Raw genomic sequence first — 72089 nt, 5'->3', positions numbered from 1 at the left:
CATTATGAAAACTGAGGAGAAAATCGTATGGAAGTGACAGAATTTTCTATAAGGTGTGAGATGGCAGTGAGAGCTCAGTGATCTCTCAGGATGATTTGGGAATTGGACTCTGGAAAAGGAGGTTGGAATGGTAACTAAAGTTAATTACTTTTAGTGATATTTTTTTAAGAGATTTATTTTTAGTCTGAATTAAAAAAAATTTCTAATTGCAGTATAGTTGATATATGATATTATATTAGTTTTAGGCATACAACATAGTGACTTGATAATTATATACATTACAAAGTGCTCACCATATAGTGTAGTTCCCACTGGTCACCATATAAAGTTACTAAAATATTATTGACTATATTCCGTTTTTAGTGATTTTGATGTTGCATACACTATAGGCATTCTAAGATCTCCAGATAAGATGGAAATTCCATGATTATTTATCAGTAGTTATGGGCACCATGTTCATTGGTTTACCTTGGGATTTTATTTTGACGTGTATCCATGGGATGAAAATTTAAATTAAAGAGAAATATGCTTCAGTGCCTGAAATTCCTTTTTCATGTTTCTTTCTTGGTTTGTCCTCCCATCCCTCACCCTCCCTTACCAGGTGGTGTGGAATGGCTGCAGATCAAGGACAATGATTTCTCCTATAGACCCAACATGATTTGTAGCTTTCTGCATGAAAGTGAAGATGACGATGTGGTAGCTCCAGCCTCAGAGAAACCTTTGGAGCTGGAAGAGCAAGAGATTCAAATGAAAGATAGTTCAAACCTGAGTTATGAACAGGGGAAACCACTGAACTTGGAGATAGAGAATTCTGGTTCTCTTACTGATATCCCTTCTGAGTCAGAAGGTTCTGTATTTATGGAAACTCAAGATACTGCTTTAGAAATCACTCCTAGATGAAATGTTTCTTATAGTAACTAGTAACAAACTTTTTGGAGCTTTTATATAAAATAATTGACTGTGTAGCTTTTCAGTTCACTATTTTACTAGTTTTGTTGACTCTACACACATTTCCAATTGTAGTACAGTTTAATATACCAGAGTCATTAAGGACCAGATATAAATTGAATTTTTAAAAATATGATGTAAATGACTATAGGGACCCTTCTCTGGTAAGTCTTTTAAATTGGAAGTTTTATTAAGGTAAGTGTATCATTTTTTATTGCAGCTGTCACAAATGACTCCAAATGTAGTGGCTTAAAATGACACAAGTGTAGGTCAGCTAGCTGACATGGGCTAGGCTAAAATCAGAGTGTTGGCAGGACCTCATTCTCTACTGGAGGTTGGGGTTGGGGACTCTTATTTCCTTGTTCATTCAGTTATTGGCAGATTTCAATTCTTTACAATTGAAGGATCAATGTCCCATTTTCTTACTATCATCTGAGAGCCATTTCCACCTTCTAGAGGGTGCATACATTGCTTGGCTCTGGTCCTCTTCTCTTTAAAGCCAGTAATGGTCAAGTCCCTCTCACTCTTTGAGTCTCTCCTGCTTCTTCCATCATACTATTTCTGACTCATCTTGCTAATTACCTGACCCAGTATCTGTTTTTTCTTTTTTCATTTTGTAACAATCCCAGAATTATTCAGTTATCAATTTGCCCATGTGTATGCATATATGTGGCCATATGACTAAGTTCTGGCCAGTGACATGGAATTATAAGTGTTGAGTGATAGATGCTTCTGGAAAGTTTCCTTAAATTTTAAGACATAAAGGGAAGTGGGCCAGTTCATCTTCTCTTTCTTCCTGCTGGAACATGGATGTGGTGGCTAGAGCTTCAGCAGGCTTTTGGGACTAGAAAGGAACCTTGGAAATAGAAGCCACGAGTGGCAAAGCAACAAGATAGAAGATTGGATCTTGATATGCTGCCCTGGACTGCCAAGAATAAAGAAGGTTAATAATAGAACCCTTTCTTTTTCTCCATGGTAGAATGACTTCAAGTTTAACTTTTGGCACTGTTTTCCCTGGAAATCTACAAGATGAAATAATAGAATGTCAACTGTGATGTCAGGCAATATTGCTTATGATTAAAAATGACCCCTTATTGGTAAATGGTATCTAGACCAGGAAGACTATATGACAACTGTAAATACCCATCGGAAAATATGGACTGGGCCTCCTGAAGCACTGTTTCTTTTTCTTTTTTTTTTCTTTTTTTCTTTTCTTTTCTTTCTTTCTTTCTTTCTTTCTTTTTTTTAAAAATAGGCTCCATGCCCAATGTGGGGCTTGAATTCACAACCCTGAGATCAAGAGTCATGTCCTTTACTGACTGAGCCAGCCAGGTGCTTCAAGCACTGTGGTTCCTATTACAAAGATCCCTGGAAGCTACATTCATGGCTGTTTCAAGAGATACTGGTTCTTGGGGAGCCTGAAGTTTCTAAGCCAGCATGGCTTCTGCACCCACCCAGATGATCTTGTTCCCTTACACCTGATCTGACATTTGGGTGCCAGAGTAAAGCCTCCTGTTGAAACAAACCTCATGCTGTTGTGCTGTTTCCAATGAAGTGAAGTGAGCCTGGTGCCGGGTTCAGTCCCAGAAGACCTGTTGCGTCCTGAGTGTGAACGTCATTCCTAACCTGTGACTGCTGCTGTTCAGGCAGGGAAGGCACTGCAACTACCTACCTCCGGCCTTTTGTGTGAGGGAGAAATACCTTTCCTCTTGTTTAAGTCATGCTGTAATAGCCACATGTAATCCTATTTAATACATTATGCGTTTAGAAAACTGGAGAAAAGGGTAAGGAAGTAGAATGGAAAATTCTTGAGACCTGTAATCTTGGAAAGAAACTCATCTGATGTGTGATGTAGTTCTACCTTAAGTTGAAGAGGATAATAAAGTCTTATATTCTGAAAAGAACATAACGTGTTTTTAGTTCCTTGCCTGTAAATGAGGATATGAGGATAAATGTTGGGAATTTAGTAAAATGAATCTTATTTTTCAATTATGAAGTGTTTTGTCAGACTAGAACTTCACAAATTAATTTCTCCACCATTGGTCTGTCTTACTGATTTAACTGCTATCACTTACAAACGAATCTTGGAACTACAGTCTCTTTGTAGCTGTCACAATACTGCTTCTGACACTGAATGCAATAGGTGGCTTTTGCTTAACAGATAATGATATTCTATTTAAAATGGCTTTGTTTGTTTGTTTTGATTTGTTTTTGAGAGAGACAGTGCTAGTGGGGACAGGCAGAGAGAGGGAGAGAGAATCCCAAGCAGGCTCCAACTGTCAGCGCAGAACCTGATGTGGGGCTCGAACCCACAAAGTCATGAGATCATGGCCTGAGCTGAAACCAAGAGCCAGACGTCTAACTGACTGAGCCACCCAGGCGCCCCAATGATATTCTATTTAATAGGATTTTATATGGCTAAGGTTCATCATGGGGAATTACTCCTTAAGGCCATTATAGAAATGTTAGGAAATCCACACATTTGTTCATTATGTACTATATAGTTGATCATAACAAATTTGTTGACAGAGTCAGCTGAAATTATTGATATTATGTGGTTAGCTATTTAGCAGCAGCTAATAATTTTCCAGAATCTACTGTTTTCATTTTTTTGTTGTTCCTATGTGAAACTGAAAAAAACTTCCTAATGTGTTAGGCTTGCATACAGTTCTCTCCAGAAATGTCATTGATTCTAGAAATGGACTTGCTGTCTCTCTTTTATGACTTCCACCATTCTTTTTTTTTTTTTTTGTAAGTTTTTATTTTGAGAGAGAGTGCATGCACAAGCAGGGGAGGGGCAGAGAGAGAGGGAGGGGAAGAGAGAGAGATAGAGAGAGAGAGAGAGAGAGAGAATCCCAAGCAGGATCCACACTGTCAGCATGGAGCCTGATGCTGGGGCTTGAACTCATAAACTGCAAGATCATGACCTGAGCTGAAACCAAGAGTTGGAGGCTCAGTTGACTGAGCCACTCAGGTGACCCCACCGTTCTTTCCTTGTGGAATAAGAGAATCCTGTTTATAAAATTGTCTAGAGGTACATTTTATTGATTCAATACAGAGTAAACGTATGCCTTTGTTAATGACAATATGTAGTTTCTAGATACTGGTATATATATTTTTTTCTTTAAAAATTTTTTTCTTTGGGTGTGTGTGGGGGGGGGGGACAACTGGTACTTTGTTTTGGGTTTAACGTTGCCATACTTAACTTATGAATATGGATGTCAAGATAGCAAAGGTCCTACTTTTTTTTTCAGATCCCAAGTAAGATTTCCTTCACTATCGTGTCTTCACAAACTCTTGTATTCTCTTCATATCCCATGCTTTCATTTGGTGATTGTATTAGGTTGCTACTGCTGCTGTAACAAAATACCACAATTTTAGTGGCTTAAAACACGATTAAATTTATTATATTATAGTTCCGGAGGTCAAATTCCAAGAATAAGTCTTACGGGGATAAAATCAAGATGTTGATAGGGCTGCATTCCTTCTGGACATACCACGGGAGAATCCATTTTCTTGTCTTTTTCAGCTGCTAGAGGCTGCCTGCATTCCTTGGCCTGAGGCCCCTTCCTCCATATTCAAAATCAGTAATGTAACATCTTTAAATCTCTCTCTCCTGCTTCTGTCATCACATTTTCTCTGATTCTTACACTCCTGTGTCCCTCTTAAAAGGTCCCTTGTAATTAGATTCGTCTCATACAGAAAATCCAGGATAACCTTCCTATCTAAAGATCCTGAGGGGTGGCTGGGTGGCTCAGTCTATTAAGCATCAGACTTCGGCTCAAGTCACAATCTCATGGTTCATTAGTTCAAGCCTCATGTCGGGCTCTGTGCTGACAGCTCAGAGCCTGGAGCCTACTTCGGATTCTGCGTCTCCCTCTCTCTGCCCCTTCCCTGCTCACTCTCTGTCTCTGTCTCTCTCAAAAATAAACATTAAAAGATTACAAAAAAAAAAAAAAAAAGATCCTGAACTGAATCATGTCTGCAAAAGCCCCTTTACATAGAACATTCCCAGGTTCTGGGGAGTAGGACCTGAGCATTTTAGAGAGAACTTGTTCTGTCTTCCACACTGTCATTCTACACTTTGGTGCATAACTTGTCAGGAAACAAGTGAGGTAGCCTCATGATTTCCCTAGAATACTGCCTAGAGAGAATTACCAGGTTACAGTGTAAGGAGGAGGAGTCCAGGTGGAATTCAGTCAGCTTTCTGAGTTGAGGAGATGGGACTGGAAGACCAAGAAGATAAAGAGAGCTGGAGTTTGCACAGCAGAATACCAGAAAGGGGAGAGTACAGAGAGAGAAAGCTTCAATGATCTATATAGAATCCTCCCGGAGTCTTCAGTGGAATACTGATCACATATGTGCCAGAAAAATAGTGGAGGCAGGGAAAAGAGCTGTCTGAACAATCCCTGCAGCGTGCAGTTCTCAGCCAGAGTAGAAAATCTCATATTTCATGGAGCATGGATAGAGTACTCCGAAGGGTTTTGCCTTAGAGCATAATTAGCCTAAATAAGGCTCTTGCCACACCTAGCAAAACTGAAAAGGAAGACCTGAAAGGATCAGATGGTTTCCAAGTAGCTGCATCTCAGAACAACACTGTAGAATAACATATCCAGCACCCAGCAAAGTAAAATTCACAATGTCTGGCACTCAAAATACTATCAAAGACACTTCTGGTTTCTGGTCTGATGCTGAGAAGGTGGAAATTGCCACTCCATTGTAACAAAAAGCTGGACTGAAAAGACATATCAATAACTCTTCACTTTAGACAAGGGAAGTCACAGGACAAACCACAGACAGATGAATACAGAGGATCAGAACTTAATGGAGCAGAAGCCTATGAGCACAAACCTCTATGAGAACCAGTTATGGGATAGGAAAAATTGAACTGTAATCGATAAATTGCTAGAGGTTCAATGTGGATAACTTTGAATGTTAAAAACTCCAGGAAGACCCAGTCATCAGAAGTCCTCATTCACTTTTCAATTTTGCCTCCAAGAGCTCAACTAGGTTCTCACAGTGAGTGTTGGAGAAAAATCTCGTGCTTCCACAAAGGAGAAGACAAAAGGAATGGTTTTGAAATGTCTCAGAGCATTCTGTCTTCTTAACAAGGTCTACCCTCAGGAGAAAGTATGTAATCAGAGCCTAACCTGCTGGGGTTTTATCAGTGGGTAACTGACCTGAGGAAAAGAGATACCCAACTCCAGTCCACTCTAGTCATTCTGTCCCACCAAACAGAAGAAAAACTGAGAGTCACATAGAAGACTGAGACCAACTCATGGGATTATAGAACATTTTCCCTTCCCCACACCTTACCACCACATTACTAAAGGCCTATTTACAGCAGTTCCTTTTGCCTAGCACATTATGTCCAGCTACCAAAAATATTGCAAGACATACTAAAAGGCAAAAAGCACAGTTTGAAGAGGCAGAGTAAGCATCAGAACCAGACTCAGGTATGGCAGGGATGTTGGAATTGTCAGAATGGGAATTTAAAGCTACGATTAAGGTGCTAAGGGCTTTCATGGATAAAGTAGACAGCATGCAAGTCTAGATGGGCAATGTAAGCAGAGTCTAAGAAAGAACCAAGAACAAATGCTGGAAACCAAAAACATAACAGGAATGGAGAATATCTTTGATAGGTTTATTAGTAGACTGGACACGGCTGAGCAAAGAATCTCTGAACTTGAGGATATTTCAATAGGAACTGCCAAAATGGAAATGGAAAAGGAGAAAAAAGGCTGAAAGAAAAAAAAATATCAGGAAATATGGCACAACTACAAAAGATGTAACATACATGTAGTGGAAATTCAAGAAGTGAAAAAAGGGAGAAAGAAACAAGTAATATTTGAAACAATAATGACTGAGAATTTCCCCAAATTAATATCAGGCATTAAACCACAGAGAACACCAAGTGCATAAATGCCAAAAAAACCCTAAATCTAGGGATATCATTTTATTTATTTATTTAGAGAGACAGAGAACATGCAAGTTGGGGAGGGGCACAGGGAGAGAGAGAATCCCAAGTAGGCTCAGTGCAGAGCCTGACACGGGGCTCAAACTCAAGAACTGTGAGACCATGACCTGAGCCAAAATCAAGAATCCATTGCTCGATTAACCGTCTGAGCCACCCTGGCACTCCAGGATATCATTTTCATACTACATAAAATCAACAATTAATTTAAAATCCTGAAAGGAACCAGAGCAGGGAAAATCACCATACCTATAGAGGAGCAAAGATAAAAATTACATCTAATTTCTCTTCAATAACTGTGCAGACAAGAAGACAGATGGAATGAATTATTATTATTTTTAAGTTTATTTATTTTGAGGGAGAGAGAGAGCAAGTGCATGAGTGGGGGAGGGGAAGAGAGAGAGAGGGAGAAGAGACAATCCCAAGCAGGCTCCACACGGCCAGCCCAGAGCCCAACGAGGGTCTTGAACTCACAAACTCTGAGATCATTACCTGAGCAGAAATCAAGAGTTGGATGCTTAACTGACTGAGCCAGCCAGGTGCCCCAGAATGTAATATTTAAAATGTGGAAAGAAAAAACACACTAAAGTAGAGTTCAGTATCTTGCAAAATTATCCCTTAAAAGTGAGAAAGAAAGACTTTCAAAAAGATAAAGACAAACACAAATTGAGGGAATTTGTTGCCAGTAGACCTGTCTTGCAAGAAATGTTAGAAGTTCTTTAGAGAGAAGTAAAATGATACGAGTCAGAAACTCAAATCTGCATAAAGAGAGGATGATCATCAGAAAAGGAATACGTGAAGGTAAAATAAAAACTTCTACTTTTACTTTTTTAACTTTGAGAGAGAGAGAGAGAGAGAGAGAGAGAGAGAGAGAGAGAGTATAAAGCGGGGGAGTGAGAGAGAGAGAGAGAGACAGAGAGAGAAAATCCCAAGCAGGCTCTGCACTGCAGGCACAGAGCCCAACATGGGGCTCAAACTCATGAACTGTTAGATCATGACCCGAGCTGAAATCAAGAGTTGGACACTTAACCAACTGAGCCATCCAGGCACCCTATTTTTATTTTTAATTGATCTACCAGAAAAATCTGTTCAAATAATGACAACAATATATTTGATTATGTATGCCTTTGTATATATGGATTGCTATAGACAGAATGTGTCCTTCCCAAATTCATGTGTGGAAATCCTAACCCCTCAATGTGATAGTATTACAAGGTAGGGCCTTTGGGAGGTGATTAGGTCATGAGGGTAGAGGCCTCCTGAATGGTATTAGTACCCTTATAAAAGAGACCCTAGAGTGCTCCTTTGTTCCTTGTTCCACGTGATGACACAGTGAAAAGATGCTGTCTACGAATCAGGAAATGGGCCTTCATCAGACAGCATATCTGCTGATGCCTTGATCTTAGACTTTAAAGCTTCTGGAACTGTGGGAAATACATTTCTGTTGTTTATAAGCCACCCAGTATATGGTATTCTGGTATATAGCCCCTTGAATGGACTAAGACATATGTGCTTATGTATAAGTGAAATTAATGACAGAAATGATACAAGGGACTGGCAGGAGAAATTAGGAGTTTTTTTTGTACTTGTACAACCCATGAAGTAGTATATTGTTATTTGAAAATGGATGTGGATTAATTGTAAATGTATATTGCAAACTCTAGGGAAACCACTAAAAAGTGTTTATAAAGAAGGGTGCAGGGGTGCCTGAGTGGCTCAGTTGGTTGTTTCTGACTCTTGGTCTTGGCTCAGGTCATGATCTCATGGTTTGTGGGATCAAGCCCTGCATTATACTCCACGTTGACAGCAAGGAGCCTGCTTGGGATTCTCTCTCTCCCTCTCTCTCTCTCAAAATAAATAAACTTAAAGGAAAAAAGTGTACGGGCTCCTGGCTGGCTCAGTTGGTAGAGCATGTGACTCTTAATCTCAGGGTTGTGAGTTTGAGCATAGGTTGGGTGCAGAGGTTACTTTAAAATCTTAAAGATTTTAACCAACTAAACTAAGAAAAGAGAGAAAATGGAATCATATAAAATGGTTAATTAAAATCACAAAATACAGGGGCACCTGGGTGGCTCAGTCAGTAGAGTGTGTGTGGGGAATAAGGTTAGGAATTCCCTGAATTTGCACCGATGGGTTAACAAGACATAAAGAAATAGATAGCCACGGGATGAACACATCCAAGACTAGGCAAACAAGATTAGGTAAACAGGGCAAAGGCCCCCAGTATAGGACAAAGGTATAGGAAATAGGAAATCTCAGGATGAAAACATCCAAGATTAGTAAACAAGATTAGGTATTCAGGGCAAGATTAGGTAAACAGGGCAAAGGCCCCCACTATAGGACAAAGGTATAGGAATAGGAAATCTCAGGATGAAAACATCCAAGATTAGTAAACAAGATTAGGTATTCAGGGCAGAAACACCCCCCAATTTAGTACAATAGCAGAAAGCTTCTTTCACTGGAAGGAAGGACAAAAACAGGTAAACAGGGCTATAGACTGCAGCAGGAGGAAGTTGCCTGGAGGGGAGCTAATTAGCAAAAGAAAGGTGTCTTGTTGGCCCTGAGGTAGCATATGCTGTCTTTCTTGTCCCCTAGACCAGTTTAGGTAAACAGAGGTGGTGCCTCATGTCTGCTGTAAACAACCTTCTGCCCAGGATTTAGTTTTGTATTGACCCAAACCCCTAACACCGCATATCTTCAAAACCCCCTTTCCCTCACACCCACAAGTTCATGTTCATGGTTTCATTGTCTCTTTGTGCACGTCCATCATGCTTGTAAGCCTTCTGATCCTAATAAAAACGGAGCAAGGACTCTTACTTGGGACTCTTATCTCCTCTTGGACATTATCGTCTCTTGCATTTCAATCCTGCATCCGCTCCCTTCCTGGACAAGAGAGAACTCCAGACCCAGAGACTACGAGAAGCATGCAACTCTTGATCTTGGGATTGTAAATTCAAGTCCCACCTTGGGTGTAGAGATTACTTAGAAATAAAATCTTAAGGCGCGCCTGGGTGGCTCAGTTGGTTAAGCATCCAATTTCAGCTCAGGTCATGATCTCACGTTCATGAGTTTGAGCTCCGCATCAGGTCTTGTGCTGACAGCCCAGAGCCTAGAGCCTGCTTCGAATTCTGTGTCTTCCTCTCTCTCTGCCCCTCCCCTGCTTGTGCTCTGTCTGTCTCTCAAAAATAAACATTAAAATGAGATCTTTAAAAAACAGACCCACAAAAGACAGAAAAATAATAGAAGACAAAAATAGGAACAAAGAACAAGGGCAACAAATAGAAAACAGTAATATATATGGTAGATATGAATCCAACTATATAAACAATAATTTTGAATGTCAATGCTCTACATGCACCAATTAAAACAGAGATTGTCAGACTGGATCAAGAAACAAGACCCAACTAAATGTTGTCTACCTGGAACCTACTTTATATATAAAGACACATAAAGATTAAAAGTAAATGGATGGAGAAATATATCATTCTAACATTAATCAAAACAACATAGGAGTAGCTATATTAATTCATACAGAGCCAACTTCAGACCAAGGAAATTTATCAGGGATAAAGAGGGGCATTACATATTGATAAGGTGGTCAATTCTCCTAGAAGACATACTAATCATTAACATGTATGTGTCTAACAACAGAGCACCAAAATACATGAGGCAAAAACTGATAGAACCTCAAGGAGAAATAGATGAATCCATTAACATAGTTGGAGACTTTAACATCTCTCTATCAGAAATGGAGCGATCAAGCAGGTAGAAAATCAGTAAGGACATGGTTGAACTCAACAATCCCATCAGTCAACTGGACATAAGGGACATCTATAAACTACTTCATATAACAACAGAACATACATTCTTCTCAAGCTCACATGGAACATTCATCAAGAGAGACCACATTTGGGGACAAAGAACACTTTATCAAATTTAAAAGAATAGAAATCATACAATGTCTGCTCTCAGACCACAATGAAACTAGAAACCAATAAACAATTAAAAAATTCCAAAATACTCAGAGATTAAAGAACACCCTTCTTTTTTTTTTTTTTAATTTTTGGTGTTTATTTCTGAGAGAAAAAGAGAGAGAGAGAGAGTGCACAAGTGGGGGAGAGACAGAGAGAGAGGGAACACAGAATCCAAAACAGGCTCCAGGCTCTAAGCTGTCAGCACAGAGCCCGACACAGGTCTCGAACCCATGAACCATGAGATCATGACCTGAGCCAAAGTCAGACACTGAACCAACTGAGCCACCCAGGTGCCCCTAAAAAACACCCTTCTAAATATCACACAGGGCAAGTAAAACTCTCAAAAGAAATTTAAAAATATTTTGAACTAAATGAAAACACAATTTGTCAAAAGTTGTGGGGTACAGTGAAAGCAGTGCTTAGAGGGAAATTTACAGCATGGAATGCATATGTTAGAAAATAAGAAAGATTTAAAATCAATCATCTAAGTTTCCATGCTAGGAAACTAGAAAAAAAAGAGCTAATTAAATTCAAAGTAGGCAGAAAAAAGAAATAATACAAATTAGAACAAAAAAGCCAATGAAATTGAGAATAGGAAATCAATTGAGAAAATTAATGAAACCAAAAGCTGGTTCTTTGAAAAGATCAATGAAATTGATAAGCCTCAAGCCTGGCTAACTAATTAAAAAGAGAGGAGACAGATTATTAATATCAGGAATGAAAGAGGGGAACTTCCTCAACTTGATAAAGACTATCTACAAAAATTCTACTGTTAACATCTTGTTTATAGTGAGAAACTTGAAGCTTTCTCGCTAAGATCAGAAATAAGGCAAGAATGTCCCCCTTCACCACAGCTTTTTAACATTACACTGGAAGTCCTAGCTAATGCAAATAAAGAAGAAAGGGAAATAAAACTGTTTGTTCTCAGATAACATGATCATCTATGTGGAAAATAGCATGTACAAACAAACAAACAAACAAAAACTCCTGGAACTAATTAGCAATTATAGCAGGGATGCAGGGTAAAAGTTAATGCACAAAAAGCAATTGCTTTCCTATATAACAGCAACGAACAAATAGGATTTGAAATTTAAAACACAATACTATTAATATTTTATTTTTTATTTGTTTTTAAAAAAAAATTTTTTTAACATGTATTTATTTTTGAGACAGAGAGAGACAGAGCATGAATGGGGGAGGGGCAGAGAGAGAGGGAGACACAGAATCGGAAGCAGGCTCCAGGCTCTGAGCCATCAGCCCAGAGCCCGACGTGGGGCTCGAACTCGCGGACAGTGAGATCGTGACCTGAGCTGAAGTCAGACGCTTTTTATTTGTTTTTTATACCATTACTATTTTAAATAATTCAAGCTTTATTTTTTTCTTTTTAAATTTTTATTCAAATTCTAGTTAGTTAACATACAGTGCAATATTGGTTTCAGGAGAATTCAGTGATTCATCACTTATATACAACACCCAGTGCTCATTATAACAAAGCACAATACTATTTATATTAGCATTCCCAAAATGAAAAGTTTAGGTATTAATGTAACAAAACACATACAAGATCTATATGAGGAAAACTACAAAAACTCTGATGAAAGAAATCAAAGAAGAACTAAATGGAAAGATGTTCCATATTCATGGAAAGGAAGACTCAACATTGTCTAGATATCAGTTCTTTCCAGCTTGCTCTATAGATTCAATGCAATATCAATCAAAATCCTAGCTAGTTATTGTGTGGATATTGGCAAACTGATTCTAAAGTTTATATGGAGGAGCTTTTGGTGGCAGGGTCTGGGGAAGGGGTGTCAGGTGCCATGTCTGACCATGAAGGTGGCAAGAAGGAGCCCCTGAAGCAGCCTATGAAGCAGGCCAAGGACACAGATGAGGAAGATAAGGCACTCAAGCAGAAACAGAAAGGGGAGCAGAAGAAACTTAAGGAGCTAAAAGCAAAGGCTATGGGGATGGGCCTCCTGGCCACAGGTGGAATTAAGAAATCTGACAAAAAGTAAGCTGTTTTTTTATGCCTGAGACAATGTGATCCTTTTTTTTTTTTTTTAACGTTTATTTATTTTTGAGACAGAGAGAGACAGAGCATGAACGGGAGAGGGTCAGAGAGAGGGAGACACAGAATCTGAAACAGGCTCCAGGCTCTGAGCTGTCAGCACAGAGCCCGACGTGGGGTTCGAACTCACGGACCGTGAGATCATGATCTGAGCCGAAGTCGGCTGCTTAACCAACTGAGTCACCCAGGTGCCCTGAGACAATGTGATCCTTAATTCCATTCCTGTTCAAACATTTGGATTCCTTGTCATAGTATCTGTTGCCACCTATAGCTAGAATCAAGTGTTGTCTTAGATCCGTTTGTACATTTAAGAATAAACTTTTGTAAAAAAGAATCATAACAAAAATAAAGTTTATATGGAGTGGCAGAAGGCCTAGAATGGCTAACACAATATTGAAAAACAAAGTAGGAAGACTGACACTACCCAACTTCAAGACTTGTTATAAAGCTACTATAATGGAGATAGTGAGAATTGGCAAAAGAATAGATAATACCTAATAGAATACAGAGCCCAGAAATAAATCCACGTAAATACAGTCAACTGATTTAAGACCAAGGAGCAAAGGCAATAAAATGGAGCAAAGATAATCTTTAAAAAAAAAATTAATTAATTAATTTTGAGAGAGAGAGAGAGAGAGAGAGAGAGAGTTTGCGCGTGCACATGCAGGGAAGGGCAGAGACAGAGGGAGAGAGAATCCTAAGCAGGATCCATGCTGATGTGGGGCTCCAACCCACAAACCATGAGACCACCATCTGAGCTGAAGTTGAGTCCCATTGCTTAACCCACTGAGCTACCCAGGCACCCCAAAGATAATCTATTCAACAAATGATGCTGGGACAACTGGATATCCATATACAAAAGAATGAAGTTGGATCTCCTATCTTATACGATATACAAAGATTAATTCAAAATGGGCCAAAGGCCTAAATGTTGGAGCTGAAATTATAAAACTCTTTGAAGAAAAGAAGGTGTAGGGTAATGGTCTGGCTTGGCCAGAGGAAGTCAGCAAATCAGTGTGATGGCAGAGGCCAGGCCACAGACGTTGATGCCCCTAGGCACCCCAAGCCAGCTCTTGAAGAGCTTGGGATTTCTTACCACCAAGTTTGTGTCAATTCTGTAGGAGGCAAAAGAGGGCATGGCATACTTGACCTCAAGCTTAGGTAGCTGACAGCCTGTGTGTTACCGCACAGGAAAATGGGTAGTGACTACTATTGGGTTGATAGGGTGGGTGTTTCCTTTTGGGGTGATAAAGATGTTCTGATATTAGATGTGGTGATAGTTGCACCTTTGTGAATATACTAAAAACCAGTAAAATGTACACTTTACAGGGGTAAAATTTATGGCATATGAATTATATAGCAATTTAAAAATTGGGGCTATAAATGAAGATCCATAGTGTTAACTTTAAATTTTTTTTTCAACGTTTATTTATTTTGGGGACAGAGAGAGACGGTAAAATTTATGGCATATGAATTATATAGCAATTTAAAAATTGGGGCTATAAATGAAGATCCATAGTGTTAACTTTAAATTTTTTTTTTCAACGTTTATTTATTTTGGGGACAGAGAGAGACAGAGCATGAACGGGCGAGGGGCAGAGAGAGAGGGAGACACAGAATCGGAAACAGGCTCCAGGCTCTGAGCCATCAGCCCAGAGCCCGACGCGGGGCTCAAACTCACAGACCGCAAGATCATGACCTGGCTGAAGTCGGATGCTTAACCGACTGCGCCACCCAGGCGCCCCCATAGTGTTAACTTTAAATGCACACCTTCTATGTGTCGGGCACTGCAGTATTTATAAATTCTGCCTCATTGAGCTTACAGTTCGGTCAATAGTGCATATTTCACATTGATTTCACTCACTGTGTGAGTACCTACCATGTGAACCTTTCTGACATTCTGGGAGATTCCCAGAAGAATAACATCTGGTCCCTGAATACCTTATTCCAGGTATACACACAGGCGCGTCCATCAAGCTGCTATAGACGATGTTACCTAAAGTGTTAATTTCCGGCTAAAAGCCAAGGCAAAAATCTGTTACCAAGGGAAAGGGGCGCAATTTCATTAAAGGGAGAAGGGGGAAAAAAAAAAGCCTAGGCATCCATGATGGGGCGGTCCCAGGAAGTGACGCCACGCTCAAGTTCCGGTTCCGCCTGTTCCGGGCCACTGGCGTAACTCGCGTAACCGCGCTGTGCACGTGTGTTCTCCGGATTCGTGTTGCGGTAGCCATGGACGCTTTGGATCGAGTTGTGTAAGTGCGCTGGGTCCCTTCTCTGGGGGACGTTGGGGAATGGGACTCGTGTGGTGGGGACGAGTGAAAAAACCTCCTCTCCGCCTGGGCTACTCCTCTCGTTCCTCCCGCTGTTTGGCTTGTGGTGGGGCGATCCATCCGCTAGCCTAGGTCTCTAGTAGTGCAGCTCGCTGGGCGATGAAGTGCCGGGAAGCCTGCCAGGCGGTAGCATGGAGGTGGTTCGCCGCTTTTATTCTAGCCAGTTAGAAAAGTCCTGGTTTCCCACGAAGCGTGAGGAAGGTGGTCGAATGAATGGTTACGAGCACAAGGCCTCGGAATCTGACAGATGTAGGTGACAGTTCGGGCGCGTTCACAAAACTTTGTGACTTTAGGCCATTTAATCCCCCCTAAACCTCAGTTTACTTTGTATAATAGCGTTCGTAATAACCGTACTTCATTGAACTATGAAGATTACTGGCGAGAATGTATGTACGTAAAGCCTTTGCTACAGCACGTAGAAATGTTCGTTAGTTTTTTTGTTCCCTTGAGTTGATGTTTGTTTTAAATGCGTTCAGAAAATATTTATTGGTCTTCTGAATAGTCCTGTTATTTCTTGGGATTTGCCTGGATTAACATCTAATCGAAACAAATTCTTCTTTTAGTCATTAATTCAGAGAATTTTGTGCATCTGCTATGTATTCCTCTAGGTATGGGGACTGCAGAGATGAGTAAGACTATGATCTGATTGGGGAACAAACAGCTGATACAACATAGAAGATGTTATTTGTATTAGTTGGTTAGTGAGAAGTAATAAACCACATGAAATATAGAGCACTGTTTTTTGCGATAAGACATACTAAATATTTTTTGATTTAATAAATAATGTGTATCTTTATCAAACAGTAAGTGATCGGAAGCTTTATTTATATTGCTTAACACTTTGTCTGCAGGAGAATTTTTAAATTCTGCTTGATAAATGAAGTGTGTGTATATTGCGTTTTTCTTTTCCTGCTCCAAGTGTCCACAGGACTGAAAGGAGGATGGTGGGTCGTAGTTATTTAAGAGAGGAGGAATTCTTTCAGTAGATGGCCAAGAACTGTTGGAAAAGCAAGGTATAGTGGAAGCAGAACAGAATTTCTCTGAACAGAATTGTATAAAACCATTCTACTCCTGCTGTCACATCATAAAGTCAGAATAATGAATTTGTTTTCCCTTCATATTTTGCACAGTGGTGGAGATGAGTTTTTAAATTTTGCTCATTTTGAAGATTGGCTTACTTGCAAGTTGTGTGACCTTGGCCACATTACCTCTCTGGCTTCAGTTGCCTCATCTGTAAAATGAAGATAATAATTTTACCTGTGTGGTAGGGTCTTGGTGAAGATAAGCCTTAGTAAGGTAACTCTATAAAAGTGTCAGTCATTATTACTCCCTGTTGGCGGCAATAATGTTTGACTTTTTCAGCTGTGATGTTGGAGTGGGATAGTGTATACTTCCCGGTAGGTCTACAACCTGTAGGAAAGAGACAATGAGTAGCCTCCCTGTGTTTGGTAACTGCCCACAGATTGATCACTAGTTGGTGTGCAATGCTTTGTGTTAGGGTAAGAGTGCTGTTTGCTCTAAGGCTGAAGGAAAAATGATGGAATAAAAATAGCAACAGTCTTCATTGAGTCTTTTTTTTTTTTATGAAAGGTTTAGAGAAAAAACAGTAATAAAGGAATGTTGGTGATATTAAAAAAATGAAAGCCTTTAAAAAAAATCAAAAGCTAATAAAGTTAACACTTACTTAATAGTAATAGCTGAATACCTTTTGTTAATATCTCCCTAAAAAGTGAGATTTTTGTTTAGTGGTGGAATCCTAACTGATAAATGTTATGTAATATTTGTTGATTTTTTAAGAATTTGCACGTTAGTAAAGTCATGATTTTGTACTATGAGGAAAATGTTTTAAGTTGTTACAAATTGTGATTTTCCAAACAGAAAGCCAAAAACGAAACGAGCCAAGAGATTCCTTGAGAAGAGAGAACCGAAACTCAGTGAAAATGTTAAAAATGCTATGCTGATTAAAGGGGGAAATGCAAATTTACTGGTGACACAAGTACTTAGAGATGTGGTATGTATATAATAATTTTTTTATTTTTATTTTTGAAAGATTTTATTTTTTAAGTAATCTCTACACCCATTGTGGGGCTCGAACTTACAACCCTGAGATCAGGAGTAGCACACTTTACTGACTGAGCTAGTCAGATGTCCCTATACACTTATTTTTTAAATGGTATTGGAATCATTTTAGGAAATTTTCAGCATACAAGTTTGGGCTGCTGGAAACGTGGATAAGTTTGCCTTGCCTTAGAAAAAAGCTCAAGTTGGAGATAATTTGCCATGGCAAGAGACTATCCACTGGTTTTCCTTAAAGCAACTACTGTTGTTCCTTTTGTAAATTTGAACTGATTTCAATGACTGGACTTTGGTTTACCCACATTTAAGGAACATCTCTAGTTTGTAAAGTGAAATAACTGCATATCACTATCTGTTTATTCTGTCAGCAACGCCAAGCACTGCGCTAGGTGCTGAGGATTAAGAGTTACATAAGAAACGTCTGTCCCTTCAGTGAGTTTAATGAGGGAGACAGGCAAATAAGAAATTATAACACTGAATTAACTGCTGTGCTGGAGGCATGTAGAGGCTAGGATAGGAGGCAGTTAAAATCCCATAGGGGTAGCCATACACAGAATGGGCTTCCCAGAGGAGACACTTCATTTTGAAGGAGGAGTCAGAACAAGGAGGAGGAGAGGAAGAGAAGCAGAAAGTCTTCCAAGGTTGAGGAAAAAACTTGTGCAAAAGGGAACGTGAAGGAGCATATGATGTGTTTGGGGAACTGCAAATAATTGGGGATGGCTAAAGGAAAGTGGGCTTGATGGAGCTAGAAGAACATGCAGGGATCAGGTAGCAACACGGAGTTTGAGCTTTGTTGTAAAAGATCTGAGGAACCGCTGAAAGATTGGAGGTGGCAGGTATGATCAGTCCTTTTAATCAGTTTGACCAGGGAAAACTGAGAGCAAATGTAGCAACTGATTCAGCCATTGTTTTCACCCGGGTAATGAGTGTCTGGAATGTGGTGGTGCCAGTGAAAATGAGAGATCATCAGAGAGACTAGATGATGAGGGTAGAAGAGTTTGGGCATGAGTAAGAAGTATGAACTTCCCAGGTTTCTGGGTTGGGTTCTTCATAAGTGATAATGGCAAGTAGAGAATATGTCATGTGAGCAGGTTTGAAGAGAAAAGTAATATGTTCAGTTCAGGGCCTATAATATAAGTGATGAAGTTAAAAGCTTTATGTTTTTCCTACCTCTGTAGCCTCATGTCTAGCCCTTTGTGTGACACACAGTAGGTGCTCAGTAAATAATCAGTGAATGAAAGGCATAGTCCATGGAGATACCTAGTAAGTGGCTGATTATTTAGGCCTTGGATACAACAGATAGATTCTTTGAGTTAAATCAACTAACTAATTGATTTTTAAACTTGACTAAACTGTTGACGTTTGTTAAACACAATAGACAGTTCAGATAGCTGAATAATCTAATACATGCTCATCCTTCTCAGTGTCATTGTGTTGATAGGATTCTCGCCCTGTATTTAAGTAATTTCCAAGAATAGCACAATGTTACAGGTTATTACAGTAGTTAACATTCATATTGATGATTCTTGAGTTGTCACTGTGCTAGTGTGCATTACACCAAGGCAGGGAAATATTTGGTCAAGAATTACCAAAAAGTTTTCCTACTGAAGGGGTGCCTGGCAGGCTCGGTCAGAAGAACATGCGACTCTTGATCTTAGGGTCATGAATTCAAGCCCCAGTTTGAGTGTAGAGATTACTAAAACAAATAAATAAACTTAAAAAAAGAAAAAAAAAGTTTTAGTACTTAAAAGATAGGTTTTACTGCTGGATTTCCTTTATCTATCAGCTCTGATAGTCATTTTCCTTTTCATTGTTTCCCTCATTTACTCCTTTCCCTAATGTAAGGTAATGCCTTAGATCTTTGTTATTCCTTATAGTAGAGCAGAACTGATCATACTGGTAACAACTGATTATTAGTGGATGAGTGGAAAGAAATAAGAAAAAAATGAAAAGAGGGCTGAACGACAGGAACTTAAAAATTTTTTTTTAATGTTTATGTTTGAGAGAGAGGTACAGCGTGAGCGAGGGAGGCACAGAATCTGACACAGGCTTCAGGCTTCGAGCTGTCAGCACAGAGCCCGACACGGGGCTTGAACTCGCCAACTGTGAGATCATAACCTGAGCTGAAGTTGGACACTCAACCAACTGAGCCACCAAGTACCTCAACAGGAATTTTTTAAAGGGCTGAATTTAAAAACTCTAGTTCTTATTGTCCTCATTGTAACTGTTTCTCAGCTCTCTCATCTCCAGATAACATTATTTCAATTCTGTCAGCTTTTCTTGATAGGTTTTATTTATTTATTAAAAAAATGTTTTTAATGTTTATTTATTTTTGAGAGAGAGAGAGAGAGACAGAACTCGAGCAGGGGAGGGGCAGAGAGACAGGGAGGCACAGAATCCGAAGCAGGCTCCAGGCTCTGAGCTGTCCGCACAAAGCCTGACATGGGGCTGGCTCAAACCCACGAACCATGAGATCATGACCTGAGCCAAAGTCAGACGCTTAACTGACTGAGCCATCTAGGTGCCCCGATAGTATTCGTTTTTATCTGCTTTCTTTTGCTTTTCTTTCTACTCTCAAATTGTTTTCCTGGAAAGAATAGAATAGGTAGAATTTAAAGAAATGAAAGAAATCATTTAAGTTGGATAGATTTTTGAAAGGGCATAGAAACTTTTTTTTTTTTTTTTTTTTTTTTTTTTGAGAGACAGGGCACAAGTGAATGAAGGGCAGGGGAGTAGAGAGAGAGAGAGAATCTGGGGGGTGGGCAGAGAGTCGGAAAGAGAGAGAAGTGGGGTTCATGTTTTTACCTGAAGTGGGGCTTGTATTCACATCAAGTGGGGGCTTGAGCTCACCTGATGTGGGACTGGAACTCCTGAATTGTGAGATCATGACCTGAGTCAAAGTCAGATGCTTAATCGACTGAGTCACCCAGGTGCTCAGGGCATAGAAACTTTTAATTGGGAAAGTGTAGTCTAAGTCAGAATATTAAGCTTATGTTACAGGTTTAGATAAGTGATCAAAAGAGAGCCAAGCAGAAGACCTCAGAATAGGATTCAGGGACCAGGTAATCTTGTATAATGACTGATATAATACAATTTAATTTTTATCTCTGCTTTTCAGAATGTAATTTATTTTGAAAACTAAATTATGTTTTACAGTATGCATTGAAAAAACCATATGGCGTTCTGTATAAAAAGTAAGTAGTGATTTATTTTAACTCCTATTATTCTGTTATAAAAGTAATAATTACTTTATGGGAGATTTAGAAAAATACTTTGTTTAAGAAATATGACAGGGGCGCCTGGGTGGCTCATTTGTTTAAGCAACCAACTCTTGGTTTCAGCTCAGGCCATGATCTCACGGTTTGAGCTTGCTTGGGATATTCTCTCTCTCTCTCTCTCTCTCTCTCTCTCTCTCTCTCTCTTTCTTTCTCTCTCTCTCTTCCCCCTCTCCCCCCTCTCTCTCCCCCTCACCTCTCCCCCCCTCCTTCCTCCTCTCTCTCCCCCCCCTTCTTCTTTCTATCTCTCTTTGCCCCTCCCCGCTCATGGGCACTGTCTCCCTCTCTGTCTCAAAACGAATAAACATTAAAAAAAAGAAAATGACAGTTCCTTAAATACAGCTATTAACATTACTTATTTATTTTATCTATTTATGTTTTTATTTACATTTCTGAACATTTATTATTTGAGAGAGAGCGCATGCATGTGCACACATGCATGTGAGCAGGGGACGGGCAGAGAGAGGAAGAGAGAGAGAGAGTGTGCATCCCAAGCAGGCTCCTCAGTATCAGCATGGCCTGACTTGGGGCTTGAACTAATGAATTGTGAGATCATGACCTGAGCCAAAATCAAGAATTGGATACCTAATTGAACCACCCTGGAGCCCCTATTTTTTTATTTTTTATCATTAGTATTTTTAAAACTTAATTTCTTTCTAGTTTGTGTTTTCATTTGTATGAATATTCTTACATGGTTGTAATCTTATCATATGTATATTATTTTGAGTGATTATAGATTTAAAGAAAAGTTGTAGAAATAGTAGAGTTCTCATATACCCTTCATCCAGCTTCTCTTAATGTTATGTTTTATGTAACCATAGTACAATTATCAAAAGTAAGAAATGAACATTGGTACAATAATGTTTTAACTGCACTATAGACTTGACTTGTTTCACCAGTTTTTCCAATAATATCCTTTTTCTCTTCCAGGATCCTATATTGCATTTAGTTGTCATGTCTCCTTACTCTCCCATTTGTGACAGTTCCTCAGTCCTTCCCTTTTTGATGACTTTGACGTTTTTGATGAGTACTTGTTAATTATTTTGTAAAATATACCTCAGTTTGTATTTGTTTTACATTTCTCATGAATAGATTGAGCCTTATGTGTTTTTGGCAAGGGTACCACAAAAGTGATGTGCTTTTCTCAATAAATGATACCAGGGAGTACAGGATGTCTTATGTTGGTAGCATTAACCTCAGTTAAAGTGATGTCTGCTTGGTTTCTCCACTAGAAATTTACTGTTTTTCCCTTTGTAACTAGTAAATGTTTGGAGGAAATATTTGGAGACTGTGCAAACACTGTGCAAATAATCCTCTTTCTCCTCACACTTTTGCTTATTAATTTTAGCATGCATCAGTGACTGTTGTCTACATAGGGGATTACTCTTGGTGTTCTAATGGTGGTTTTCTGTCTCATTCCTTCTACATTTATTAATTGGAATTTTGTAAGGAAAATCTCTCTCTCTTTGTTGAATTACTCATTTATATTAGTGTGGACTTACAGATACTTATTATATTCTTTGAGTTATAATCCAATGCTGTCACTATTTTGTTGCTCAAATTATTGTACGTTTTGCCATTAAGATCTCTTTCAGGGTGGCTCCTATGTTCTTTCAACATGCCCCTTGTGTTTAAGTCCTCCTTTTTGGTGCCACACGATGCTCCAAGCTCATCTTGTATTTTCAAGCTCTGGAATCAATCCCTTCTCTGTGGAGCCCTGTTTCCATATATCGGGGGCTGGTAATTTAGAAAACAGAGATCTGGGCACAAAAGTATGCTTAGTTGCTACAGAAGTGTCATTGTCTCTAGATCCTCTTAGCAGACAGACCTTGAAAATAAGTATTATGGGGGCGCCTGGGTGGCGCAGTCGGTTAAGTGTCCGACTTCAGCCAGGTCACGATCTCACGGTCCGTGAGTTTGAGCCCCGCGTCGGGCTCTGGGCTGATGGCTCGGAGCCTGGAGCCTGTTTCCGATTCTGTGTCTCCCTCTCTCTCTGTCCCTCCCCCGTTCATGCTCTGTCTCTCTCTGTCCCAGAAATAAATAAACGTTGAAAAAAAAAATTAAAAAAAAAAAAACAGAAAATAAGTATTATGCATGTTAACCCATGCATACATGTACATCTAATTTAATTTTATGTATTTAAAAAACTGAGTTCATACTGATACTTCCTAAAAAAATCATGAGTCTTAATACTACTTCCAATTCTAGTCCAGTGGCACAGACTTCATTCCAGCCTTTCTTCTTTTCTTATTTGTAACTTTGCTTCTTCTGACAGTAAGAAACCTGGCTTTCATGATTGATAATATGTTTATTGATTTGTAGGTTTCTAGTACGTGCATACTTTCAGAATGTCTAACCCTGTGAGAAACAAAATTACTAACTAAAGTATAGAATGTGTGTACAGTTCTTTGTCTTTAGCCTTAGGGTGTCCAGTTCAAATAACTGTTTTCAAATGTAACTCAGGTTGGGTTTTTTTCTGCCTCTTTAATGTGATTGTATTATTACTTTATTTATTTATTTTTTTAATTTTTTTTAAATGTTTTATTTATTTTTGAGACAGGGAGAGACAGAGCATGAACAGGGGAGGGTCAGAGAGAGGGAGACACAGAATCTGAAACAGGCTCCAGGCTCTGAGCTGTCAGCACAGAGCCCGACACAGGGCTCGAACTCACGGACCGCGAGACCATGACCTGAGCCGAAGTTGGCCACTTAACCAACTGAGCCACCCAGGCGCCCCGATTGTGTTATTACTTTAAACTACAGTTAGGGTCATTTATCAGATTGTATTCTATTTTGAGTTTTTCTCCACTTTTCTCCCGGTTGTTGTTTGAATTTAAGTATGTAAAATTTACTCTTTGTGGTGTACAGTTTTATGAGTTTTTAAAAATGCGTTGAGCTGTGTCTGCCACATGATATGGAAACAGTCATGATACAGAAACAGTATCATCATCCTAAAAATTTCTTTGTGCAGTACTCTTGAGGGCCACCGTTTCCCCTCCCCCCTGTAACCAGTGAACTGTTTCCTATCCTTATAGTTTTTCCTTTTTTAGAATGTTACATAAATGGAATCGTACAACACATAGCCTCAGAGTCTATCTTCTTTCTTTAGCAAAATAATAAAATATTATCTGTGTTTTTGCCATACATTACATTAAAAAAAAATTTTTTTTTTTAAACGTTTATTTAGTATTGAGAGACAGACACAGAGCATGAGCAGGGGAGGGACTGAGAGATGGAGAGACACAGAATCTGAAGCAGGCTCCAGGCTCTGAGCTGTCAGCACAGAGCCCAGCGTGGGGCTTGAACCCACAAACCGCAAGATCATGACCTGAGCCGAAGTCAGACGCTTAACCGACTGAGCCACGCAAGCGCCCCAACATACATTACATTTTATATCAAGCCTTTTTCATTTATATTATAAACATTTTTCTTAAAAAAAATTTTTTTTTAAATGTTTATGTGTTTTTGAGAGAGATGGAGAGAGAGTGCGAGCAGGGGAGGGGCAGAGAGAGATGGAGACACAGAATATGACGACAGGCCCCAGGCTCTGAGTTGTCAACACAGAGCCCAACATGGGGCTCGAACTCACAAACCGTGAGATCATGTCCTGAGCAGAAGTCGGATGCTTAACTCACTAAGCCACCCAGGCGCCCCTAAAATTTTTCTATTAGTAGGTGATCCTTTAGGTATTCTTTTCTTTTTTTTTTTAATATTTATATTTGAGAGAGAGAGAGAGAGAGAGTGTGCACATAAATGGGGGAGGGACAGAGAGAAAGAGAGGGAGACAGAGGATTCATTACAGGTTCTGTGCTGGCAGCTCAGAGCCTGATGTTAGGGCTTGAACTCATGAACCCTAAGATCATAACCTGAGCCAAAGTTGGACACCTAACGGACTGAGCCACTCAGGTGCCCTGGGTATTATTTTCATTGCCAATATAATATCTATTAAATGGTTATACTAAAATTTATTTATAACTTTACCTTAATTTTATGGTTTTTATTTTTTGCTATTCTTATAAATTTTAGCAATTTTATTGCTAAAAATGTAGGTTTTTCTTTTTTGCTATTCTTATAAATTATGCTAAAATGGCCATTTTTACACAAATGAATTATCCTTTTGAATGAATTCCTATGTGAGATTTCTAGACATGAGATTACTTCATGCCCAATAAAGCATATTAATTACTGCTTTTTGGAAAGGTTGTCCTTTTAGCAGAGTGCAATATACAAGACCATTTGTTTATGTTTTTAAGCTAAGAAGTCAAAATCATACTTTGTTTAACTTGCATTTTCCATGTTTTCAGCAGGTCATATTTGCTTATTTGTGATTTATAGTTAGCTGATGGTTGTTAATCATAAATGCTGCAGTAGTTTTTCTTAGTTTGTTTGCCTTGCATCTTTAAAAATAATACTCCTTTTGGGGCACCTGGGTGGCTTAGTCAGTTGAGCGTCCAACTTCGGCTCAGGTCATGATCTCACGGTTTGTGAGTTCGGCCTGCGTCGGGCTCTGTGCTGACAGGTCAGAGACTGGAGCCTGCTTCAGATTCTGTGTCTCCCTCTCTCTCTGCCCATCCGCCACTCACACTCCGTCTCTCTCTCCTTCAAAAATAAATAAACATAAAAAAAAAATTCTTTTTTTACTGATTATAAAAGTAGTACATGCTACTCTTAGATAATTGGGATAATAGAATAATCACCCATAGCACTGTGTACATTCTGACATGTTTTCCCTGTGTATATACATATTTTAATTGGTTTTGAGTATGGTTGACACACAATGTTACATTAGTTTCAGGTGTAAAACATAGTGATTTGACAAGTGTCTCCATTATGCTGTGCTCATCATAGGTGTAGCTACCATCTGTCATTATTATTTTGTTATTGTCTATATTCTTTATGCTGTGTCTTTTATTCCCATGACTTATTGATTCCATAACTGGAAGCCTGTATCTCCCATTCCCTTCACCCATTTTCACATGTGTACAGATATTTTCATGTCTGTATGTTTATTTTATTCTTTGAACAAAATTAAGATCATGTACATAGATTTTGCTTCATAAAAATTATGAACTATTTTATGGAAACTTCATTTACATGATGAGAAATCAGAGATTATAAGTGAACACATATAGTTTCTTATGTTTTACCAGAATTTCTTTATGCATATTTAAGCAAAGAAAAATATACGTATTTCTCTCCCTTTTGCATGAAAGATAGCATGTTCTACTCCAGCTCCCCTACTAGTGTTCTTGGTCCAATACACCATTTATTTCTTTCTTTCCTGGATTACTGTGATAGCTTCTTGCTAATTCTTTTCTCTCTTGCCATAACTACATTCCCTTTTCACATAGTGGACAGAATAGTCCTTTAAAAAGAAAATTTGAGGGGTGCCTGAGTGGCTCAGTCAGTTGAGCATCCAACTCTTGATTTTGGCTCAGGTCATGATCCCAGCGTCGTGGGATTGAGCCCTGCATCAGGCCCTGTGCTGAGCAGGGAGCCTGGTAGAGATTCTCTAAAATAAAAAAAATTTAAAAACGATTATGATTTTAAAAAAGTAGTAGTAAAAAGAAAATTTGAGTTCAGTCATGTCACTCTCCTGACTGAAACTCTTTAGTGCTTCCTGTTACTATATTAATATTTACATTCCTTACCTTGACCAACAAGGCCTTACCTTGACCAACATAATCTGGGCCATGCCTACATCTTTGACCTCATGCCCCACCATTTTCCCCTTTGCATGCTAAGCTTCGGTGATACTTGCCTTCTTTCCATTTCTTGAATAGTCTAAGCTTGTTTCCATCTCAGAATCTTTACTTATTGTGTTCCTTCTTCCTAGAATACCCTTAGCCTCAAAACTTTAAAAAAAAAAAATGTTTATTTATTTTGAGAGAGAGAGTGTGAGTGTGAGTAGGGGAGGGGCAGAAAGAGAGAGAGAGAATCCCAAGCAGGCTCTATGCTGAGTGGGGCTCAAACCCACAAACCATGAGATTATGACCCGAGCCAAAATCAAGAGTCAGACGCTTAACTGACTGAGCCACCCAGGCACCTCAGCCTCAAAACTTTTCAATGGCTTATTCCTTATCTATCACATCTCAGCTCAAATAGTCATTTTCCACTGTTCATAACTAACACAATACTCTATTTTATTTTTGTCACTACAGTTAATTACTGTTTGAAATTTTTATTTTTCCACTAGAATGTAGGCTGTATGAAAGCAAAGATCTTGTTTGTTTCCTAGTATCCTTAGCTCATGCAACAGTGAGTGACACATAATAGGCACTAAATACATATTTGAATGAATGAATATCCCTCTAACTTTATTTTTGATCATCTACAAAATTATCTTTTTTTAATATATTACTTAATTGTTATGGGTGAATTGCTAATTAAGATTATTAAAATTAAGGTAATCTTTTAAAAATATTTTTAGGAAAAACATTACAAGACCATTTGAGGATCAGACATCATTGGTGAGTACAAGAAACTCTGATTTAAGACAGCATATACATGATTGGACTAATTACTGTTCCTTTAGTAATTTGTGATGTTTGAATTCGAAATCATCCTATATGAGGGAATTTTGATGTAAAGTGAAAGTGAAGTAAGATTTATTAACTTAATTTTGGAAGTTTATTTATTTTGGGGGGCAGGGTGGAAGGGCAGAGTGAGCAGGAGAGCGAGAGAGTCCCAAGCAGGCTCCCCACTGTCAGCACAGAGCCTGATGCAGGGCTGGAACTCCCGAATCAGGAGGTCATGACTTGAGCCAAAGTCAGATGCTTAACCAACTGAGTCATCCAGGCGCCCCTGTTTGTTTATTTTTGAAGTAAGACTTTCATACTTTTAAAACTATGACTAAAGTTTAAAGTTTATTTTGAGAGAGAGGAGAGAGCATGTGCATGTGTGCACGAGCAGGGGAGGGGCAGAGAGAGAAGGAGAGAGAAAATGCCAAGCAGGCTCCTTCACTGTCAGCGCTGAGCCGGATGTGGGGCTCAGTCCTATGAACTGAGATCATGACCTGAGCCAAAAGCAAGAGTTGGACATTTAACCAACTGAGCCACCCAGGTACCCCCAGAATACAGTTCGTAAAGTTCTTATATTTATGCATTAATTGGGATTTCTTTGGTTTTATAGGAATTCTTTTCAAAGAAGTCAGATTGCTCTTTATTCATGTTTGGCTCCCATAATAAGAAGCGGCCAAATAATCTAGTAATAGGTAAATATAATTTACTTTCCTAATGTTTGTGTTTACAGTCTGTTTTGTGACTCAGATTAATTGATGGTGTTGAGATTTCAGGAGTAACAAGTAAGCTCTAAGCTGGTTTTTAAAAATTTTTCTTGTGCCTTTGAATGAAATTTTTAATCTATCAGACTGCAGGTAGAGAATAGGCATGTAAAAATACTACTTTACCAAAAGTTGCCAATATTTTTCTAATATAAAATATATGTATCTTAAATCAGTGTTAGAGAAAAAAGCAGTAGCATACCTACCCACATAAATTAACCCTTCACCAGTAAGAATTGACATTTAATTTGGTATCGTCATTGACTTAGGCAACCCCTTTTACTTCTTATGGGCCTTTATTTACTCTTCTATAAAATAAGGGAGTTTGGTTAAACGATTTCCAAGATCCTTTCAGGACCAAGATTGCAACACTGTATTCTAGGTAGAGTTGAAAGTTTAAGAAAGAAGGGGACATGTTTGGTGGGGTATAAGGAGAAAAAAAAAAAGGGAGATAATAACATTTTGGACATGCAAATTAAGTGGGTACATAATAAGGTGGCTCTTTGGGAAAAATAAATGTTTAAAAGAAAATGTATTTTCCTTGTAGGTCGTATGTATGACTTCCACGTGCTCGATATGATCGAATTAGGTATTGAGAAGTTTGTCTCTCTAAAAGACATCAAGGTACGATACTAATCATAAAAATAAAAGCATTTTGTAATGTTGTTCTTGGGCAATAGTGACATCTTGTGGTGAAGAGTACTATTACAGTTTGTAGCTTAACTTTGTTTTTATTCTAGTGTGCTCTGAGATAAAAGTAAATTTCATTTTATCTTTATGTTTTTGAGTGTCACTACTTCATTTTTGTGTAAAGACAGGAAGCTGGCAAATACACTATATTTAAAATTTTTTGTTCCTTTTCATGCTGTGGAAACTCCCTCATTTTATTTTTACTTTAAAAAGAGATATAAACATATAACACATATTTGGATCTTCTGGCAGTTAGATTCAGAGTGGTTTTTAACTCTTGTCTAGGCTCATAGTTTAAATGCTATCCTCTCCCTCAATTGTCACAGCACCTATTTTATGGAACCTCAGAAATACTGGAGTTTTCTGGGGCATCTGGGTGGCTTAGTCAGTTAAGTGTCTGACTTTGGCTGAGGTCATGGTCTCGCAGTCCATGGGTTCGAGCCCCGCGTCGGGCTCTGTGCTGACAGCTCGGAACCTGGAGCTGGCTTCAGGTTCTGTCTTCCTCTCTCTCTGCTCCTCCCCCACTGGTACTCTGTCTCTTTCTCAAAAATAATAAATAAACATTACAAAAATTTTTTTAAATAAATACCAGAGTTTGAAAGCGAGCCTTGTTCTAAACCTACGATACTTTGGCTGGTCCTACAGTATTTTGGCTGCTGGCCACCAAAATGCTAGTTCAGTCTTTCCCTTCAGGACTTGCATCTTTGTATCTCCTTTGTTTGCATGGGATTATTAAATACAAAGTAGTAAATAGGCAAGAAAATTGTCCTAATTTAGCTCCTGGGTCCAAACTTGGCTTCTGTTCCCTCAGAACTCTACTTTAGCAGAATCTGTTCCATCAAATGTTCCATCAAGTAATTATTTTATTTAGATTTCATTGCTACCCTGTGTAAGGCTAAAATTACTTTTCCTATTGGATAAAGTTGGAGATTGAGGCCCAGGGGAATTCCATTGGTGATCTGGAGTCATACATACAGAACTTAGAAAGAAAGGATATTGAAGTTTGCAGTGGAAAGTTACATAATTGTTCTTGTTTATGGGTCTTTGAAGGTCATGGTATAGTTGAAAGAATTGTAAAATGTGTCATGACTCCTTTTCCTAGTCTCCCCTAAAAAGAGGACATGCCTTCCAAGTTTGTTGTGTGTTTGGAAAAAGGCTCTTCCCAGATGTTACTTAGCTACACCAGCTTCTTCAGGTACAGGGTCGAACAGTGGCCTGAGATTGGATTTCGAGACAGAACAATTGGATTGAAGGCCTGTGTTGGCCATTTAGATGACTTTTGTGACCTGATAAATTACTTGCCTGACCTTCAGATTGCAATCAAGTATTAAATAGGTATAATAATATCAAATGAGATAATATATGTGAAAATGTTTATCAGCGAAGATAATGTTTTGGAAGGTGTTTGGTAAAGTATGTAAACTGTGATGCCTTGTTATGGTGGAAGCTATCCTTTTATTACAGTTTGTCTTTAGGGCAGTGTATGAATCCTTGGAGAGGAGCAGCATATCTGGCTTGGTCACCAGGTAGTGGGTGTGAGCACTGGTTGATGCACGCATGCTAGCCCTCGGTGCTTTCCATTTTACTTCCAAAGCAAAGAAGTACTTGCGTTATTGTGTAGCTTCTATAACCACCAGATCACAAGACCATTATCGTTTGTCAGGTCTCACGCTTAACAAGCACCATTTAAATTGAATACTAAATTTTCACTCATGGAGCATATCCATAACTATAATAATCACTAATTGATGACCATATGCTTACATTGGCAGTCCCTACCTACACTGTTAGCCAGAGCTTCACTTTTACCTCGTTATTCCATTACAACTTGTTTTTAGTTTGTTTTGGAATTGCATGTCTGTTATACTTTCTCTTCATATTTATTTCTTTTCTGCGTCTACCTCCTTATTTTTAAGACCTCTCGCCAGATGTTTCTTTTCTCACTTGCCTACTTTTATTGCCAAGCCAAGCCTCATCCTCCTGTTTACTCTTAAGTGAGAAGTGATTCAGTTCTACCAGGAAATTGAATGATTATTCTGGGAGCTTATTTGCTAAGATGTGGCCAAACTTTTAGGGATGGTTGTTTTACATAAAATAAGCCTTAATGGATGAAATGATTAAAATTTAAGGCCAATGTTGTTGTTTTTTAAATTTTTATTTACTTTCTCCAATGGTTTTATTTTAGATAGGAAAAGATACATTGCAGGTGCCTTGGAGTATTTTATTGGAAAGTTTGTTTATAATTTATAAGACATTTCTGGGGTGTCTGGGTGGCTCAGTTGGTTAAGCATCTGCCTTTGGCTCAGGTCATGATCTCACGGTTCATGAGTTTGAGCCCCACATCGGGCTCTCTGTGGTCAGCACAGAGCCTGCTTCACATCCTCTGTCCCTCACTTTCTTTGCCCCTCCCCCCACTCCCTCTTTCTCTCTCTCTCAGAAATAAATACACTTAAAGAAAAGAATTATTTCCTTTCTTTCCCTTTGTTTTAAAAAAAAACTTAATTCAGAAATTTAGTTCAAGGACATTACATAATTATAATGTTTTTAGTATACTCTATGACAGTACTTATGTAATATTTTGAATTTTTAGTGCTTTTTAGATAATTCAAATAAAGCTCATCTGTTGTAGTTTCTTCTAGTTCTGGGTTTACACATTGTGAAAAATATCAGTGACCTACGTGTTAAATACTGTTTCACGTAACTTGTTCAGTTACATATGTATATATTTAAAAAAATTTTTTTTTTAATGTTTATTTATTTTTGACAGAGAGAGAGAGACAGAGCATGAGCAGGGGAGGGGCAGAGAGAGAGAGGGAGACACAGAATCGGAAGCAGGCTCCAGACTCTGAGCTGTCAGCACAGAGCCTGATGCGGGGCTCGAACTCACAGACCGCGAGATCATGACCTGAGCCGAAGTCAGATGCTCAACCGACTGAGCCACCCAGGCGCCCCATTGTTCATTTATATTTTTATGATGTGTGTACTGGGTCATGATGTAACATGATATTTTTTATTATGCATTGTGGTCAGGATGTTGCTTCACTTTCTCTTACCTTCTGTGTACTTTCTTTTTTTTAAATATTTATTTTTTTTGAGAGAGGGAGAGACAGAGTTAGCAGGGGAGGGGCAGAGAGAGAGAGAGAGAGAGAGAGAGAGAGAGAGAAAAGGAGACACAGAATCTGAAGCAGGCTCCAGCTTCTGAGCTGTCCACACAGAGCCTGATGTGGGACTCGAATCCACAAACCTAATGGATCATGACCTGAACTGAAGTCTGGCGCTTAACCAACTGAGCCACCCAGTGCCCCATTACCTTCTGTATACTTAAATAGCCTCCATAGACCTAGGGGTAGCAGCAGCAGGGTCAGGGAGGCACAGATGGAACATGGAAGAGTCCTTGGGTCTGGAAGGTCCATTCAGGCCCTAGAGGCACAGATCTTAGGTACACCTCCTAAGTACAGACAGTTAAGGTTCGGAGTTAGGAAGCAGAGACTGTCAACAAGAGTGAACAGGAAGAGGCAACAGGTGACCTCTGGTCCTAGGGCAGAGGATATTTGTTTTCTTGTCCTGTTTTTTGTTTGTTTGTTTCTAGATGTGTACAGTCCTTGATTGATACCAAAATAGAGGTGCTAGAATCAATGGGAAGCTCAGACTAACTCTTGTTCACTGTCATAAATTAATCATTCAGTTAAAGAGTTCTATTAGATTTTTTTCTTTTATTTTGGTGGCTTTTAAAGGTTATTATTATTCACATCACATTCTTCTTTGTATGGAAAATCCAGAACTGGACAAAATACTTTTTTTAGTGAGAGCCTCAACCATGCTGAGTAAGGAATGCCCATACATTCTATAGCTTGTATAAAATTCTCTTGTTTCCCATGTTACTGTGGAGTTGGTAGTTTAATCTAGCTTTCATTTAAATACTGTTTATGTGACACAGTAGGAAAGGCACAGTGGTAGTAAATGTTTTAAAGAAATTAAATTTGTTTAGACTCTGAGATGTCGGTTGTTAAAAGGCTGTGTATGTTTTGCAGCAATTTTAGCTTTTTATTCTTTGTACAGAATAACTTTAAAAAATAGCTTACATCATTCTTTGACCACTTATTAATTTGGTGATATGAAGGGAGTGGAACAGAAAATATTTTTTTAGTTTAAAAGTTGCAACTGGGGGCGCCTGGGTGGCGCAGTCGGTTAAGCGTCCGACTTCAGCCAGGTCACGATCTCGCGGTCCGGGAGTTCGAGCCCCGCGTCAGGCTCTGGGCTGATGGCTCAGAGCCTGGAGCCTGTTTCCGATTCTGTGTCTCCCTCTCTCTCTGCCCCTCGCCCATTCATGCTCTGTCTCTCTCTGTCCCAAAAATAAATAAACGTTGAAGAAAAAAAAAAAGTATTTAAAAAAAAAAAAAAAAGTTGCAACTGTAGTTTTAAATCTTTAGATTTTAATCAGTATTCATAAATATAGTTTTAGGACAGTTAAAATATGAAAACTAATCACTGTGTAAGAATTGACTACTTTATTTTTATTTATTTATTTATTTATTTATTTATTTATTTTATTTTTTTTTTATATGAAGTTTATTGACAAATTGGTTTCCATACAACACCCAGTGCTCATCCCAAAAGGTGCCCTCCTCAATACCCATCACCCACCCGCCCCTCCCTCCCACCCCCCATCAACCCTCAGTTTGTTCTCAGTTTTTAACAGTCTCTTATGCTTTGGCTCTCTCCCACTCTAACGTCCTTTTTTTTTTTTACCTTCCCCTCCCCCATGGGTTCCTGTTAAGTTTCTCAGGATCCACATAAGAGTGAAACCATATGGTATCTGTCTTTCTCTGTATGGCTTATTTCACTTAGCATCACACTCTCCAGTTCCATCCACGTTGCTACAAAAGGCCATATTTCATTTTTTCTCATTGCCACGTAGTATTCCATTGTGTATATAAACCACAATTTCTTTATCCATTCATCAGTTGATGGACATTTAGGCTTTTTCCGCAATTTGGCTATTGTTGAGAGTGCTGCTATGAACATTGGGGTACAAGTGCCCCTATGCATCAGTACTCCTGTATCCCTTGGGTAAATTCCTAGCAGTGCTATTGCTGGGTCATAGGGTAGGTCTATTTTTAATTTTCTGAGGAACCTCCACACTGCTTTCCAGAGCGGCTGCACCAATTTGCATTCCCACCAACAGTGCAAGAGGGTTCCCGTTTCTCCACATCCTCTCCAGCATCTATAGTCTCCTGATTTGTTCATTTTGGCCACTCTGACTGGCGTGAGGTGATACCTGAGTGTGGTTTTGATTTGTATTTCCCTGATAAGGAGCGACGCTGAACATCTTTTCATGTGCCTGTTGGCCATCTGGATGTCTTCTTTAGAGAAGTGTCTATTCATGTTTTCTGCCCATTTCTTCACTGGGTTATTTGTTTTTCGGGTGTGGAGTTTGGTGAGCTCTTTATAGATTTTAGATACTAGCCCTTTGTCCGATATGTCATTTGCAAATATCTTTTCCCATTCCGTTGGTTGCCTTTTAGTTTTGTTGGTTGTTTCCTTTGCTGTGCAGAAGCTTTTTATCTTCATAAGGTCCCAGTAATTCACTTTTGCTTTTAATTCCCTTGCCTTTGGGGATGTGTCGAGTAAGAGATTGCTACGGCTGAGGTCAGAGAGGTCTTTTCCTGCTTTCTCCTCTAAGGTTCTGATGGTTTCTTGTCTCACATTTAGGTCCTTTATCCATTTTGAGTTTATTTTTGTAAATGGTGTGAGAAAGTGGTCTAGTTTCAACCTTCTGCATGTTGCTGTCCAGTTCTCCCAGCACCATTTGTTAAAGAGGCTGTCTTTTTTCCATTGGATGTTCTTTCCTGCTTTGTCAAAGATGAGTTGGCCATACGTTTGTGGGTCTAGTTCTGGGGTTTCTATTCTATTCCATTGGTCTGTGTGTCTGTTTTTGTGCCAATACCATGCTGTCTTGATGATGACAGCTTTGTAGTAGAGGCTGAAGTCTGGGATTGTGATGCCTCCTGCTTTGGTCTTCTTCTTCAAAATTCCTTTGGCTATTCGGGGCCTTTTGTGGTTCCATATGAATTTTAGGATTGCTTGTTCTAGTTTCGAGAAGAATGCTGGTGCAATTTTGATTGGGATTGCATTGAATGTGTAGATAGCTTTGGGTAGTATTGACATTTTGACAATATTTATTTTTCCAATCCATGAGCAGGGAATGTCTTTCCATTTCTTTAAATCTTCTTCAATTACCTTCATAAGCTTTCTATAGTTTTCAGCATACAGATCCTTTACATCTTTGGTTAGATTTATTCCTAGGTATTTTATGCTTCTTGGTGCAATTGTGAATGGGATCAGTTTCTTTATTTGTCTTTCTGTTGCTTCATTGTTAGTGTATAAGAATGCAACTGATTTCTGTACATTGATTTTGTATCCTGCAACTTTGCTGAATTCATGTATCAGTTCTAGCAGACTTTTGGTGGAGTCTATCGGATTTTCCATGTATAATATCATGTCATCTGCAAAAAGCGAAAGCTTGACTTCATCTTTGCCAATTTTGATGCCTTTGATTTCCTTTTGTTGTCTGATTGCTGATGCTAGAACTTCCAGCACTATGTTAAACAACAGCGGTGAGAGTGGGCATCCCTGTCGTGTTCCTGATCTCAGGGAAAAAGCTCTCAGTTTTTCCCCGTTGAGGATGATGTTAGCTGTGGGCTTTTCATAAATGGCTTTTATGATCTTTAAGTATGTTCCTTCTATCCCGACTTTCTCAAGGGTTTTTATTAAGAAAGGGTGCTGGATTTTGTCAAAGGCCTTTTCTGCATCGATTGACAGGGTCATATGGTTCTTCTCTTTTTTTTTGTTAATGTGATGTATCACGTTGATTGATTTGCGAATGTTGAACCAGCCCTGCATCCCAGGAATGAATCCCACTTGATCATGGTGAATAATTCTTTTTATATGCTGTTGAATTCGATTTGCTAGTATCTTATTGAGAATTTTGGCATCCATATTCATCAGGGATATTGGCCTGTAGTTCTCTGTTTTTACTGGGTCTCTGTCTGGTTTAGGAATCAAAGTAATACTGGCTTCATAGAATGAGTCTGGAAGTTTTCCTTCCCTTTCTATTTCTTGGAATAGCTTGAGAAGGATAGGTATTATCTCTGCTTTAAACGTCTGGTAGAACTCCCCTGGGAAGCCATCTGGTCCTGGACTCTTATTTGTTGGGAGATTTTTGATAACCGATTCAATTTCTTCGCTGGTTATGGGTCTGTTCAAGCTTTCTATTTCCTCCTGATTGAGTTTTGGAAGAGTGTGGGTGTTCAGGAATTTGTCCATTTCTTCCAGGTTGTCCAATTTGTTGGCATATAATTTTTCATAGTATTCCCTGATAATTGTTTGTATCTCTGAGGGATTGGTTGTAATAATTCCATTTTCATTCATGATTCTATCTATTTGGGTCATCTCCCTTTTCTTTTTGAGAAGCCTGGCTAGAGGTTTGTCAATTTTGTTAATTTTTTCAAAAAACCAACTCTTGGTTTCGTTGATCTGCTCTACAGTTTTTTTAGATTCTATATTGTTTATTTCTGCTCTGATCTTTATTATTTCTCTTCTTCTGCTGGGTTTAGGCTGCCTTTGCTGTTCTGCTTCTATTTCCTTTAGGTGTGCTGTTAGATTTTGTATTTGGGATTTTTCTTGTTTCTTGAGATAGGCCTGGATTGCAATGTATTTTCCTCTCAGGACTGCCTTCGCTGCGTCCCAAAGCGTTTGGATTGTTGTATTTTCATTTTCGTTTGTTTCCATATATTTTTTGAGTTCTTCTCTAATTGCCTGGTTGACCCACTCATTCGTTAGTAGGGTGTTCTTTAACCTCCATGCTTTTGGAGGTTTTCCAGACTTTTTCCTGTGGTTGATTTCAAGCTTCATAGCATTGTGGTCTGAAAGTATGCATGGTATAATTTCAATTCTTGTAAACTTATGAAGGGCTGTTTTGTGACCCAGTATATGATCTATCTTGGAGAATGTTCCATGTGCACTCGAGAAGAAAGTATATTCTGTTGCTTTGGGATGCAGAGTTCTAAATATATCTGTCAAGTCCATCTGATCCAGTGTCTCATTCAGGGCCCTTGTTTCTTTATTGACCATGTGTCTAGATGATTTATCCATTTCTGTAAGTGGGGTGTTAAAGTCCCCAGCAATTACCACATTCTTATCAATAAGGTTGCTTCTGTTTATGAGTAATTGTTTATATATTTGGGGGCTCCGGTATTCGGCGCATAGACATTTATAATTGTTAGCTCTTCCTGATGGATAGACCCTGTAACTATTATATAATGTCCTTCTTCATCTCTTGTTACAGCCTTTAATTTAAAGTCTAGTTTGTCTGATATAAGTATGGCTACTCCAGCTTTCTTCTGGCTTCCAGTAGCATGATAAATAGTTCTCCATCCCCTCACTCTGAATCTAAAGGTGTCCTCAGGTCTAAAATGAGTCTCTTGTAGACAGCAAATAGATGGGTCTTGTTTTTTTATCCATTCTGATACCCTATGTCTTTTGGTTGGCGCATTTAATCCATTTACATTCAGTGTTATTATAGAAAGATACGGGTTTAGAGTCATTGTGATGTCTGTATGTTTTATGCTTGTAGTGATGTCTCTGGTACTTTGTCTCACAGGGTCCCCCTTAGGATCTCTTGTAGGGCTGGTTTAGTGGTGACAAATTCCTTCAGTTTTTGTTTGTTTGGGAAGACCTTTATCTCTCCTTCTATTCTAAATGACAGACTTGCTGGATAAAGGATTCTCGGCTGCATATTTTTGCTGTCTAGCACCCTGAAAATCTCGTGCCAATTCTTTCTGGCCTGCCAAGTTTCAAAAGAGAGATCAGTCACGAGTCTTATAGGTCTCCCTTTATATGTGAGGGCACGTTTACCCCTTGCTGCTTTCAGAATTTTCTCTTTATCCTTGTATTTTGCCAGTTTCACTATGATATGTCGTGCAGAAGATCGATTCAAGTTACGTCTGAAGGGAGTTCTCTGTGCCTCTTGGATTTCAATGCCTTTTTCCTTCCCCAGTTCAGGGAAGTTCTCAGCTATTATTTCTTCAAGTACCCCTTCAGCACCTTTCCCTCTCTCTTCCTCCTCTGGGATACCAATTATGCGTATATTATTTCTTTTTAGTGTATCACTTAGTTCTCTAATTTTCCCCTCATACTCCTGGATTTTTTTATCTCTCTTTTTCTCAGCTTCCTCTTTTTCCATAGCTTTATCTTCTAGTTCACCTATTCTCTCCTCTGCCTCTTCCATCCGAGCCGTGGTGGTTTGCATTTTGTTTTCCATTTCCTTTAAAGCGTTTTTCAGCTCCTCGTGACTGTTCCTTAGTCCCCTGATGTCTGTAGCAAGAGATTCTCTGCTGTCCTGTATGCTGTTTTCCAGCCCAGCAATTAATTTTATGACTATTATTCTAAATTCACTTTCTGTTATATCATTTAAATCCTTTTTGATCAGCTCATTAGCTGTTGTTATTTCCTGGAGATTCTTCTGAGGGGAATTCTTCCGCTTGGTCATTTTGGATAGTCCCTGGTGTGGTGAGGGCCTGCAGGGCACTTCCCCTGTGCTGTGGTGTATAACTGGAGTTGGTGGGCGGGGCCGCAGTCCGACCTGATGTCTGCCCCCAGCCCACCGCTGGGGCCACAGTCAGACTGGTGTGTGCCTTCTCTTCCCCTCTCCTAGGGGCGGGATTCACTGTGGGGTGGCGTGGCCCGTCTGGGCTACTTGCACACTGCCAGGCTTGTGATGCTGGGGATCTGGCGTATTAGCTGGGGTGGGAAGGCAAGGTGCACGGCGGCAGGGGGGGCAGGCTTAGCTCGCTTCTCCTTAGGTGATCCACTTCAGGAGGGGCCCTGTGGCAGCCGGAGGGAGTCAGATCGCTGCCGGAGGTTTGGCTCCGCAGAAGCACAGAGTTGGGTGTTCGCGCGGAGCGAGCAAGTTCCCTGGCAGGAACCGGTTCCCTTTGGGATTTTGGCTGGGGGATGGGCGGGGGAGATGGCGCTGGCGAGCGCCTTTGTTCCCCGCCAAACTGAGCTCTGTCGTCCGGGGGCTCCGCAGCTCACCCTCCCTTTGTCCTCCAGCCTTCCCGCTTTCCGAGCAGAGCTGTTAACTTATGACCTCCCAGACGCTAAGTCGCGCTTGCTGTCGGAACACAGTCCGTCAGGCCCCTCCGCTTTTGCAAGCCGGACTCGGGGGCTCTGCTTGGCCGGCGAGCCGCCCCTCTGCCCCGGCTCCCTCCCGCCAGTCCGTGGAGCGCGCACCGCCTCGCCGCCCTTCCTACCCTCTTCCGTGGGCCTCTCGTCTGCACTTGGGTCCGGTGACTCTGTTCTGCTAATCCTCTGGCGGTTTTCTAGGTTATTTAGGCAGGTGTAGGTGGAATCTAAGTGATCAGCAGGACGCGCGGTGAGCCCAGCGTCCTCCTACGCCGCCATCTTCCCAGAATCTATTTATTTATTTTTTTAAAACATTTATTGATTTTTGAGACAGAGAGAGAGACAGAGCATGAACCGGGGAGGGTCAGAGAGAGGGAGACACAGAATCTGAAACAGGCTCCAGGCTCTGAGCTGTCAGCACAGAGCCTGACGCGGGGCTTGAACTCACAGACTGCGAGATCATGACCTGAGCCGAAGTCAGCCGCTTAACCGACTGAGCCACCCAGGCGCCCCAGAATTGACTACTTTAAAATCAACTTATAAATAGTTTAGAATTGATAATTTTATAATTATAATTTTTTTTCTGTTTCATAGAATAGTAAATGTCCTGAGGGAACAAAACCCATGTTAATATTTGCTGGTGATGATTTTGATGTAACAGAAGACTACAGAAGGCTAAAAAATCTTCTTATTGGTAAGTATTTTAATACTTCTCCACACGTTTGCTCAAGTAGGCAATCTAAGACTGTCATTGGTGGCACTTTGCCACTTCACTGTATATATACATCTTTTTCTTTTTGATCTCTTTCCTTTCTTCCCCCCCTTTTCATTATTTTCTTTTTTAAAAAAAATTTTTTTTTATTTTTTTTTTGAGGTGGGGGTGGGGACAGAGAGAGAGGGAGACAGAATCCAAAGCAGGCTCCAGGCTCTGAGCTGTCAGCATAGAGCCCAACGTGTGGCTTGAACTCACGGACCCCGAGATCATGACCTGAGCCGAAGTTGGACGTTTAACCAACTGAGCCACCCAGGCACCCTTTCATTATTTTCTTTATTCCCCACTAGCAGTAAGGGAGAGTTAATGGATGTTATAATGCATTGATCATTTTTATTTTTTGATGCTATAGTAACTTCATTGTCAACCAATATATGAAACATTTTACACTTTATAAAATGCTTCCACCCATTTTCAAGATTGTTGTATATCATCCACTTCCAACTCAAAAACCTCTATTTTTCTTAGTCTTGATAGGCAAGGTTTTTTAGACTCTAACCCCTTATAACTTTTTTTTTTATCTCTCCCAATTTCCTTCCTCTTTTTTCCATTTAAAGTGGCTTATTAAAAATACATTGTACACATTCCTATTGTCTTTTCTGATTTTTGTTCTCGTTTACCTAGTTTCTTCCATTCTTGCAAGTTTCAGATCAAGTTTCTTTCCCAGAAAACTTTCAGTGACTTCCCAACAGCTTTTTTTTATTATCCTTAATGATCGATCCTAAATGCCAAGCATATACTAGGTGCTTTATATGTATTGTTTTATTCTCACAACCTTGTAAGGTTGTCTTATAGATGAGTTATTCTTGGTGAACTACACTAGTTCCTAAGGACTTATGTAATGACTACATTCTTTCCTATGTGTTCACAAGTCCCCTTCATTTTTTTTTCATTTTTTTTTTTTCATTTTTTTTCAATGTTTATTTATTTTTGGGACAGAGAGAGACAGAGCATGAACGGGGGAGGGGCAGAGAGAGAGGGAGACACAGAATCGGAAACAGGCTCCAGGCTCTGAGCCATCAGCCCAGAGCCCGACGTGGGGCTCGAACTCACGGACTGCGAGATCGTGACCTGGCTGAAGTCGGACGCTTAACCGACTACGCCACCCAGGCGCCCCTTTTTCATTTTTTTTTTAATGTTTAATTTTGAGGGGGGTGCAAGGGGCAGGGAGAGAGGGAGACACAGAATTCGGAGGCAGGCTCCAGGCTCTGAGCTGTCATAACAGAGCCTGACGCGGGGCCCAAACTCATGAACCACAATATCATGACTTGAGCCAAAGTCGGATGTTTAAGCAAGCCACCCAGGCGCCCCTATTAATTAATTAATTATCTATCTGTTTATCATCCAAGTTAGTTAGCATGTGAATGCAACAATGATTTCAGGAATAGATTCCTTAATGCCTCTTACCCATTTAGCCCATCCCTCCTCTCCCAGCCCCTCCAGTAACCCTGTTTGTTGTTCATATTTAGGAGTCTCTTATCTTTTGTTTCTCTCCATGTTTTTATATTATTTTTGCTTCCCTTACGTTCATCTGTTTTGTCTCTTAAAGTCCTCATATAAGTGAAGTCATATCGTGTTTGTCTTTCTCTAATTTCACTTCTCATAATACCCTCTAGTTCCATCATCCACATAGTTGCAAATGGCAAGATTTCATTCTTTTTGATTGCCGAGTAATACTCCATTGTGTATATATATATATATATATATATATATATATATATATATATACCCCACATCTTTTTTATCCATTCATCAGTCCATGGACATTTGGGCTCTTTCCATACTTTGGCTATTGTCCATAGTGCTGCTATAAACATTGGGGTGCATGTGCCTCTTCGAAGCAGCATACCTGTATCCCTTGGATAAGTACCTAGTAGTGCCATTGCTGGGTAGTAGGGTAGTTCTATTTTTAATTTTTTGAGGAACCTCCATACTGTTTTCCAGAGTGGCTGCACCAGCTTGCAAACCCACCAGCAGTGCCAAAGAGATCCTCTTTCTTTGCCTTCTTTCCAACATCTGTTGTTGCCTGAGTCGTTAACGTTAGCCATTCTGACAGGTGTGAGGTGGTATCTCATTGTGGTTTTGATTTGTATTTCCCTGATGATGAGTGATGTTGAGCATTTTTTCCTGTGTCGGTTGGCCATCTGGATGTCTGTTCAATTGACTTATTGCAATCTTTGCTATAGGTTCTTACCTGAATTTTTGATGAGTTAAAAAAAGAAAATCATACATGAAACACAATGACCAACATTTCCTTTTTTCAAAATTACATACCCCAAAATATCAAGGATGGTTTTTAGCTAAGATTACTTGTACTCCATTGGCCCAGATTTTCTGCCTTTTTCCCTCCAGTTGTTCCATAATAATTGTTAATTGTCAGTATATATTTGTTATAACAGAAGGCTTTCATTTGCTTTTGTATAATTGGTTTTCATAAAAACTTGATTATTTTGTGCTTCCACTAGAGGGCAAGAATAACCACATAATGCAGTGGTGATGGGGAGGGAGTGAAAACCAAAAAAGGAATCTGGGGAAAGAAGGAAGGTAGAGGAGTGAAGTGAGATTGTCAGGTCCCAAGGGCAGTTGTGTTTTCAATGTAAATATGAAGTAAGCCAGCTGCAGACTCCATGGTGTATGTTTTGTGTTCATATGAAGTAAAGTAGAGCGGTGGGGAAAGAGAATGTTATCAAGGGCTTCCATCCTTGTAGGAAGTTCTCTTTTTTTGGTAATTGGCTAGAAAGAAAAGTGAAGTTATTAACTTCAGTGTTTTTATGCCAGGTGCGCATTTAGTTCATGCTGAACTAAATTTTTTTTGCTTCTGTTTTGCTTTCTTAAATACTATCTAGATTTCTATTTAATCTTAGTGGTGTTGCTTTTCCTTATAGAAAATCAGTATATCTATTTTTAGATTTAGTGCATCTTTTTTTTTTTTTTTTTTTTTTTTTTAATTTTGAGAGAGAGGAGTAGAGAGAGAGGGGGAAAGAGAATCCCAAGCAGGCTCCGTGATGTCAGAGCAGAGCCCGACATGGGGCTCGATCCCAAAACTGTGGGATCATGTAGGTCAGGTAATTTATTATGTTTGACTCTTTCTATAGCTTTACAAAGGCAATCATGTTAGTCTGCTTGGGCTGCTGTAAAAAATACCATGTGCTGGGTGGCTTAAAAAACAAACAGTTCTGGTGGCTGAAAGTGCAAAATCACAATTTTTGATGAGGATTCTTGCCAGCTCTTGCTTTGTGCTCCTGGCTTTTCCTTCAGGGAGGAAGGAAGGGAAGGGAAGAGAGGTGGAGGCGGGGGGGGGGTCAGCTTTCTAGGGTCTCTTCTTATAAGGACACTAATTCTATGGGACCAGGGCCCCACCCTTATGGCATGCCTCATTTAATCTTAATTTCTTCCTCAGAGGCCCATCTCCAAATTCAAACACATTAGGGGTTAGGACTTATAACATTAATTTAGAGTGGCAAGGGGGTAGGGGCAAACATTCAGTATATTATGATAATATTATTCCCATATTGTGGATGAAGAAGTTGAGGCCAATTGAAGAGCTAGTAAGTGGCAGAATCAGGATCTGCTGTGTTCTCTAACTGTGGATCCCCTGGTCTTTCCTGTCAACACATCGTAACCTTCTGTCCCCTTTCTCGATGTGTTTACTCGTGGACATAGCCACACGTGAGATCTTATTTTTACTTGGAATTGATCCGCTGGAAAAAAGATCCAAGTTGGGGCTTTCCTTCTGACCATAACCAATTCATCTTCTACCTCTTCTCCACCCCCTTACTTGTATTTAACCAGGTTTTTATGTTTATCATTACTCATTAGTATCTCTCTTGTTACCTTAGCCATCATTCCTGCCCAGTTTCGGGTCAGCTTTTTTGGCAGTGTTCTGAGATTCTACACATTTTAATTCATTGCCCCTTTGAGGTGAGGTTTCCATGTTTCAGACTCCTCTTACATGTTCATTGCTCCAGCCCTGCAATCAGCTGTTTAAGCAGCCCTGAACTTTTTTTTTTTTTTTAAATTTTTTTTCAACGTTTATTTATTTTTGGGACAGAGAGAGACAGAGCATGAACGGGGGAGGGGCAGAGAGAGAGGGAGACACAGAATCGGAAACAGGCTCCAGGCTCCGAGCCATCAGCCCAGAGCCTGACGCGGGGCTCGAACTCACGGACCGCGAGATCGTGACCTGGCTGAAGTCGGACGCTTAACTGACTGCGCCACCCAGGCGCCCCTACAGCCCTGAACTTTTATTTTTTAATGTTTATTTATTTATTTAGAGAGTGTACACATGTGCAGAGGAGCAGAAAGAGAGGGAAAAGGGAATCCCAAGCAGGCTCTGGGCTGTCAGTGCAGAGCCCGATGTGGGGCGCAAACTCACAAACTGTGAGATCATGACCTGAGCCAAAGTCAAGAGTCCGACGCTTAACTGACTGTGCCGCCCAGGTGCCCCAACCCTGAATGAACATTTTTAAAATGAGAAATTATTTTAGAAACCACAGTTTGGGTGCCAGGGATTGTTTTGTGGTTGGTCATTGTAGGCTTTTTTAGAGAATGGAACTGTGAATTAAGATTTGTTTGTTAAGATAAAATGTATCTGAGTTCATACTGAAACTTCTAACTTAAATTTAGGACCAAAGGATCTTAACTTCATTGACTTCACATACGTACCTTCTTTCGTCCATGAAAAAATCCAGGTTCTCAGTGATCCAACACAAGTATGGATTTCTTTTATACTGTACTACCTACCATACAGTGTTACTACTGATGATGTGAATATTGAGTGCAGTTGAAGGTTTTGTTGTGTTGTTTTTGGGGTTTTTTGCAGTTCTTTTTGTCTATAAAATACATCCTGCTAAGAATATATGGTCAAATCACTGTTTTGAAGTCACTTGAAATAGTTCTTTTCTGTATGATTATGCCTTCAGCTCAGTATGCAGGTTCATTTGTTTTCAGTTTTTAGGGATTACTTTAAATTTTTTAATTTTAAATTATATAACTTTTGAGATCTGCTTTACATAAAAGCAAGTCTGCATATTTAAAGATTTAAAATTTGATGGTTTTTGACATATGTAATACACCTGTGAAAACACCACTTCTGTCAAGGTACAGAACCTATTACACCCAAAAATTAGCCTGTGTCCCTGTGCAATCTATCCTACTTCTGTATTCTAAGCAAACATTAATCTGCTTTCTGTGATTATGGATTAGTTTGCATTTTATAGAGCGTTAGATGAATAGAATCACAGTATGTACACTACAGTATGTACTTTTTTTGGTCTGGCTTCTTTCACTCAGCTTGTTTTGAGATTTGTTGGATCTATCAGTTCATTTCTTTTTATTGCTGAACTGTATTCCATTTATAGCTGTTTCACAATTTGTTTATTTTGTCATCTGTCAGTGGACACTTAGGTTGATTCCAGCTTTTGATTAGATCAAAATTTTGGTGAGTAGAGCTGCTATGAACACTTATATTCAGGGGGCACCTGAGTGGCTCAGTCTTAAGTTAACTGTGTGACTTTGGCTCAGGTTGTAATTTCATGGTTCATGAATTCGAGCCCTGAGTCAGGCTCTGTACTGACAGTTCAGAGCCTGGAGCCTGCTTCCCATTCTGTCTCCCTCTGTCTCTCTGCCCCTCCCCCTCTCATGCTATGTCTCTCTCTCTCTCAAAAATAAATAAACATTAAAAAATTAAAACATTTATATACAAATTTTTTGTGAGGGCATATGATTTCATTTCTTGGGGCACCTGGGTGGCTCCATCGATTAAGCATTCAACTCTTGATTTCGGCTCAAGTCATGATCCCAGGGTCGTGAGATTGAGCCCTAACGTTGGGCTCTGGGCTGGGCGTGGAGCCTGCTTGAGATTCTCTCTCTCCCTCTCCCCCTCCCTTGCTTGTCCTCGCTTTCAAGAAAATTTTTTTTGATCAGTAGAGCTGCTGTGAGCATTTATATACAGATTTTTGTGAAGGCATATGTTTTCATTTCTTTTGGGTAAATACCTAGCTGGGAATGGAATGGAATGGAATGGAATGGTAGGGTCATTTGAATAGCGTATGTTTAACGTTTTAAGAAACTGTTCTCCAATACGGTTGTACCATTTTACATTCCTACCAATGGTGTATGAAAAGCTCCAGTTCCACTGCCTTGCCAATACTTGGTAGACCATCCTTTTTAATTTTAGTTATTCTAACGAATATTGTATGCTCATAGTATGTGTTTCTAAATAATTTCTATAAAATTTCTAAAAAATTTCTATAAAATAAAGTAGTGCTATTGTTGAAGTTGTAATTTGCATTTTCTGATGATTAATGATGTTGAACATCTTTTTGTGTGCTTATTGGCCATTCATATATTTTTGGTGAAGTGTCTATTCAAATCTTTGCCTTATTATTTTTTTTTTGGAGGTTATTTGTCTTCTTGAGTAATAAGGAATAAGGTGTGTGGGGGGAGGGGGGAGCAGAGAGGGAGAGGGAAGTCCTTGTCTCTTTGTCTGATACAGTCTTTGAATGTTTCCTCCCAATCTGTGGCTTGCCTTTTTTTTCACTGATGTCTTTCAAAGAACAGAAGGTTTTTGTTTTGTTTTGTTTTGTTTTGTTTTAAAATAAGCTTTCCCTGTTTTATTTTTAACGTTTATTTAATTTTGAGAGAGAGAGAGAGAATATGTGAGCTGGGGGGGGTGGGGGATAGAGGATCCAAAGCAGACTCTGTGCTGACAGCAGACAACCCAACGTGGAGCTCGAACTCACAAACCGTGAGATCATGACTTGAGCTCAAGTCAGACATTTAAGTGATTGTGCCACCCAGGTGTCCTGAGCAGAAGTTTTTGATTTTTGTGACGTCTGTTTTACATTTTTTTTCTGTAATGGTATGTTCTTCCTGTATTTTAAGAAGCCTTTGCTTACCTCAGCAGCATCACAAAGACTTTTTCTAGTATTTTCTTGTTGAAATCTTAAGAGTTTTAGGTTTTGCATTTAGTTATGATCATGAGTTAATTTTTGTGTATGGTGTGAGGAAAGGGCCAGTGATTTTAAAACTTTCTACTTCAGGGCCTCTGGGTGACTCAGTCACTTAAACATCCAACTTCAGCTCAGGTCATGATCTTGTGCTTCATGGTTTCTTTTTTTTTTTTTTTTTTAATTTTTTTTTTTTTTAACCTTTATTTATTTTTGAGACAGAGAGAGACAGAGCATGAATGGGGGAAGGGCCAGAGAGAGAGGGAGACACAGAATCTGAAGCAGGCTCCAGGCTCTGAGCTGTCGGCACAGAGCCTGATGCGGGGCTCGAACTCACGGACCGTGAGATCGTGACCTGAGCGAAGTCGGATGCTCAACCGACTGAGCCACCCAGGCGCCCCTGTGCTTCATGGTTTCGAGCCCCACATCAAACTCTGCTGACAGCTCTCAGGGCCTGGAGCCTGCTTCGGATTCTGTGTCTCCCTCTTTCTTTGCCCCTCCCTTGCTCACGCTCTGTTTCTCTCTCAAAAATAAGCATTAAAAAAAAAAAAAAAAAAATTTCTACCATCATTTTTTTCCTTTGCATTCTTAAAAGCTTATGGAAGAAACACATATTCCTGCTGTATGATTTACATTACAAAAGCTGCTTCAGGGTGTTGTATGGAAACCAATTTGTCAATAAATTTCATACATATAAAAAAAAATTAAAAAAAAAATTAAAAAAAAAACAAAAAAAAACAAAAGCTGCTTCAGGGAAACTGAAATGTACATATCTTGTTCCCCAGAAAGATCGACTTCAGTAGTGCTTCCAACACAATGAGGGGGACTTTATTAACTTGGCCACTGAAGGAGAGTTAGATTTTGACAAAATAATGGGAGCCCTGTTTATTGATTATGATGCAAATTTAGATCAGATTACTTTGAAAAAGTACATACTTGGTTTATAAAAATATCCTTGAGGGATTTTTGTTGGGGGAGTAGGGAAGGGTGGTATATACATGTGCATACACAGTTCCTCTTTTATACACGTTAGTGATTTTCTTTTAGTTAACCATGAGAAGGAAAAAAGCAAACAACAAAGGATGTGTATGTCCATGCACTGGAGATGTTTCTCATCTGAGCTAATCGGAAGTGAGAAGGACAATGCTGGGTGGCTACAAATTGGGACCCAATGAGTTTTTCTGTTTACTACATCACTTGCTTTGGGGCATTTCTTCCTAATTAAGTTGGATAAACTTTTATGTATAACTTTTTCTTATCTAAATATTATTTGTGTATTTATGTTTAGCCTTCTTGGGGTTCAGTCTTCTTGGCTGTAAAATGAGGGGACCAAACTTGTTTTTCAGACTTCTTTCATTCTCGTGCTACCTTCATACCTTTAGCCAAGTCCACATAGTATTATGGTGGTGTTCTCCGAAGAGGTTTCTTTACACTGACTCCTCTTTTTACAAGGAAACTTTATGTCTCTGCCGTGAATGGCAAATGGTATCTGATAAAAAGATAAATAATACACAGTAAATTATTCTGCCTATGTATCATTCAAGATCACTTCATGTGCCACCCGTGGGGAAACAGCCTATTCATGGATCTCAGTGGTTCTTTTCTGGCTTTAACAATTTAGTTTGCTATCTTTGCTCATTTAATTGAGATTTCCTGTTAGAATTTTCTTGTGTCTTGGCTTCTACCATAAAACAGGCCAGTTTGATTTAACAGTCAAAGTTTGAACAGCTGTTTTTATAGGAATTTGCCATCTTAACCTACCTGTCTCATAGATAAAAAAAATTATGCTTTGATTTACATTTGTAAGAAAGTGAACATGCATGATAAATGTGATGGACTCTTATGCTGAGCATTGGCTTAGAAGGAGAACTTCACAACTGAAAAATTACATGGTTTAGTGAGCTAAACACGGAAAAATAGTCATGAGCTTAAATGGTAAAGGGATGAGAGTCTCAGACATTGTTCGGGGACCAGTTTTTGTACCACCTTTTTATCTTTTTTTGTGAGCAGTGGCACAAAATGGAACATCGACAGTCCAGCTCTCTGTAACTGAATTTAAAAACATGTTAGTTTTTTGTCTTTTGTTTTTTTAACAACCTAAAATTTGTTTTTAGATTTCTTCAGAGGCCCCACAGTATCAAATATCCGCCTGGCTGGTTTAGAGTATGTTCTGCACTTCACTGCACTGAATGGGAAGATTTACTTTCGAAGCTACAAGTGAGTGCATTTGTTAGTATACTCTTGAATCCAGGGCTACAGCACTTTAGTGTGACTTTTATGGAGCTTGAACTTAGAATTGGCGTTTGGTCCGAAGTTTGTCTGGAGAGTTGGCAGACAAGCAGTGGCAGGCACAGCAGCTCTGTGCTGATCCTCAGATGTGTCATCCCCCTGCTCACGTCTGCCTCTGAAACCCTGCTTTTCCAGGGCCCCACAGCATCTGGTGCTGCAGTCCTCCGAGCTTAGAACACTAATTCATTGTGCAATATCTCCTTCTTTTTCTTGACTGGATTTAGAACACCGAGTCACAAGTCTTAGACCAGCCAAAGCAAATCTCAAAACTCTGAGTCTTCTGAGCCTAAAAACTGGAGTCTGAATGGAACGAGCACATTCAGTGGCTCTTTTACCCTCTTCAGCCTAGCCCTTCTACCCCTACCACAATATAAATATGAATCCTAACGCTCTGATTTTATTTTCATTAAAAAGCTTAATGACATGCTACAATTGTGCCTTTTGAGATAAGCATGATTTTTTTTTTCTTATTTATAACAAAGTGTTGGCCCTGGCTGATCAAGCCCACACTTGCCTAGAGAATATATTGACTTCCACAAGCTGCCTTCCTTTGTACATGAAAGACCGATGCCCGTTTTTGAGCTATGGTATGAAAGTGCAGCCTGAGAGCCACTGACAGTTCAGTGTTGACAGTGACTTGTGTGCATTTGTGCTATACGTGCAGCCACTTGGGGACTTCAGCATTTCATCCATGGTTTAATTTTTTTTTTTTTTTTTTTAAAGTAAACTGTACCCACAACGTGGGGCTTGAACTCATGACCCTGAAAGCAAGAGTCATATGCTCTACTGATGAGCCAGCCAGGCACCCCTCATTTTGGTTTTTTTCCTTCATGATGAAATACCTGGTTGACTAGCTTCTATCAATGAATGTCCAAATGAAAGTAAATATTCACCTTTTTTGTTAATAATTTACATCTTTGTCTCAATTGTATTGAGTCAGATATAACTCCATTCTTCTCACTATATGTTTGGTGTCATCATTTCTGTTTTTCTATTTTCCTTTTGTTTAGATAATAATAATAGGGAAAATGCAGTAAAATATCCACATGATTGCAAGATGTAGTTAGGGATTTTATAATCATTTTTAGCTGGTTGAGATTGAAAGCCCCTTAAATGTGTTGGAATTTCCCAACTTACTTTGGGGCTATGAAGAATATATTATAAAGTAGATGGCTCCAATTTATAGAACAAGAAAGATGAAAAATCACTAAATAAAAAGAATCTTTTTGGAAACTTGTGTTAAGCAGGCCCTAGGGACATAAAGGAGCTAAAAATATAAAGATAAAAATCTTTGAGGATGAAAAATGGGTAGCAGTAATCTAAAACTCTTTCATTGTAAATAGTTTCAAAGAAAGTATTCACTTATATCAGAACTTATATTTAGTGAAAAGAAAGATTAATTTGTAAAGAAAGAAATGCAGAGATAATAAAATGGTCAGAAAATTAGTAAATCAGACTTCGAAACATGGATAAATTAGCAGTGTAACTACACATATCTACCCATCCACTTACTTTAAGAAGAATTAACTGGAATCACTGTTAGGTTAGCATGGCATAACCATTTCCATCCCTTAGTGGAAAAAAAAAAAAAGGTTTGAATTTTTCAGATCAGAGACCCTAGAGTAAACTTTTAACCCCAGGTATTTTGTATAGGCCCTGTAATACCTGTTAGCTGTTGATTTAAAATAGAAAATAGACTGTGGGTGCCTGCCTGGCTGAGTCAGTGGAGCATACAGCTCTTGATCTCGGAGTTGTGAGTTCGAGTCCCATGTTGGGTGTAGAGATTGCTTAAAAATAAGATCTTTAAAAAAAAAAAAGTATTGTGTGATTGAGAGCAAGATGCTAGTGGAGAAAAAAAATCACTAGATTAGTTTAGCCTGCAGGGGCTGTGCCCCACTTGGGAGAGGAAGAAAGAAGTGGTCTGAGGAATGAACATCACCTCTGAGCCTAGTGACTTGACTCAGGGCCAGGTATTAGCCACATGACTTAGGCAGAGCACTTCTCCGGGCCTCCGTTTTTCCTTTGCAAAATGTAGCGATGCTATTTTGGTAATTCTGCAGCTCCTCTGTGATCAACAGTAATTCCTTTATAAGGGGGAAAGAGTTGCAGGTAGAGGTGGGAATATGCCAGAGAAGTGTGCCTGACTTCGTGTGGTTCCTTAAGCATTCTTACGAGCTACACTTCTGTGTCCTGCCTTTGCTTTTACCTGGAACAGTTGGTACAAGGTAATAGTTAACATTACCACACATTACTTGCGAAGATTAATAAGGTTAATTTTATAAAATGGCTTAGAGTTTCTTGAATGAAAGGAAGTGTAAACATGAAATTGTGTTAATATAACCTTTGATCTGACCTTTTGGGGGAATAAATCATATTGTTAACTGGCCTCTTCCTGTATATTGTATAGTAATTAATTCCTCATATGTGAGTGATCATTTGTATTCCTTGGAGAATTTTATTCACTTAGAAAGTTAAAGTTCTGAATATAAAATTTTTAGTAACTGCCACATTTGCCTTTACGATGGCATTTGTAAGGTTTTATGGGGAGAAACATGCAAAACGAAGTATTAGCATACCTTAAAAAACAAACAACATTATAGGCAAGAAAACAATATCAGCAGAAGAGAGGGATATGGAAGGGAGAAAAGTAAAGAAATTAAACTTGAACAAAAGTGGTAATGGCAGTCTTTCTCAAGAAATAGGCAAACAGTATTTTAAAATATACAGAAATTACCCATCAACATATCTTATAGCTTGAGCCCATCTGAAAGCAAAGGAGCTGGGTTGTCTTTGTGTCTTATAGTATATAACCTTGCGGAATTGAATATCACTTTTGATTACAGGGAGCCAAAACAAAACAAATCTTGAGGTTAGGATCTGAGATGGAGATTAAAGGCATATTGGTATAACACTTCTTGGCATAGGTACTTGGCTGGAGACATGATGGCCTAGAATTGAAATGTCTATCTTTAAAAAAATTAAAAAAGTGTGAGATGAATAATAGAATGGGGGTGAAGGAAAAGGGTTTCAATTGTGTTTTTAACGGGTCAGTGTCAGTCTCTTCTTTTTGCTTAGTGTGATTATAAAAATCATTTATAAATTCTCTATTAATACATTTCCTCAATCATTTTAGATTCTGGATTTCATTGTTAAAAGTTTAATCAAGTTGGGACACCAGGGTGGCTCAGTCAAATAAGTGTCTGACTTCAGCTCATGTCCTGATCTCGTGGTTTATGAGTTCAAGCCCCACATTGGGCTCCATGCTGCGTGGAGCCTGCTTGAGATTCTCTCTCTCTCATGCCCTCTCTCTCAAAACAAACTATAAAAAATATTAAAAAATAAAAAGTTTAACAAAGAGAAAGGATTAAAGGTGTATCACCAGCAACCATATGTAGAAAACTGATATCTGGAGAAAGTTTTCTTCTATTTCTGTCCGTTTGATGTGCCAGTGAAGTAATTCAGATAAGATCATCTATACAGACAGTATGGCACTGTAACTTAATTCTTTGGTAAATGGCAACACATGTAGTTATATACATGTAGTTATGTAGAAAATCTTAATTATATACACCACTCAAAAGGTTACTCTGTTAGGAGGACACTTTCATAAATTAAAAGGTACTTGGGTAACGTGAATCCGTCAGGCATGCCAGGAGCTGTTCTAGATCTACAACTCTTCCATTTAGCTGAAAATCAGCATTTTAAGTGGTAGAAACATTTTTAGTTTGACATTTTTATATATACAATGTCCCTGATGTCTTAAATAGTCTGCTGAACACAAGACATTAATCAAGATTTTTTTTTTTTTATATATATGAAATTTATTGACAAATTGGTTTCCATACAACACCCAGTGCTCATCCCAAAAGGTGCCCTCCTCAATACCCATCACCCACCCGCCCCTCCCTCCCACCCCCCATCAACCCTCAGTTTGTTCTCAGATTTTAACAGTCTCTTATGCTTTGGCTCTCTCCCACTCTAACCTCTTTTTTTTTTTTTTTTTCCTTCCCCTCCCCCATGGGTTCCTGTTAAGTTTCTCAGGATCCACATAAGAGTGAAACCATATGGTATCTGTCTTTCTCTGTATGGCTTATTTCACTTAGCATTACACTCTCCAGTTCCATCCACGTTGCTACAAAAAGCCATATTTCATTTTTTCTCATTGCCACATAGTATTCCATTGTGTATATATACCACAATTTCTTTATCCATTCATCAGTTGATGGACATTTAGGCTCTTTCCATAATTTGGCTATTGTTGAGAGTGCTGCTATGAACATTGGGGTACAAGTGCCCCTATGCATCAGTACTCCTGTATCCCTTGGATAAATTCCTAGCAGTGCTATTGCTGGGTCATAGGGTAGGTCTATTTTTAATTTTCTGAGGAACCTCCACACTGCTTTCCAGAGCGGCTGCACCAATTTGCATTCCCACCAACAGTGCAAGAGGGTTCCCGTTTCTCCACATCCTCTCCAGCATCTATAGTCTCCTGATTTGTTCATTTTGGCCACTCTGACTGGCGTGAGGTGATACCTGAGTGTGGTTTTGATTTGTATTTCCCTGATAAGGAGCGATGCTGAACATCTTTTCATGTGCCTGTTGGCCATCTGGATGTCTTCTTTAGAGAAGTGTCTATTCATGTTTTCTGCCCATTTCTTCACTGGATTATTTGTTTTTCGGGTGTGGAGTTTGGTGAGCTCTTTATAGATTTTAGATACTAGCCCTTTGTCCGATATGTCATTTGCAAATATCTTTTCCCATTGCGTTGGTTGCCTTTTAGTTTTGTTGGTTGTTTCCTTTGCTGTGCAGAAGCTTTTTATCTTCATAAGGTCCCAGTAATTCACTTTTGCTTTTAATTCCCTTGCCTTTGGGGATGTGTCGAGTAAGAGATTGCTACGGCTGAGGTCAGAGAGGTCTTTTCCTGCTTTCTCCTCTAAGGTTCTGATGGTTTCCTGTCTCACATTTAGGTCCTTTATCCATTTTGAGTTTATTTTTGTAAATGGTGTGAGAAAGTGGTCTAGTTTCAACCGTCTGCATGTTGCTGTCCAGTTCTCCCAGCACCATTTGTTAAAGAGGCTGTCTTTTTTCCATTGGATGTTCTTTCCTGCTTTGTCAAAGATGAGTTGGCCATACGTTTGTGGGTCTAGTTCTGGGGTTTCTATTCTATTCCATTGGTCTGTGTGTCTGTTTTTGTGCCATAATCAAGATATTTTGATGGGAGTTCAGCTTTAAATATCCTTTATTGGAGGTACTGAAAGTGTGGATGCAAAAGCAGAAGTATGTGTGTTAGAACTGAGTTAAATGGTCACTGCTACCATATGCTTTGAATTAGCTTTTATGGAAGATGCCCTGATATCACCATTTAGTTTCTAAAAGTATTTTCCCCACAGTGGGCCTGAGGCAGGCATTCTCTCAACTCTCTTCTACTGGAACCAGTATGCAGAGAGTGGCCTGAAGGCTCCTGTTTTGGCTTTTTTCTCTCTGCTTGCTCCCTTCAAGTCCCATAAAATATTCATGTTACCTTGTACTGTTATTGGAGCTTTTTTTTTTTTTTTTCTTTTTTTAACACTTCTGCTTTTGACATATCCTAGGCTGGTGTTCGTTTTGTTTTCTTTTTGTCTTGTTCAATTGGGTATAAATAACTATCTGATACAGCATATCTATCATTATGACTCTTCTTGCAGCTAGTGGATGTACCTCCCATGGGTGGACTGTCTGCATGTGACGTGTTTAGGGCCCAAAGGGCTGTTAATGAGCTTATTATGCACATTCACTTCTGCTTCCTGGTGTTTTCTTGCTCTTGGGTATTCCTTACTGTGCTCTACTCTTACGTTCTTTCTCTTCTCTCATGTCATTTGTTGTCTCTCTCTCATTCCACCTTTGGTGTGAAAAGTTTGACCTTTTATAAATATTTTTTTCATTCAATTCTTTTAGTCCATGTGGAGATCTGGCCACTATAACAAATTGAGTCAGCTCAAATAATCGCCGGGTCTTTGAGCTGTTCTTGACTGTTCTGTGACTCACAAAAAGAGTTTGTTAGTCTCCCTCCGGTTTCCACATTCCTTATCTGTTTCCACATCCATAGCTGTTTGGACATATGTTATCTAGAAAGTTGTGGTTTTGTTATATTAAGCTTTTAAAATTCATTCCAGTCTATGGAGATCAGTAAATGTCTGTACTATGGACAAAAGTGGATTCTGAATGGATCTTTAAAGAAATAAGAATTGTTGGGGCACCTGGGTGGCTCATTTGGTTGAGCATCTGACTTTAGCTCAGATCATGATCTCACAGTTTGTGGGTTCGAGCCCCACATCAGGCTGTGTGCTGACAGCTCAGAGCCTGGAGCCTGCTTTGGATTCTGTGTCTCCATCTCTCTCAGCCTCTCCCCCGCTCATGCCCTGTCTCTCTCTCTGTCTCAAAAATAAACATTAAAGAAATAAGAATTGTTAATCATGTAAGCATAACATTTCGAAGGGCCAACTGAAAATGTTTTTATAATTATGTAAATCTGTAAGTAAGATGAAGAAGTCAAATCAAAGGATTCCATTTCTTAAAACAGTTGTCTATCTCACTTGCTGTTTCTCAACAGTATTGTATACTTTTGTGTTTGATTTTTAAAAACCAGCAAGCCAAAGAATGTACTTGGCCTAAATGTGTAAAGCATTTAAGAAGTTTAGGCTCCTAGAGGCACCTGAGTGTCTCGGTTGGGCATCTGACTTTGGCTCAGGTCATGGTCTCACACTCCGAGGGTTTGAACCCCGCATCGGGCTCTGTGCTGACAGTTCAGACCCTGGAGCTTGCTTCCGATTCTGTGTCTCACTCTCTCTCTGCCCCTCCCCTGCTCATGCTCTGTCTCTCTCTGTCTTAAAAATAAATAAAAACATTTTAAAAAAGAAGTTTAGCCTCCTAAAGACGGTGTCATTTTATGGAACTGTAGTTCTCTTGAACAAAAATATTTGAGGGGATAAGGATTCCATCAAAGTCAAAGCAACATTTTTCTTTCTTTCTTTTTTTTTTTTTCTATTTCACAAAGGTTGCTGTTGAAGAAGTCTGGTTGTAAAACACCAAGGATTGAATTGGAAGAGATGGGGCCCTCATTGGATCTGGTTCTGAGGAGGACACATCTGGCGTCAGATGATCTTTACAGATTATCTATGAAAATGCCAAAAGCCCTCAAGGTTTATAACTTGCAGATTGGTGCCATATTTATTTGTATATTCCACTCTTCTTTCCAAAAAAGATTAGCAGCATAGTACATTAAAGAACATGCAGAAAGAGATCGATAAAATAGATAAAATTAGACTCTCAGAACAAAGAAAAGGTGGAAGAAGCACATAAGCCAACCATAAAGGATAATAAAAGAGCTGTAGAAACCATGCATCAACTATGGCTGAGAGCTTTCTGGTAGCCAAGACTGCCAGTTTTCAGCAAGAAAGAATTGTGTGGGGCGTTGTGGAGATGGAGGATTTAGAGCACAGGATGTGTAACTCATATTGTTTAAAATGTGTTTGACTTTTGAATGGTTTTGAAAAACAAGTAGAAATGGCTTCTCTGGAATGCCAATAAAGATTGACTAGATAGTCACAATTCCTTAAGCTAAACACAGGAAATTCTCTCACTGGATGACAATGGTGAGTGTAGTCTATAGTATTGCTTTTCAAATGTTGTCTGACAGTTTACCTGGGAGTTGTTAGAAATGCTGAGTCTCAGGTCCCTAGGCCTTTTGAATTATAATATGCATTTTAACAAGATCCTTAAGTGATTTGTATGTACTTAAGTTTGGGAAGAAAAGTCTGTAGGCTTATAGACTATATTATTGAGTAGGAGCTCACGAATGGAAATTGTTAGTAAGACCTTTGTTGTGCACTAGATTTTTACCAGTTTATGGTAGTAGAGACCATTACCTATATATATATGTATATATGTATATATGTATATATATATGTATATTCTTGTTTCGTAGCCAAAGAAGAAGAAAAATGTCTCCCATGACACTTTTGGCACAACTTACGGAAGGATTCATATGCAGAAGCAAGACCTAAGCAAACTACAAACCAGGAAAATGAAGGGGTTGAAGAAGCGACCTGCAGAAAGGATAACAGAAGACCAGGAGAAAAAATCAAAGAGAATTAAAAAAAATTGATGGAACTAGCCAATAACTGCAGTGTTATTGTAGTCTGTTTACCTAATAGAGTTATCAAGCATCAGTCATTTCAGAGTTTCTTACAAGATTTTATTGTATATTTTTATAACATGGTAATTTACCTAAACTATATATAAATTTACCTAAACTTAAAAATATTATGAATTAGGTTGAAAGTAAGCCTCCTCTTTATATATATATATTTTTTTAATTTTTTAAAATTTATTTTGAAAGAGCACAAGTGGAGAAGGGGCAGAGAGAGAGAGGAAGAGAGAGAGAATTCCAAGCAGGCTGTGCACTGTCAGTGCGGAGCCTGATGCAGGGCTCCAACCCACAAACCGTGAGATCATGACCTGAGCCAAAATCAAGAGTCAGATGCTCAACCAACTGAGCCACCCAGCTGCCCCCTTTTAAATATTTTTTTTAATGTTCATTTGTTTTTGAGAGGGAGACAGAAAGCATGTGCGTGGGGGAGGGGCATAAAGGGCGGGAAGAACAATCCCAAGCAGGCCCTGCACTGCCAACACAGAACCCCATGTGGTGCTCAAACCCGTGAACTGCGAGATCACGACCCAAACTGAAATAAGAATCAGATGCGCAACCAACCTAGCCACCCAAGCATCCCAAGCCTCTTACTTGAGACTTATCCTGGTGGGTCATTTTCTTTCAATGTTATGGTATTCCCTTTGCCTTCTACCCACCCCCCCCCCTCCTGCAAAGTCTCCTGTCTCATTGGATTGGTAGGTGAGGAGGGATCTCCAGAACAATGATTGGTATTTTAAAGAATTTCTGGATTAAGCTTTCAATAAAGGGAGGAAGCCATGGAAAGTAGAATTGGCCCAAAGGAACTGTATACACGCTCAGTATGAACTACCTGGAAAGTGAACCCCATCTTCCAGCACAGACCTATAGTCTGACTTTTGTTTTTTTACCTTTCTGTTATTTTATTTTGCCTGTTTGAGATTCATTTGAGATCTTTAACTTTGCGTCTTAAAACATTTCTCTAAGAGCATGTCCGGTACCTGATCATTGACATATTACCATACTATTGGGTTTTTTTGTTTCAAGTTTTTATTTAAATTCCAGTTCATTTACATACATACAGTATAATACTAATTTTAGGTTGTACTATTGGTTATCTGAAGAGATTCTGCCACTAAGCCCTATCCCCACTCCTGTGAAAGAAAGGCAGAGTTAGTAGGGCTAGAAGTGAGAGAGGAGAGAATGGGTAAGTTTTGAGACAGAGGGCACTTTAGGTACTGAGTAGCCCTGGGAGCTAAAGGTCACATAAAGGCCCTGGGTGTTTGCACAGCAAGTAGGAATAAGCCAAAGCCAAACAGCTTGTTTTGAAATTTTCTTCAAGATGGGCCTTGTGCCTAGGAAATGGGAAGAAACTGTCCACTTCCTCCTCCTAGTGTTGCATACTTGTTTTCCTTAAATGTCGAATTTAGGTTCCTGGTAAAGAAGCTCCTTCATGCAAGTGCAAACCTACCATGTTGTAAAAACACAAACCTTTATAAACTATGATTGTTCTAGGAAGTGGAAATGTTTTGTTTTTGATTCCATGTCAGGGGCCTGTGTGTACATTTATGGGAGTTTGCTGATACCTAAGCCAAAGCTAGAGCCTCGGTTTTACCTTCCATATATTTTCCCTTGTAAACCTATTCCTTGGCCTTCCCTCTCCCCTTCCCTTTCCAGATGGCTAATATCTCTCATAAGAAAGGAGCTGTTATTATTCATTTACACTTATTGCTTGATTATACATTTAACCAAAGACCATAGAGTTTTAGATCTGAAGCAGATGTTTACATTTTATATTTTATGTCTGAATGGGGAGAAAAAGTTAAAATAATTCATATCCAGCCATCTATAAGTAAATGGATAATAGGTGGGGAGAAGGGGAGTCATGAAAGGGGCATCAGAAATAGTGAATGCAGAGATCTTCCCCAGTGCCTGACCCCAGACTCCCAGCTAACACTTTGGGAAATAGTGATGCAGCAAAGCAATGGGTCACATTAGCCACCTACAGGAAGGATCTTGTCATACGTTGACCTCTATTCCAGCAATTCAACTGATTTTAATGTACAGATGGCCACATTTTTGGTATGTGGGTCATTATCTTGGAGTGTTTTTAAAAATTTTTGAGATTTGGTAATGCATCCTTTTGTTTCCTATGTAATTTTTTTTTAAATGTTTTATTTTTGAGAGAGAGTATGAGCAGGGAAAGGACAGAGAGAGAGGGGGAGTCACAGAATATGAAGCAGGCTCCAGGCTCTGAGCTGTCAGCACAGATCCCAATGCGGGGCTTGAACCCATGGACCGCAAGATCATGACCTGAGCCAGAGTTGGATGCTTAATGACTTAGCCATCCAGGTGCCTCTCTTATGTAATTTTTATCTCAGATTATAGAGTGTCTAGTAAGTATTTGCATCCTGTTCAGTAAGAGAAGTATATAGTATTACTGAAATGTAGTTGGAAGCCTTTTTTTCTCTTTTTTTTTTTTTAGGAATCTTTGTCGTAGTTGTGGAGCCATCTGGAACCCTTGATCCACCATTTATATCACCATTTCTGTGGAAAGTACATTTTAATTTCCACTTGTCCTTGAACTTAGGACACAGCATACATAAATTGGAGAGGTGGTAAACTGTCTTACTTCGTTTTTACTTAACCAAGTTATACTTAACACTTTGGATTTTGGTAGATGAAGAATTTTTTTTTTTAATACCAAATTCTTCTTTTTTCTAGGTTGTTAATACTGATACCAAGCTATATATAATTTCATGAAATTTGGTTCCTTTTTATAACCTAAATGCTACTATTTGTTTTCTTGGTATTGAACATAATCCAAAGTAGAGATGTTATTACTCAGGAAAGGAAGAAAAGAATTCACCCCAAGTCAGTTTTCAGTTATCTGATTACCTAGCTTCTTCTGATCTCTTTCCTTTCATTTATACTGTTAGCAATTTCATGTCCCCCCAACCCCCAGGTAGGGCTGGGAGAAAAGCTTTATTTATAATGGAAGAAGTTAAAACTATTGCTAACATTTGACCAAGGAAAGGCTTGTTTTTAAACCGAATTTCAGGGGCACCTGGGTGGCTCGTTCAGTTGAATGTCAGACTTAGGCTCAGGTCATGATCATGTGGTTCATGGATCGAGCTCTGTGTCAGGCTCTGTGCTGATGGCTCAGAGCCTGGATGGAGCCTGCTTTGGATTGCGCCTGCTTTGGATTGCGCTTGTGTCTCTCCCTCTGCCCCTCCCCTGCTTGCTCTCTGTCTCTCTGAAAAATAAACATTAAAAATTCCTAAAAATAATAATAAACTGAATTTCAGTTATTGGTGCTTTGTCCATCATAAAATTCAGCACCTGTAAATAAATATACAGGGTCTTCGTTATATCAACAGTATTTTTAATAGATCGTCAACATGGTCAAAATATCCCCAAGCCGCATTAAAGGCAAATATATCCTACCATATCTTCTACACAATTGAATAATGTTTTACACAATTTCATTATGTATATAATGAAATATATATAAATAATATTCTACACATTCATTGAGATAAGTTACTATGGACCAGGAGGTAAAATGGGCTCACTGGCTTGAAGTTTATACTAGCTGTGACAAAGTCAACTTGCTTTTAAATGTATATTGTTTTTCTCTTAAACCAACAACTTGAGTTCAAGTTTAAAAATAGCAAAACTGTCACTATGTTTCCTGTATCACCCAGAGTGGCCCATGTTAGGATTTAACTGTGCTTAGGTTGAATTGGAGCCATTTGCACTTTTTCCATTTGAAAGCTCTTTGGGAAAGAGTTTTAAAATAAGGGGAATATATAAGGTAAGCCTTTCTTTTTAGATAACATATGCATTTTAAGTCTATTTTTGTTTTTTTTTTTTTTTAATTTTTTTTTTTTTTCAACGTTTATTCATTTTTGGGACAGAGAGAGACAGAGCATGAACAGGGGAGGGGCAGAGAGAGAGGGAGACACAGAATCAGAAACAGGCTCCAGGCTCCGAGCCATCAGCCCAGAGCCTGACGCGGGGCTCGAACCCATGGACCGCGAGATCGTGACCTGGCTGAAGTCGGACGCTTAACCGACTGCGCCACCCAGGCGCCCCTATTTTTGTTCTTTTAAACAACTTTCCCTCCCCAAATCCCTTTCCCCCCCCACCTCCACCTTCACACCCACTCTAGGGCATCAGAAAATGGGTTCCAAATACAGGAGAAATGGCTGGCACCGCAAGCTCCTGCTGAGCAGGGTTGGGGCTTGTATGAAAGATGGCAGATCATGGGGAAATGACAAAGCTTGTAGAACTCAGCAGTTAACATTTTTGCCAAGCAAAGATGAAAGCCCCTGAACCTGACTGGGTTTGGATTGGTTCTTCAAGCTGAAAGCCAGGGTTCTGAGGGCTCAGCAAGAAGCAGAGTGGCGGGTGTTGGCTCTGGGAGGCACACCCTCCCACTCAGCTGCAGAGGCACCACGTCTGGATGCCTGATCAGGGTAAGGGGCTTGAAGCCAGGCCTTGTTCAGGTAACCCCTCTGTCCGTCTCAGAATGCTGGAAGTGAACGCAGGGGTTCTTGGAAGCAAAGTGCAAACTAGTAGGTGCATTTGAAATAGATTGGAAGATTCATATTCATCAACTTGAGGAATTTACTACCTCAGTCCCTTAGCTAGTTCCCCAGAGTCCTCTGACAGAGCAGATGGCAAGGGGACCTAACAGACCTCACTTTAGATGACAACTTGTGACAGCATGTCTGGTTCAGCCTCTCAGAGGCAGCTTTCAGGTTTATGACCCTGGAGGAAAGAGCATGAGAATTCATTGTCCCCATTAGGCCCCATTTCCATCCATTTAGCTCATCACTTAAAGCCAGCCCAGGTCACAAATGTGTTTTGAGTTTTACCCCCAGCACCTTTCTCCATATAAGGGGACCTTAGGGAAGGATTAGATGGAATCTTGAAAAATCAATAAAGCCCAAACGGCATGGGAGCTCCTTAAAAGAATTCTGACTGGAATACATGGGAGGGAGGCAGTGCAGTGTGGGGTTCGGGGAAAGTTGTGGCATTAAAAGAAACTGACTCCTGATGCTGAGAGCTCAGCTGAGATTTAAAAGGTCAGGAATCTGGGGTGCCTGGGTGCCTCAGTCAAGCATCTGACTCTTGATTTCTGTTCAGGTCACAACCTTATGGTTTGTGAGTTTGAGCCCTGTGTTGGGCTCTGTGCTGACAATGCAGAGCCTGCTTGGTATTCTCACTCTCCTCTCTCTGCCCCTTCCCTGCTCGTTCTCTCTCTTGCTCCCAAAATAAATAAACTTTAAAAAATGAAAAGGAAAAGGATCCAATTAAAGAGAGCATAAAATGATGGGCAGCACCATTTAGTAGTATGGTTTTCTAAGAGTAATGTTGGAGTGGTTAGTTCCCAGCATTTTCCCCAGAAATACAAAGGAAACAAATGAGGTTTTGTTTTGTTGTGGTGGTAGTATGAAAGAATTTTTAAGTGCCTAATAAGGCAGGTGGTAGGATACTAGCTGACAGAATTCTTACGTTATTTCCATGCTTGAATATGAGAGGAGTAAAGCCATCATGGTTGAGAGGCAGAGTTCCAGAGAGTAATCCTTGTGACATCAAGGGGGGTTAAGCATGGTATGGAAAGCTCTTGGCTGATTGAAATGGTTTGGAATCTCAATCCCAGACAGGGACAATCAGTTAATCTCAGAGGAATTGTGGGGAGTTGTGGCGTTGGGTAGAGGTAGTTATCTTCTAGAACTGGCCTTGGTAACATTTGGGAAAGAATCATGTAGGTGGCTTGTGAGCTCTTATGCAGAAATGGAGATAGTCAATGCTGGGAGCCAGGCTGGGTTCCATGGGGACTAAGAGTGTCAACCGTTCCCCCCAACCTTTTTAAAAAATGTTTATTTTTGAGAGTGCAAGCAGGGGAGGGGCAGAGAGAGGGAGACAGAGGATCTTGAAGCGGGATCTGCACTGACAGCAACGAGTCCAATGTGGGGCTCAAAGTCACCAAATGCAAGATTATGACCTGAGCTGAAGTCAGAAGCTCAACCGACTGAGCCACCCTGGGGCCCAATCCCCTTTATTTTTGGAAAAGAGTTGACTCTTGAACAACACAGGGGTTAGGGGAATCCCCCTCCTGTGCAGTAAGAAATCCATGTCTAACATTTGAGCTCCCCAAACCTTACCTACTGATAGCTACTGTTGACCAGAAGGCTTACTGGTAACAGTCAATTAACACATATTTTGTATGTTATATGTATTAAATGCCATGTTCTTATAATAAAGTGGGAAAAAGAAAACATTATTAAGAAAATCATAAGAGAAAATACATTTATAACACTGTCCTGTGTTTATAAAAAGAAAAATCCATGTGTGGGGCGCCTGGGTGGCTCAGTTGGTTGAGCGTCCGACTTTGGCTCAGGTCATGATCTCAGTTTGTGAGTTTGAGCCCCACGTCAAGCTCTGTGCTGACAGCTGGGAGCCAGGAGCCTGCTTCAGATTGTGTGTCTCTCTCTCTCTACCCCTTCCCTGCTCATGCTCTGTCTCACTCTGTCTCTCAAAGATGAATAAACGTTAAAAAAAAAAAAAAAAAAAAAAGCAAGCCATGCATAAGTGGACCCGAGCAGTTCAGAACTGTGATGTTCAAGGGTCAACTGACCTTGCATGGTAGATAGGGGAGTAATCATTCACTCCACATTTACCAAATATGATTATTTTGCAGCTGCCTTCATTATATATAGTTAGAATTTAAAAAGCATTTTTCTTAAAATACAGGTTTGATTTTTTTCCCTAATTATAAAAAAGAAAAACCAAGTCATTTTTCTAATTACCAAAGAGAAAGCTGTCTTCTAATTTCTAGTCTAGTGGATCCTCAACAAAACATTTAAATTTCTCCAAGTATTCTTGTGAATCAAATGGTGAAATGTGATATAACTAACACATTTACGCTGCTTCATAGCAATTTGAAGGGCTACTGCACACAAAAAATATTGATGAATGAATAAATCTGTGGCATCTGCAAAGGAAATCTTTATTGGCAAGCCACAGGGCTCTGTCCTTGGCCTTTGTCTCCTAAACAGTTTTACTTTCCACTTGAATGATGACAAAGTGACACACTTACTAAATTTGTGGATGACATAAAGCAAGGAGAATATTAGATGACATAATTGTAACGTATTTTGGGCTAGAAAATATATTGGCTAAAAAATATATTTTGACTGAAGCCAAAAGGAGAAATTTAGTAAGATAAGTGAGAAATTCCATACCAAGGGGGAAAAATATAAATATAGTTAGGATAGGGGTGCCTGGCTGGCTTGGTTGGTAGAGCATGCAACTTTTTTTTAAACTTTTAAAAATGTTTTATTTATTTGTTTTTGAGAGACGGCCTGTGCCAGCAAGGGAGGGGCAAAGAGAGAAAGAATCCTAAGTGCAGAGCCCACCTGATGTGGGGCTAGAACTCATGAACTGCGAGATCATGATCTGAGTGGAAGTTGGACGCTTAACTGACTGAGCCATCCAGGGTCCCCATCAACTCCTGATCTTGGGGTCATGAGTTCCAATCCCATGTTGGGCATAGAGATTACTTAAGTTAAAAAAAAATAAATGAGGGGCGCCTGGGTGGCTCAGTCGATTAAGCGTCCGACTTCGGCTCAGGTCGTGATCTCGTGGCCCGTGAGTTCGAGCCCCGCATCAGGCTCTGTGCTGACTGCTCAGAGCCTGGAGCCTGTTTCAGATTCTGTGTCTCCCTCTCTCTCTGACCCTCCCCCCATTCATGCTCTGTCTCTCTCTGTCTCAAAAATAAATAAACGTTAAAAAAAAATGAAAAAAAAAATAAATGAAAAAACATAAGGGAGATGTGGTTCTATAGTTGAGAAACAACCCAGGAAACAAACCCCTTGTCAGTCATCAGTGTTAAGTAGACTTCCAGAAAGTTCCACAAAAATATAAGTTGCATTGACAGAAGTAGAACATTCAGGCTGACTGAAATAGTATACATGAGATAGAAAAGCAAGTCTGAAAATAGCACTGGCTGATATGAATATATAGTAAAAAGGTAGAGGTAACAGAGACCCAGTGTCTCTAATTTGCCCAAGCCACATCTACAGTATTGGTTCCAGTTCTGGGGACCACCTTTGGAGGAACTTGAGCTACCTGGAGTGTGTTCAGAAGATGATGATGAGGGCAATGAGAATCTCCAAACCTTGCCAGATGAGGCTGAAATAATTTCCCAGGGGAAAAAGGCATTCACTGAACAAAATTTGTTTTTATCAGCTTAGTTGGAATATAATTTATGTATAAAAGGGTACATCCATTTATTTTTTTAAATTTATTTTGAGGGGCAGAGAGGGAGAGAGAGAGAATTCCAAGCAGGTTCCATGCTGTCAGTGCAGGGCCTGATGCAGGACTTGAACCCATGAACCATGAGATCATGACCTGAGCTGAAACCAGGAGTCAGACACTCAACCAACTGAGCCACCCAGGCACCCCTGTATAATAAAGTGCATCCATTTAAAGTATATAATTTGGTGAGTTTTGACGTTTGTATATATCCACGAAAGCACTGGCACGTTAAAGACGGGAACATTTTCGTTACCCCAGAAAGATTTTTCACCCTTCTTTGTAGTCCATTATTCCTTTATCCCAAGGCCAGGCAATCAGTGATCTGCTTCCTGTCACTACAGATTAATGAAGATTTTCTAGAATTGCATATAGTAAATGGAATAGAAAAGGACATCTCCTGTGACTGGCTTCTTTAACTCAGCATGAAGATTTTGAGGTTCACACATCTTGCTGCATCTATCAGTAGTTCATTGTTGAGTAGCATTCCCTTGTATGGATGTACCACCTGATTTGCTTCTCGTTCATCTGTTTGGGAACATGTGGGTTTCCAGTTTGGGGCTATTATGAAAAAAGCTGCTATGAACACAGATGTTACAAGTTTCTGTTGATAGATGTTTTCATTTCTTTCGGTTAAATACCTAGGAGTGGAATGGTTGGGTTATTTTGCACATACAGTTCCATTAGAAACTGAATGAATGACAGAGAGGCTCCCAGATGCCATGAAGCTCACATTCTAGTTGAGGGAAGGAGGCAGTAAAACACATGAACAAATAGGATAAGTTTAGAAAATGGCAAGTGATAAAAGGACAATAATGCAAAATAGGTGAAGAGTGACTAAGAAGGGTCTACTTTAACTTGAATGACAAGGAAAGATCTCTCCGTAAAGGTGACACAGGAGTTGAACTGAGTTCTGAGTTGAGAAGGAAGCAGTGTATGGAGATTTGGGGGTGCGCATTCCAGGAACTGGGAACTGCTGGTGCAAAGTGTTTGTGAAATGAAAGATGGATGAATTAGGGGTGTAATAGTTATCTCCAGGTACCTGAAAAGTAATCAGGAAGAAAAGGGATTACACTTGTTCTGGGAAATGTCAGAGTCATAAATATGACCTCCGAGTTTGGAAGTTAGATGGAGACAAGTTTTGGTTTAGTCCAACCTTTTAATAGTGGGACATGCAGGGATAGGAAAATGACCAAGTTCTAAGTTCTTTTTTGTTGCTATTGAGGTTTTGCTTTCTCTCTTTTTTCTGTTTTATTTTTTAAAAATTTTTTGAAGTTTATTTTGAATTTTTGAGAGACTGAGAGAGACAGAGCATAAGTGGGGAAGGGGCAGACAGAGAGGGAGACACAGAATCCAAAGCAGGCTCCAGGCTCTGAGCTGTCTGCACAGAGCCCGATGTGGGGCTCAAACTCACTAACCACGAGATCATAACCTGAGCTGAAGTCAGACACTTAACCAACTAAGCCATCCAGGCGCCTCAGGTTTTTTCTTTTTTAAAAACCACATTTCCTACTAATGTGAATAACAACTACGACTAGAAGGACCTGAAACTGAACTTGTGACTTTGGTCCCTCAACGTGAATTATAGAGCAAATAAAAATCTAGCTTATAAACCAACTGCAGTAATTTGCACCACTTCGTAAGGCCACTGATAGAAGAAATATTTCTTTTTCTTACTAAGTCTGGGTTTAACAATAGACCGTTAGAAAACATTCAAGTGTGCCCTGAAAGCCTGGGAAAGGAAGGATGTGTTGTCTTCCTTCAGTCAAATGACATCTTCTGTGGTTGGTGTATAGGAAGTGTGAGCACATGTTAATAATAAACATGAGGGGGATTCTTTAGCATTTAACTACATCTGTCCATTTATTTTTAACTTTTTTAACGTTGATTTATTTTTGAGAGATGGAGAGAGACAGAGCACAAGTTGGGGAGGGGCAGAGAGAGAAGGCAACACAGAATCCAAAGCAGGCTCCAGGCTCTGAGCTGTCAGCACAGAGCCCAACACGGGGCTCGAACTCACAAACCGCAAGTTCATGACCTGAGCCAAAGTCAGACACTTAACCGACTGAGCCACCCAGGTGTCCCTATATCTGTCCATTAAAAGTAATAATATATCTGTCCATTAAAAAGTGTTCACCTGGGTGGTTCAGTCAGTTGAGCATCCAACTCTTGATTTTGGCTCAGGTCATGATCTCACAGTTCAAAGTTGAGCCCTGTGTGTGGGGCTCTGTGTTGACATTGAGAAGCCTGTTTGGACCTCTCTCTCCCTGTCTCTCTGCCCCTCCCTCACTCTCTCTCATTCTCAAAATAAGAAATAAACTTTTAAAAAAATAAATAAAAGTAAAAATAATGATTTCTAATGATATCTACCGAGGTTTTAACCCAGACAAAAGATGTAATTATATAATTGGAAAATGTATTAGAGGACAAAGTTATATAATTATTATTGTGCAAACTTAAGAACAATAAAGGAACAGAAGAAGGGAGAGGAGGAGGAGGAAATGGAAGAGGAGGAGAGAGAGAGAAGGAAAAGGGGAAAATAGCCCTGTCAAGAAACCGCTGCTTTCATTCTTCCGTGATCTCCTTCAGTCCTTGCCTGTATGCTTCTGGAATCGTCAGGAAAGAGTGCAGGCATAATTTTAGGACTATATTACTTTGTGGAATTTTAATTCAATGAAGTAGATCATTAATTCTCAATTTCTTATATAAAAGAACAGTATATTTAGAGTCTTTTGCCAGAGAAACTTATTGGTAGTTTCTCTGGATGGGAGGGGTGCATAATGGATAGAAGTAAGATACAACTCCCCAAGCGGGGCTCCTCAAGCTATGGTCTGTGGCTCCTTGTCACCTCCAGAGAATGTGATAAGGGCTACTTTCTAGCCCTGGTCATCCTCAGGGTCCTCAATTTGTACAGAAAGATCATTTACTAGTGGCAGAGAATGGCTGTTCTCCATGAACTTATCAGGGAGTATAATCTTTATTGAGATGTCATTCATATACCATAAAATTCACCCTTTCAAGGTATACAATTTGATGGTTTTAGTATATTCACAGAGTTGTGAAACTATCACCACCATCTGGTTCCAGAACAATTGAATTACCCAAGAAGAAATCCCGTACTCATCAACAGTCACTGCTCATTCTCTATTTCTTGGACTAATCTACTCCTGTCTCTATGGATTTGCTTATTTGGGAAATTTCACATATGTGGAGTGATACAGTATGTGGTCTTTGGTGTTTGGTCTTTCACTTAGCATAATGTTTTCAAGGTTCATCCGTGTTGTAGCATGTGTCAGTACTTTACTCCTTTTTTTTTTTTTTTCCCAAGTAGGTTTCACAGCCTGCACAGAACCCAGCGTGGGGGGTTGAACTCACCACCGTGAGATTAAGACCTGAGCCGAGGGCTGCTTGGGTGGATCAGTCAGTTAAATGTCTGACTCTTGGTTTTGGCTCAGGTCATGATCTCATGGTTCATGTGCTGACAGCACAGAGCCTGCTTGGCATTTTCTCTAGGCTTCTTTCTCTCTCTCTCTCTGTCCCTCCCCCACTTCGGCTTTCTCTCTCCCTGAAAATAAATGAAAAAACATTAGGGTAGCATGGGTGGCTCGATCAGTTAAATGTCTGACTTCAGCTTAGGTCATGATCTTGCGGGTTTGTGAGTTTGAGTCCCGCATCGGGGTCTGTGCTAACAGCTCAGAGCCTGGAACCTGCTTCAGATTCGGTGTCTCCCTCTCTCTCTCTGCCCCTCCCCTGCTCATGTTCTGTCTGTCTGTCTCTCTCTCTCTCAAAAATAAATAAACATTAAAAAAAAAACATTAAAAAAAAAAGACCTGAGCTGAAATCAAGAGTCGGGCACCTAACTGACTGAGCCACCCATGTGCCCCAATACTTTACTCCTCTTTATGGCTGAATAATATTCCATTGTATGGATATACCAGTGAGTGTAATCTTGAACTCACTGTCACTCTGTATTTAACAAAAATAAGCCAGGCCCTTGGAAAATGGACATAATTCTCAAATATATTTGTAAAAACAACATTGTTTATGAAATTGTACTGCAAAGGTCAAACAATGAAATGAAGGCTATCCAACCAGGCTATTAAACAAATATAGTCATAAAGTCACACATTTCTTAAAAGTTTGATTCACTCACACTTGCAAAAACAATATAAATTGTGTACATTTTCATAAATTTTAGTTTTATTTTTCCAGGTAGAATCCAAATCAAACCTTCTCCTCCCTACCCCAAACACTATTCACTATGTAATATTGATTCTTGTGTTAAGTGGATTTCCTTTCAACAACTTTTTTCTGTACTTTTTCTTTTAATGTTTATTTATTTTTGGAAGAGACAGAGACAGAGCATGAGCAGGGGAAAGGCAGAGAGAGGGAGATACAGAATCTGAAGCAGGCTCCAGGCTCTGAGCTGTCAGCACAGAGCTGGACGTGGGGCTTGAACTCGTGAACCACAATATCATGGCCTGAGCTGAAGTCGGATGCTTAACCGACTGAGCCACCCAGGCACCCCTCAACAACTTTTTTCCAATACTACTTATCTCCAACTTCAAGGATCAGAATGCTAACAGTGATCATTTCTAGGTGATGAGATTATGGGTGATTTTCATTTCCTTCCCTCAACAAGCATGCTTTATATTTGTAAATAAGAGGAGGAGGAAAGAAAAAGAAATAGGCTGAGAGAAACAGTTACGGAAGTTCTGTAAGATGTGCAGTCTGTCCATTTCCCTAGAGTCCAGAGTGCATTCTTTGATGAAGCCAGAGGTGGGTTGCATTTACTTTGGTGCCCTAACCTGTGTTAAAGAGTATTCTTTTTTTTTTTTTTTTTTTTGTTGCAAATGACAGGATTTACTTCTTTCTCATGGCTGAATAATATTCCATTGCATATATACATGCACATCACATTTTCTTTTTTTTTTTTTATATATATGAAATTTATTGTCAAATTGGTTTCCATACAACACCCAGTGCTCATCCCAAAAGGTGCCCTCCTCAATACCCATCACCCACCCTCCCCTCCCTCCCACCCCCCATCAACCCTCAGTTTGTTCTCAGTTTTTAACAGTCTCTTATGCTTTGGCTCTCTCCCACTCTAACCTCTTTTTTTTTTTTTTTCCTTCCCCTCCCCCATGGGTTCCTGTTAAGTTTCTCAGGATCCACATAAGAGTGAAACCATATGGTATCTGTCTTCCTCTGTATGGCTTATTTCACTTAGCATTACACTCTCCAGTTCCATCCACGATGCTACAAAAGGCCATATTTCATTTTTTCTCATTGCCACGTAGTATTCCATATGATCCTGTCAATCGATGCAGAAAAGGCCTTTGACAAAATCCAGCACCCTTTCTTAATAAAAACCCTTGAGAAAGTCAGGATAGAAGGAACATACTTAAAGATCATAAAAGCCATTTATGAAAAGCCCACAGCTAACATCATCCTCAACGGGGAAAAACTGAGAGCTTTTTCCCTGAGATCAGGAACACGACAGGGATGCCCACTCTCACCGCTGTTGTTTAACATAGTGCTGGAAGTTCTAGCATCAGCAATCAGACAACAAAAGGAAATCAAAGGCATCAAAATTGGCAAAGATGAAGTCAAGCTTTCGCTTTTTGCAGATGACATGATATTATACATGGAAAATCCGATAGACTCCACCAAAAGTCTGCTAGAACTGATACATGAATTCAGCAAAGTTGCAGGATACAAAATCAATGTACAGAAATCAGTTGCATTCTTATACACTAACAATGAAGCAATAAAGAGTATTCTATGAATATCTTCATTTCAGTTGTTGCTGCATTTATTGAAGGATGTTCATGGGACTGTTACTACATTTCACAGGATCCTCTTTATAAACATCTGTAGAAGAAACATCTCTTTGACCTCAGTACCAGGAATAGTATTAGCATTTCCCCCAAGGAAGTAGTTTGCTTTGTTGTTGTTTTTTAAGTATTACTGTTAATTTTTTAAGTAGCTTTATTGAGATCTAACTCATATACCATACAATTCACACATTTAAAATGTATCATTCAATGGCTTTTAGAATATTCACAGAGTTGTGTAACTATAACTACAATCAATTTTATAACGTTTTTATTATCCCAAAAGAAAGCACCTCCCCTGAGCCACCATCCTTCGGTTTCTCCTTCGCCAGTTCAAGACAACTACTCATCAATTTGCTCTCTGTGAATTTGCCTAAGCTGATATTTCATATAACAGAGTGATACAATGTGATCCTTTGTGACTGCCTCTTTCACTTAGCATGTTCGTTTGTTTGTTTTTAATTTAAATTCAAGTTGGTCAACATACAGTGTAGTGTTGGTTCCAGGAGTAGAACCCAGTGATTCATCACTTACACACAACACCCAGTGCTCATCCCGACAAGTGCCCTTCCTAATACCCACCACTCACCTCATCCATCCCCCCACCCCTCTCCCTTCCAGCAAACTCCAGTCCATTCTCTGTATTTAAGAGTCTCTAATGGTTTGCCTCCTTTGATTTTATCTTATTTTTCCTTCCCTTCCCATATGTTTATCTGTTGTGGTTCTTAAATTCCATATGAGTGAAATAACATATTTGTCTTTCTCTGCCTGACTTATTTCGCTTAGCATAATGCACTCTAGTTCCATCCACGTTGTTACAAATGGCAAGAATTCATACTTTTTTCAAAAAAATTTTTTTGATGTTTATTTATTTTTGAGAGACAGAGCATGAGGAGGGGAGGGGCAGAGAGAGAGGGGGACACAGAATTCGAAGCAGGCTCGAGGCTCTG

At 39.5% G+C, this 72089-nt stretch overlaps 3 protein-coding genes across 3 annotated transcripts in view; all 3 read left to right on the top strand.

Moving 5' to 3' along the window:
- The window catches only part of GTF3C6 (general transcription factor IIIC subunit 6), an 11181-nt gene extending 8990 nt beyond the window's left edge, over positions 1–2191 (top strand). Inside the window, exon 6 of the mRNA XM_047102406.1 lies at positions 602–2191. Within this exon, the coding sequence (XP_046958362.1) occupies positions 602–900 (299 nt within the window). The 3' untranslated portion in view covers positions 901–2191. The remainder of the gene's footprint in view (positions 1–601) is intronic.
- Positions 2192–12713: 10522 nt separating this feature from the next.
- LOC124528298 (translation machinery-associated protein 7-like) lies at positions 12714–12908 on the top strand. Its single transcript, XM_047101814.1, has one exon. It carries the CDS (start codon positions 12714–12716, stop codon positions 12906–12908), a length of 195 nt encoding a protein of 64 aa, XP_046957770.1.
- A 2230-nt stretch (positions 12909–15138) lies between these two features.
- RPF2 (ribosome production factor 2 homolog) lies at positions 15139–56966 on the top strand. Its single transcript, XM_047103162.1, has 10 exons — positions 15139–15213; positions 17170–17302; positions 20524–20561; positions 27073–27112; positions 27774–27855; positions 28472–28548; positions 39394–39493; positions 48636–48738; positions 55844–55988; positions 56774–56966. The coding sequence occupies exons 1-10, from the start codon at positions 15191–15193 to the stop codon at positions 56951–56953; spliced, it is 921 nt and encodes a 306-aa protein (XP_046959118.1). The 5' UTR covers positions 15139–15190; the 3' UTR covers positions 56954–56966.
- The last annotated feature ends 15123 nt before the right edge of the window (positions 56967–72089 follow it).

Source organism: Lynx rufus, unplaced genomic scaffold (genome assembly GCF_022079265.1).
Source record: "Lynx rufus isolate CCGP_SWC_20201006 ecotype Redwood Valley unplaced genomic scaffold, mLynRuf1.p SCAF_6, whole genome shotgun sequence".
NCBI classification, from domain to species: Eukaryota; Metazoa; Chordata; class Mammalia; order Carnivora; family Felidae; genus Lynx; species Lynx rufus.
The sequence above is the reverse complement of the archived record's forward strand: the minus strand, read 5'-3'. Positions and strand labels throughout refer to the sequence as shown.

What these genes read in the sequence shown, in the direction of transcription:
- LOC124528298 (XM_047101814.1), top strand. Translation starts at nt 12,714, where the DNA reads ATGTCTGACCATGAAGGTGGCAAGAAGGAGCCCCTGAAGCAGCCTATG.
- RPF2 (XM_047103162.1), top strand. Translation starts at nt 15,191, where the DNA reads ATGGACGCTTTGGATCGAGTTGT. An exon ending in GCCAAATAATCTAGTAATAG is followed by an intron (nt 27,856 to 28,471) that starts GTAAATATAATT and finishes TTTTCCTTGTAG; the next exon opens with GTCGTATGTATGACTTCCAC. An exon ending in ATTTACTTTCGAAGCTACAA is followed by an intron (nt 48,739 to 55,843) that starts GTGAGTGCATTT and finishes TATTTCACAAAG; the next exon opens with GTTGCTGTTGAAGAAGTCTG.